Source organism: Fringilla coelebs (assembly GCF_963513975.1).
Source record: "Fringilla coelebs genome assembly, chromosome: 5".
In the NCBI taxonomy this organism is placed as follows: Eukaryota; Metazoa; Chordata; class Aves; order Passeriformes; family Fringillidae; genus Fringilla; species Fringilla coelebs.
The window spans coordinates 55,336,531-55,408,468 of NC_140033.1; the positions used below are offsets into that span (position 1 = coordinate 55,336,531).

Consider the following 71,938-nt stretch of genomic DNA (forward strand, 5'->3'; position numbering starts at 1 on the left):
GCCCCAGCAGTGCCAGCCCAGGGGACAGTCACTGCCCTGGCCCTGCTGCCACCCCATGGCTGGCACAGCCCAGGTGCCATTGGCCTCCTGCCCCCTGGGCACACCTGGGCTCCCGTCCAGCCGCTGTCCCCAGCGCCCCCAGGGCCTTTCCCAGCTTTCCAGCCCCTCTGCCCCAGCCTGCAGCTGCAGGGGGTTGGTGTGACCCAAGGCAGGATGGGCCCTTGGCCCTGTGCAATCTCCGAGCACTGGCCTGGGCCCATGGATCCAGCCTGTAAATGTCAAAATAAATTTACACCTGATGATGACATTGCTGGTAGTGACCAAAAGCCCAACATGCTGAGCCTTTCAGAAGCAGAAACATCACTACTAACTTGTCCCATATTTGAAATATCTCTGAGTTACCTTTTGGCCTCCAAACTGTCACTCAGTCTCCCATGGCACAGTAACATTAAATGATCTGTGATACTTTGTGCTGCCTCACATAAATTCTCATAAAGAATTCTCATAAATTCTCATAAATTCTCATAAAGAATTCTGAGGATCAATACATGACTGAGAAAAGCTCATGTGTCCTCTCAGATCCACAGGCTCAGTATCTCCACCTACACTGCTCACTAATTCTGAACAGAGAATTGAAAAAAATTGGGAGGTAGAATTCCTTCTTTGGTGCTTCCTTAGCAAGTACATACTGCTTGCTGTTCACAAGGCAAATACAACCCTGAGGTTCCCTAATTTCTGGCTAATTCTAATTTATAATTCTTGATGCAAAGTTGAATTTTCTCTTCAATTTTAAATGATTGCCAAGCCTGGAATGGGCTGCGCACAGGGTGGTGGAGTCCCCATCCCTGGAGGTGTTCAAGAAACTTCTGGATGTGGCACTCTGTGCTCTGGTTTAGTTGACAAGGTCAGAAGCTGGCCTTGATACCTTGGAGGTCTTTTCCAACCTTAATGATTCCATGATTCTGTGGTTCTGTGGAGAGGACCTTAAGGACAATTCTTTAAAGAAGCCATGTATCAAAATGCCAACCCAACCACAACCAAATTACCAACCAAAATCCCACCACTAACCCAAAACTCAGGATACAGAGGAAAGTCTCACTCAGGAAAGTCTCCCTGTAGGGTCTCTGGAAGTCTGATACTGTACTTGTCCATCATTAGATTAAACTTAAAGTGATAATAAATATAGTAGACACAAAGTAATCCATAACTGATTTCTTCAGATACACATTTTCTCTGAAATTTTCTCCAAAATTTCTTTAGATGCACATTTAATTCAGAAAGTCTTTCCTCTCAAGTGCACAAAAGAATGAGACTAAATCCCAGATGAAAATCTGCCTTCCTCGCCCTAAAGCGAAGAACACTGGTAGTGAACCACAGTAGAACTTGGAGCAGAGACAATATTGCTTTGTCACAGTGTAACCCAGATGAAATTGGGAAGAGAGAAGATGGCTACAAAGAGGTTGCACAATAGAGAACTGTTAAAATAATCTATTAATATTCTGGGAAAGCAATAGGCAATCTGCCTGCAGCCTACTTATCCATAAAAAGAGATACAATTTTCAGTGAATCTACTTGAAGTGATTTTTGTTGAGTATTCTCTCCCAGGAGAAGAATTCACCCCGCCTCAACTCCACTCCCCAAACCTTAATTTTCTGAAACACACAGGAAGATTAGTGCATAAAGGAAAGACCCATCTGTTTTATTTCATCACTAAACTAAAGATTGTTACCTCTGTGCAGAAGATTGCAGCCCTTAAGATCTTGAGACTGAAAGTGTTTCTTATTCAAATGCCAGCAAGGCAGGAATCTAACAGGTCATTATTTCCTTTTAAAATGAGGAAGGGAAGTTGCATCATCAATCATTATCTCACGTTATAATCCTGTTGGAAGCAAATGTGTGTCTGGTACATACTGTTAACACTATTTTATATGGTTGAAGATGATGAGCTCTTTCCTTTTCAGGGGATTGGCACTGTTAGAATAGTGAACACAAACTCAGGAGCTAGTCTCCTTGAGACTTGATGTTCTCAACTCTTACATTACTTAATTCCATCTACAGGAAATAATGGGGTTTTGCCTCCTTGAATTGATCCATTTTTACGGCCAACATGTTTCGTAGAGACAGGAAAGGCTTTTAAATATGGGCAAGCAGAAGCTGAAGCTGTCCCTCTCCTAGATTGATTTCTGCAGCTGAGGATTTGAAGGTGCTCAATGCCTAAAGTTTATGATTGAACCCATGTATCCAAGGTCCATTGAAATTTATGATTTCACTATCTGGAATTCACTACTTTAGCCCAGAATATATTTCCCTTCTTATCCACAGCCATCCTAGAACCATGAAAACTGTTTTATACATTGAAACATTGCAAATTTGAAAAGTTATACCTGCGGACTGAAATAAATGGGCAGGAGATTTTTCTCCTTTTGATGCCTTTATTAAAAGCAATCACTTCAAGATGGGGGCACCCAACAGGTCCACAGTTTTGCCACCACTGCTGCCAGGAATGACTCAGAGAAGAAGGAAAGTGCAGCATATTTTTCCTTTTGGGGGCAGAGCTGGGGGTGCCGTGCTCACAAGAGCACTGAGGTATATCTGTGTGCCTCTGTCTGCCAGTCCCAGGGTCCTCACTCGTGCTGCTGCCTTCTTCAGCTAGGGTGAGGGGCGACCGAGGCTTCCAGCATCCCTGCAGACTCGCAACTCTGTTCTTGACATCTAGACCCCACTCTAATCCTCAATTTTGATTTGGCTCGTTGCTTTTGGGGGTTTATTAGACGAGTTTGGGGGTTTTCACCCCATTGCACCCTGGTTCTGGGATTCATTTACATGTCTCCTGATGCTGCCCTCCTCACCATCTGAGAAACAGTCCTTTACCTGTCCCAGGCAGAGTGATACCGATACAATACAGGGTTAACAACCGCATTAGCATACCAATCTGTCGGGGTGCCATCCCCAGGGAAACAGCGGGCTGCGCCCAGCAGCTGTCCCTGCAGGAAAGGGGCTCGGGGCTGGTCCCTGTCCCCCCTGTGCTATCCCCGGGGTGCCCCCTCCCTGGCTCAGTAGGGACCCGTGCCCTGGTGGGGTCGGCCCGCCGTTCCCAGACGGGCCGGTCCCCGCTGACACCACCCGTGGGGGCTCCCCCGGCCCCGCCGGGAGCCGCGCTGGGGAGGGGCCGCTCCACCGCTCCCGCATCATCCCCGACCCGGGCGGGACCGCGCCGAAGGTGGGATTGGGCCCCACCACTCCCGGGCGGCATTGGCAGCGGCAGAGCTGGCTCAGGGCACTCTTATGAGCAGGTAATTAAAAGGATACTATTAACAGGAGATTACAACATGAAATTATTAACCATAAATAGTTAGAACGCCCACTTGGCAGTTATTGGTTTAAGTTGTGAGCTTTGCAATTTTGAAAAAAAAGGATAACCTTTTTTTTTGTTCATAACACCCATTTGTGAAAGACAAAGCTGTGTTTCGTGTCTGGCACAGAAAGGAAATGTGTGTATTTGTGATTGAGATATGGGTGGACACCAACCATGGGACGACTGCAAATTCTAATAATAACTGAGGAAAGTAAAGCATGGAAAAAGGCCTCTGAACCTAGCCTGTGTTTGCAATTAACCTGGATTGATTTAGGAGCAGTTGAATTACAGCATTTGGGATGTTGCTCTTTGCTTGTAGTCAGGCCTTAAAGAGTGCTGCAATGGTAACCTTTTTAGGTATAATTTTGGAATATTGATTGTATCCTTGAAACTATAGCTTTGGAATGTATAGAAAGGAAATATGCTTATCTTACTCCTTAACAAAACTGAGAAAAACAGCTTGAGAAAGGAAGATGGACATCCTCTCAAGGATTTACAATTTCACCAAGGGAAGCTGGACATCACTGATAGCCCTTGTAATAACAAGGGGGATTCACATCTGGGGAGCTGGACTTCACCAGATGGGATTCATCATTGTTCTTGTGGAAACTGAACCAACATCTCGGAGGCTGCCACCACCATCTGGGGATCTTCTTTTTTTTTTTTGACACATCCTGAGTAAAACTAAATCACAATAGTGTATAGAATTGTGATGTAAACAAGTAGAAATAGAAACTGCTGAGAAAGCTTCTGAGTACCCCTATAAATACCTGTAAGCCCAAATATCAGTGTGCAGTTGGAGGGAAAACTGCCTCCACTGTACCCAGCGCTGTTTTGCTCATACTTTACCATAATTAATTAATAAATTGATTGTTGCTTGAATATTGGCCTATTCAAGCTTCTTATTTATAACAAATTTTACAAAGTGAATTTGGCAACTATTTATAGTAAAACAAGCCTCAAAAATACCCCAAAACCAGACACCAGACTATCAGAAAGATATCAGCCCAGCTGTATGCTTAGCCTGATTGCAGGTTACTTTCTCTACACTCAGCTGGACACTCTGAGAATGATGATGTAACATGTGATGTAAAGTAATTCATGCTTGTATGGAAAATGTATAAAATAAAAATTGTAAAGTAAGTTAAACATGTAACACAAATCCAACAAGCCTCAGACCACGGACAGCCCAGAGACAGATTACCACACAGAAGTTGCGAAACTCCTGGTGGCAGCAGGAAAGAATGCCTCGTTAGCAAGCAAAAGGACATGGCTGCTGCAGAGATGGGCTTCTCCTGGAACCACCTGGGAACACCCAAGGACAATCAACACTTGATAAGTATCATCAATCAAGATAATGGAAGTCATCAAAAACATGCATCTGAATACCCGACTTCTCCTGACCTGATCAATGCCCGCCACCTCCCAAGAAACAGCAACTGTCCAACCCTGCACAGAAAAAAGAAACTTCATACATATGTGGGGTAACAAAAGAAATGGGGGCACCTCTGCCTCGGGCATAACAAACTGTATAAAACCGCCCCTCCGGAGACAGTGTTGGTGAACACAGGGAGGTTCCATGCGACAGAGGTCGGGTCTGGGTTCACCCAGCGCTGATCCCGGGCTCGATGCTGTCTCTTCGACTGTGGCTATTGAGGACTGTATCTTGGTCGCAAAGTAAAATTATTCGCTATTATTATTAATTTGGCTTTCTCGTTGTTCATTTATAACAATGAGAATCTCTGTCATTACGACTCTCCCATGTGTTTTCCACCTATTTCACTGAGGAATAAAAACACGACAAGCAAGTCATTCCAGATTTCCTATCATGATGTTATCTGACTATCATGCCTCTTTCTGTGAAATACAAAGCTGTGTTTCGTGTCTGGCACAGAAAGGAAATGTGTGTATTTGTGATTGCGATATGTGTGGACACTGACCATGGGACGACTGCAAATTCTAATAATAACTGAGGAAAGTAAAGCATGGAAGAAGGCCTCTGAACCTAGCCTGTGTTTGCAATTAACCTGGATTAATTTAGGAGCAGTTGAATTACAGCATTTGGGATGTTGCTTTTTGCTTGTAGTCAGGCCTTAAAGAGTGCTGCAATGGTAACCTTTTTAGGTATAATTTTGGAATATTGATTGTATCCTTGAAACTATAGCTTTGGAATATATAGAAAGGAAATATGCTATCTCACTCCTTAAGAAAGCTGAGAAAAACAGCTTGAGAAAGGAAGGGGGACATCCTCTCAAGGATTTACAACTCCAAGGGAAGCTGGACATCACTGATAGTCCTTGTAATAACAAGGGGGATCCACATCTGGGGAGCTGGACTTCACCAGATGGGATTCATCATTGTTCTTGTGGAAACTGAACCAACATCTCGGAGGCTGCCACCATCATGTGGGGATCCTCCTTTTTGGGACACATCCTGAGAAAAACTAAATCACAATAGTGTATAGAATTGTGATGTAAACAAGTAGAAATAGAAACTGCTGAGAAAGCTTCTGAGTACCCCTATAAATACCTGTAAGCCCAAATATCAGTGTGCAGTTGGAGGGAAAACTGCCTCCACTGTACCCAGTGCTGTTTTGCTCATACTTTACCATAATTAATTAATAAATTGATTGTTGCTTGAATATTGGCCTAGTCAAGCTTCTTATTTATTACATTCCTAATTTTTTTTTGTACCCTGTACCCATGCAGATCTTTCTTTCAGTGGCATCCCTGGAGTCTCTGAGAGCAGAGGACAAGGTCCCTCATCCTCTTCTTTTTGTCTGTCTTTCTCATTGTATTCCCAAGTTTGCACCCTTGCCTGTTTATCTCATGCACCCATTAGGGTCTGTATTCCCTCCTTCCACTTTCAGGTTAACAATATTTTAACTATTTATCTCCCAGGATTATACAGAACCTTCCTTCTCGCGACCGCAGCTGCCTTCATGGTTGGAATTTCACCCTCACACAGGAGACCAAATGAAAAAGCAGGCATGTGGCCTTTGCCAAGATCCTCTTCTGCAGAGACCATTTGGAGGGCCCTGCTATCCCACAGAACTTAAATTGGGACCTTTCAGCAGCTCATGATTTTACTTGAAAGAGAAGAAAAAAAAAAACCAACCCAGAGCTGTTGAGAGAATTTTCCCAAGTGAAACTCAAGCCTCAGAAGGCAACAAGGAAAGGAGGTTCTTTTTTAAAACATTAACTGCTATAAACTATAGCACTATAAACTGCTGCCCTGGAATTGGGATAAATTTAGTATGGATTCATCACTGAGAAGTAACTTCTCCTGGTATGTGAGCTATCTGTATTCTGAAGCTGTCTTCAATGGACTCTACAAAGGAATAAACAGGCTGGCAAATCTCACTGTGTACATGCTCTTTCATGGGAAAATCCAATTTAATCCCTGGAATTTCAGCTTTCCCTGTTCTGTTCTTAGCCAGGCAGCTGCTTTTAGGAAAATCTTTTATCTTCAAGCAAGACAAGGAGAAAACAGTATGGACTGCATGTGATTAGAAGCAAAATTTCTCCTGCAAACACAACTGCTTTGAGCTGTTTCAAACACCTGATTTCTGCTAGAGTGTTGTGGAAGCAAAGGAGAGCGGACAAGACAGAAAGTAATCAGAAATTAGAGGGCTAATTAGAGATCTAATAATAACATCCTTTTATTTTTTGGTCACAAATTCTTCTAGAAGTTATTTTGTGGTTTTTGAGTTTGAAGACCCCATACAGAACAAAACCCATCTCCTTTGGGAGATAACTCAGTGAGCCAAGAACTTTATATTTGCAATATTTGTTTTCCATCTTTCAGTGCTCTGCTGGCTGTCAAAGCAATGCACATTTCATGGAGCATGAAGAGAATCACTGGCGAGAAAGGGGAAAGAGCCACTGAGGTCACTGATGTGAGGGCAGATTTTGGGGTTGTCAGGTCAAGTTTTCATCATGTGGTGAGTGGTTCAATCTCTTTGGCCTGGAATCTTCTCCCACTCACCTGATGTGAACTGAGTGGACTTATCTGCAGACCATCACTTAATCTTCTCTAAGTATGACAAATGAAGAAAAAAGTCCTTACTTTTGCACTTTGATTGAGTGCAAGTTTGGGGTCTCTCACACTCATCTTGCATTTGCATATCATCAGATAAGTGTTAGGGTGGAGAACAGTCTAAATTTAAATCTTGTGTGGAAAAAAAAAAAAAAAGAAATGTTGAGCCACCTTAAGCACCAGACATTAGCAGGGAACCAGGATCATTCAATCTAACTTTCACAGCCAGAGATGGAAAGATTAATTTCCTAAACTTCTGAGCAAATAAAGAACAATCCACAGAGACAGAGACACTTCATGGGATACAACAACCTGGCAAAATACTCAATCAGATTTAAAAAAAAAACAAAACAAAACAAAAAGCTTTTTCCTATATTTTAAGAAAAAAGGATACGTAGTTACAACCAAGAAAAAATTTATTTTGAAAAAAAATATTTTGAAGGACATTAGGAAGGGTGAGGGCATAATATCTTACCAAATTTACCCAAGTTCAGAGACTAGATTTTTGGGAAACTTGGAGGTTTGGAAGATGGGAGAGCCTTCGCAAAAAATATTCGCTTTAAGAGCTCTGCCCTGGTGCCAGGCTGTTTTAACCTTAAATACCTGAGGGAATGAGATGCAGTCATGCCATTTTTTCTTCATTTATCTATAGCAACGGCATTTCTGTGCCTCATTTTGTGACTAAGATAACTCCTCTGACTTGTTACAACTCCAAATAACATGAGATCCAAACTGGATCAATGCTACTGAAAGAAAATTGTATTATTTCCCTGAGTTATGCTCTTTGGAATTTCAAGTACTGATAAAAACCTTAATCTCTGTTAAGCTTTTCTGGCAACAAAGAAACAAACACAAGGACTATACCAGCAGGGTGAAGCTCAACAGAGCTGTTACCTGAGTAGGGCTGGTATTTTAAAATTCTATTCATTATTCTTAACTCTCTCACAGGTATCAGCTGCTCCATACTTTTCTTTCTTGTATGATTAAATTGACAAACACACTTCGAGATATGGGCTCTAATTTTGGGTATGTGAAAAACAACTGCTAACTTTGAAAATTTAAAAAGGTTTATTAATCCTTGACAAAAATACAGGAAAAGGACAACATAAGGAAAAATTCGCAGTGCTGGAACTGCCCTCGTGGATGCCACGTGGCCAGTTCATATTCAAGATGGATGCTCAGTGTTTTATACCCCTGGGGTTGCATCAGCCAGCCCTGGCCCCTCCCAAAGTCTGTCACTCAGCTCTTCTTTGCCATTTATCAGTGGAGACTGCTTGCTTGTGACTTGACTGAAGATCAGGTGTTGCCATGCTGCACCCCCTAAGCACCCCCTGAGCTTTTCCATCCCCAGCTGCCCCAGGTAAGGGACACATGTGCAGCCTTCTTTGTACCTGTCCTAGACAGCCCAGGCTGTCTGATGGCCACAATATAGGGGGGAAAGGGAACTGTGGGGAGAACAGAGGACATCTAAACCACAGTAACATAACTATACATCACTAAACCTTTTCTTAATCTTTACACAATAGTCATCCCTTAATTGCGATAGCCAATCATCTCATTATCCATCTAGAACAGGTATATCTGGAAGCAATTATGCCATTTCAAGAATGGGGATCAGAAATATAAAATTACCCTCCTCACAGATTATTCTTCATATTTTCACATCACTCTATCAGCACAGGGTTGTGTTAAGTGCAGGACCTGTTTTTCCACAGCTTCCAGTGGATTGCTAGAGGTGTTTTGGGAGTACAAGGACAGAAACAAGCTCACAAACAGGCTGATGGGGATCCTGGATGGGAGCCACAGAAAGCTGGCCACTTACATCAGACCAGATCATCCTCCACAGTTAGATAAATTCACACTTTATTTATTGTCAGTTTCTGTCTTGATCACCAATGTGGTTTTCTCAGCCTTTAACTCCCTGGAAAATGGGAAGTGTCTAATAGATTTTGAGTAAAAATGGAGCTAGTGGATAAAATTATAAGAATATTCTGCTGGATATAATGGTTTAAGTGACTGGAAACATCTCATCCAGAGCAATGAAGCTTTGTTTCACCTTCTTGTCTGTTTTCTATGACACTTACTCCAAATAATATTATTCAGAGGTAACCATAACTTTCTATATATTCTATTCTTGGCGCTCTGTGCCATTTCAGCTAGGACAAAAATTGCTGGTTTAGAACACATTTCAGTTTGAGCTTTAGAAATTTTCAGTTATTTTCATTAAGTACTTTTGCTTCCAAGTATACGACAAAATATAAGAGGGGAAAATAGAAAAAAGATAACTAGAAAAAATAGAAATTCTCCATTCAACACTTAAAAAAAATTTTTTTTTAAGCGTTGGAACAAGTGACAATCTATAAACTACTCTAATGCATTAAGCTACATAAGGAGAAAGCCAGAAGTATCTCTGAAAACAGTTTGTGTTTAAAGTCCCACACACTTTGGTGTGCCTCACAATCATAAATTTATGCTGGAACAGAGCTAAGGTCTTTATATTATTTCTAGACTCTTTTAAAAAGTGGTTACACTGCTAATGTGGCCCTTGAGTGAAGCTGATTTATTGACATTTCTTTTAAAAAATTCTTTTGCCTGAGACAAAAGAAGGATGGAAATTTCCTGTACATCCTGCACCTTTTTCACTGGGGATATTACCATCAGAATCCTGTTTAGAGATATCACCATCACTTTAGTCAGGCCCTTTACTGAAAGGAAAAGGCTGATGAAATCACTTCCCCCCATGAAAGAAAGATAATACTGTGCTGGCATCAGTCTGTTAAAATTCATTGGGATCAGTGGCATGGAATCAACTAGTCACAGAATCCTAGTTGGTGCAGATTTTCCTTCTTTCCCCTTCTCCTGTGTGCAGTTGTTCCATGACTAACAGAGGCACGTTTCCAGCACAAAGCAGATAGGATAACGGTGAAGGAGCAGAAATGGGGGGTGATTTTCACTTCACTCCATCCTCATAACTTGGGAGGTTCAAGCTGGTCACCAAGGGCTGTTCTCACTTGCTGGACTTGAGATTCACTTGGGAGATTCATTTCACTGAATTTTTGGAGCTTCGGGGTTTGTTATTTTTCCTGAGTCATTCCCTATTACTTTCTTCCCTGCTGTACAACCTTCTTTCCCCCTGCCTTTCATACTTTCCTTATAAGGCTGTTAGCAGCCTATTCCTTTAGGCATTTGGTACATTTATTGGCTAAGATGGATCTTTGGGGCTCACTTGTACACAGAGAAAGGGGGGTGGTGTAGCCTGGAAACAACTTCCATTGAATCAAAGCACCTTCCTCAAAATGGACTCCCTGTGTCCAAGGGAAGAACAAGAGAATATTCTTACCTCATTTTCACATGATTCACCTGCTCATCAGCAATCCCATCTTCTTGGCCTGGTGCCATGGCAAAAGAATTTATTATTATTCCATGTCCCATCCATTCTCTTATAGTGTTTCTGCATTTCCTTGGACTATATCTCTCCAGAGGAGAGATTTCCCCTCATGCCTATCCTCAAAGTATGGGTACCATAAAAAAGATGAACATCTTTACCACACAACCGTTCGTAAAGACCATTCTAGGCCTGAGTTTCTTTTTTTTTCTTTTGAGGGTGGGTCAGGAGATACTTAGCTAGATTTTGTTCTTAGAACCTTCTTATATAGTGAATAAAGTAAGTTGCGAGGAGAAATTTTTATTCTGAAATTTTTACTCAGTGCAAACACAGAGAATGGCAAAGCTCACCATGGAGTTCTGAAGTGCTCATCTCAAGGAAGGGAAGTTTTACCAGCAATTCATATGGACAGAGCCAGGAAAGTCAGAGTTTTAGTTGTTACATTTACTCAGCTGCACTAGTCTGGATGGCCAGTTTTAAAAACTTCCATTAAGTGTTGCCTGTCCCTTTCTTTCTCCCATCGACTCTTGTCATATTCCTCACAAAAAACCTGTTAGATGATCAAAGGTAAGTGATAAAAGCTGCCTTTCTGCTCTGCATTCTGGTGTATCAAAGTGCTTTAAATACGCCATATTACCTTATTGAAAAAAAAAAAGAAAAAAGAAAAAAGAGATTATTTTATGTTAGAGTTTTTTCTTCCAGAATCTCAAACCTTGCCTAGCAAAACCCCAATTTAAGTGAAGAAAAGTTGGGACAGCTAAGGACACTTGGAGTCATTCCCTTCATAGTTATTTGTACTTTGAAGCTTTTCAGTATGGGCTTTATTTGTGGCAATTTCCCAATGAGGCTGAGCAGGGAGTGCCAGTTTGGGAATACAGGGCAAAAAAAGCTACTGAGGAAAATATGTCCCTCACATTTAAAGATCTGTACTCTCCCCTCTGTGTGAGCCTAACAAATACGTGCTAGAAGCAGCCTGTTTTTTTGTCACACTAATGAAGCACAAAAAGAATGGAAAAATCAAGGAAAGCTAAAGCAACCCAGAAATTCCTCTGGATGTGCTGCTGAGCCTGGGAATTCTCCACCTCTCCACCTGCACAGCCAGGCAGTGCCAGTGGGGCCCAGGGATGCATGACAGAGGATGGAGAATGGCATTGGGAAGGCTCTGAAAGGAGAATTTTGCTCTCTAGTGCATCATTCTCATAGTACCTGAGCAAAGGTAGCAATTTCTGTAACCAGACAGGAAAGGGTTTGCTCTTTCACCCTATTCACCTTTCAGCCTGAGCTGTGCAGGGTCAATGAGAGAAAGAGTTGAAAGAAACTTGCTCAGAGATGTTCCTGTGGCTGCCCCATCCCAGGAAATGTCCAAGGCCAGTTAGATGGGGCTCTGAGAAACCTAGTAGAAAGTGTCCCCATGGCAGGGGATTGGAACTGGATGGGCTTTAAGGCTTCCAACCAAAGCCATCCCATGATTCTGTGAAACTCATGGATTACCAAGGTATAGAATTCTAGCAATCAGGTTTTGTGTAAATTCTTCACTGACAGATGGGATTTCTTTTGCCTCTCAGTCGTGTTTGTGACTCTCTGCTGAGGTGCTCACACAGGTATCTTGGCTCCACACAGTTGCAGTGAGTTGTCCTGTTTAAGCCAGTCCAAATATTTGGTTATTCTCCAGAGACGTTTGTAACCTCCAAGCGGCTGAGGGATGATAGCTGTTCTCTATTTATAAAACAGTCCTTAGCCAACACACAAACTGCACTAAGGCTGCTGCTGCCCCTTCAGTCCCCAAAGGCTGCTCTGCTCATTCCTCACTTTCTGACACTTCTTCCCTGAGCATCAGAATCTCTGTTCAGATGTCCTGCAGGATGGCACGTGGCAGAGAAAGGAGCACTCTGCTGTGCTTCTGGAGCAAGAAGGGAAGCAGTCACTCACACCTCATTAGCTACTGGAGCACACATCTGTTCCCACCTTCCACACTGGCATCCATCTCATCGATGGGTGGGAATGGGTACAGACCCCAGAGTGAGCAGAGGAAAATTAATTTGTGCCTTCTATCCCATCTATTTCCCAAAAGCTGCTTTGAGCTTTGCTCTTTAATGACAGAAACTACTGGCCCTTGACTCAGCCAGGATTCAGCATGGTTTAATAAGGTCACAGAATGGTTTGGATCAGAAGGGACCTTAAAGACCACCTCATTCCAACCCCCTGGCCTGAGCAGGGACACCTTCCACCAGACCAGGTTGCTCAAGATACTTATTCCTTCCTTCCCCTGGTTGGCAGAGAGGGGATAAGGGGACACTCTCCCTAGATGACCCCTCAGCAGCAGCACTGATCCTGGCAGTGCCAAAGACACAGATTTTGGCCAGTCATGTGCAAAAAAGCTCCCACTGAGCCACATTCCCCCCAACACATTAACTTAGCCTCGCTCCAAACACCAGGTTCAACTCTGGCCTGAAAAGCACTTTTAAACCCAGAAGCACACGAGCACAGAGCTCCTCTGCCCTGGCTTTGTGTGTGAGGCAGGTTCAGGGCTTGGGTGAAAGATTTGACTACACCTGAAGTTGAAGCAGGATGCTCACTGCAGCACCGGACCTGCTAATCTCTGCCACTAGGAAGATGTGCCTGACCCTGTCTAGCATAAATTCAATATTTTCTTCCTTTGCCTTCTGCAAATTATTTACTGGGGAACCCCTTGGAGGCAGAAAAGAGGGGCTGTGGTGGCAGCTGCTGCTCCCTAGGAGGGAAAGAAAAGGGAGCAGTGAGTGGAAAGGGACTGTCACAACCAGAATGGCTTTGCTGCAAGTAAAGGCTCTCCAGCTGGGGCTGCGTGGGAGGGAGCAGAGATTCTGCCAGCAAGCAGAGAGGTAGAGGATTTGTCGTGATGTGGTTGTGTTGTTGTTTTTTTTTAAACATGAGCTACTTTTATTTCTCCTGTGGCCCCTTCCTCATGCAGAGCTCTCGAAGGTAAGAGTTCACAATTCTTGAGACAGACTGGGCAGACAGGGCTTGTATCAACAACCGAGCATTTTAAACCAGAGCAAAGAATCCCACCAAAAGTATCCCCTCCCTATCACCAACAAAACATTTTTGGTCATTATCAGATTTCTCATCTTACAACAGCTCTCATGACCTATCCATAGAGCCAAGTGTGTGTGGGTCCATGCATGAGAGACAGCAAAATGTCAGCTGAGATCCTTTGAAAGTTTTCAAAATCCAACATGATTTCAAAATTATGTTTTGGAGTGAAAGAATAATACAAAATACCCCTAACCAGTTGAACTCTTCATGCTTCTTTCCCACCCTCAGTTTGTCAGCACTCTGAGCAGGGTGAGAACAGCTCTCTCAGAGCACATAATTAATCTTTTCTGCCTGTATCTGCTGTACCCAGGCAAAAACTGCTTCCAGCCCTGCCCCAGTGCAGTTAATGTGCTGAGAGGCACTGTTTTGCCTTAGTAATCTTGTTTACACGTTTCCTCTGCATTTTATTTTCTGTAATCTCATTTGCTAGCCTGAAAAGTAAAAACAGAACGAGCAACCAAGAACATGAAAGAAAAGGCAGGAGGCTTGCAGGAATGCCCCTGCTCATCTCACATAGGCAGGGAGTGTGCTTTTCCACCGCTGCCACGTGAGGAATGGCACCTCTGTGCTCAGTGTTCCCGGGTCCTGCCTGAATTCCCGAGTGGGCAGCACAAAGTGCAGGGATTTGCAGGCAGTTAATTCAGATAATTGTATTTTCTGACTGCCCGTGGAACGGAAACGCCGGAGCTCCGGGGGCAGAGGATTCCACGTGCGCTCGCCTGCCGTATGTAGTGCACCGAACGCCTGCAGCTGCCCTCCCCTAGTCCCATCTGTTGGAGATTGATGTTGATTTTGCTCATCTTGCCTCCTGAAAAGCCAGCAATAATAATGAATGAACTCGGCGTTCAGCTGAGTGTTGGAAGCCGAATCAGGCTGATGGCAGGCACATGCTCTGTAAGGTTCTTTTGCTGCAAACATGCTCACAAGGGGATGGGACTGGATCCTGGGATTAAGAATCCTGTCCTAGACAGGTTTTTGCACCACCTTCACCTCGGTGGATTTCAGTCCATCAGTCTTCTTATTATTAGGAGGCTTCAGTTGTGTTTACCTTGAATCTTTTTTTCTTTAACTACAGGCACAAAGTTCAAGCACAGAGCTAGGTGCTGGTTAAGGACAGTCAACTTCCAAGCAAAATCCCCTTATCAGGTTGAAGATATTTTCATCTAAATTTAATCTTTTGTTGCAAATTAAAAGCTGATAAATAGAATTAAAATTATTTGATTAGCCTAGTCTGAAACTCAAGCTTATTAAACCATTGACTTACTTCCTATGCTCTAATAATGACAAGGAGAAGCTGAAAAGAAATTAATGAACATGCTTTTGGCAAAACAGCAGCAGTAGCTCACCTAAATGAAAGAAGATGCCTATTAATAGAAACCTTAATTATAAGCCAGTCCCAGCTGTTTGTTTACAGGAACAAATCTTGTTTCTGACTGGAGATGTCTAGATGTGTATACTATGCCTCCAGGATGTAAGAGGATTCAGAAGCTGTCATTCTGGTGGACATGAGAAAATAGAGCTCCACTCAGTTCAGTGATGAAGGTGTAGGTAAGTCAGACAAGCCACCTGTCCCCATCACCACTGTCACCACTCACAATCCTCAGGCTTCTCCCTGGAGGTCCTATTGCCTGTTCTCTGTGGTAAATAGCACACAGCTTGAGTTGGTTCAGCCTTTGTTCTATTTAAATGGGACATTTTGCAATTTGCCCAATTCAACATTCTGAACAGAGTCTTGGCATACAGCATTAAATAGACAAGGACCAGAAACGTCCTTCTCTCTTTGCTTTTTAAACAGCTGTGTTTGATGGAGTCTTACTTGCAGCAAGGACATGTTCCCAACACACTGAAAGGGACAGAAAATTTCCCACTCACTTCACTAAACCTTTGAGACCCAAAGGAATATTACAGCAATAAAAAGCCAGCATTGTAGAATGGCCTCAAGTTTCTACTGGCACTGAATGTTTTTTTCCAAAGAAAAAGCCAAAAAAAGCTGAATGTCCCCAAAGCAGGAGAGGCACTGAATGGTTTCATGCCCTTGCTCTGAGGGACTTCAATGTCCATGAATGCTCAGAGCACTCAGAATTTTGATAAGTTCACTCTAAGATCAAAGCTTGTTTCCAGACTCAGAAATCTCCTCATTAAAGCCTCAGTCCTGCATCCATTTGTGCATCTGTTCACATCAGTCAGGACTATGCCTCAGCACAAAACTGAGCACCTCACTGGATCTATCCAGCAAAAGAAAATCAGGGGAGTTGCAAGGAATGGGAAGATGCATGTGACAAGGATGAAGTTCTCTAGTTAAAGGCCTAAGGCTTCCATCAGCCCACAGATCCCCCAGGTCAGTCATGGCACTCTTTTCCTGACTAGAGAGGGTTACAAAGAAACCCAACCAAATTCCTTTAAAAAGTTTGTGATTCACAGAAACAAGTTGCATTTAAATGCAGGTAAACTCTGAGGTGTTCAGTGAGCAAAACCAGAAGAGCTCCACTAATGTCAAGGAAATGAGGCAGATTCATGCCAGCTGAGAATCTGCCTGAAGGACTCTCACAAGGCAGGGCAAGGTCCTACAGCATCCAGTTCCAAGAGCTGCACAGATTCCTGGTGAAATGGGTCACATTCCACTGATTCATGTAATATCAATTCTAAATTTAGCCATTGATGAAAACTGAAATAAAGAACATAAACCTTTATGGAGCAGGAAAATCTGCCTTTCAAGTCCAAAAAGGCTTATGAAGAATTATTCCTGAGCTGAACTTACCACTTGCTGGTAATTTTTTCACCATCTCAAATCCCACATAAGAAGAATTTCAGGCTGTGACAGACAGATATAGATATAGAAATAGATATAAATATAGATTAGCACATTTAAAATTATCAGTTATTATTCAGAAACTGTTATCACTGTCACGCACATGGGACATGGTTCTGAAGAATGGGAACATTATTTTATTGAGTTGGAGATGGGGAACTGGCATAAAGAATACAGGTAATGCACATATTGAAATAGCAATATAAACATAAACAGAAAAATGTCCAAGTCAAAGTCACATGAAAAATTAGACTAATCTTCAGATGCATTCTAGACTTGTATGTACAGCATTTTTATGGTAAAAGTAGAAATACAAACTCCAGAGATGCAGCACATCTCAAGAATACAAAATAAATAAAGACAAATGCCAATAAAAGAAAGAGAACAAACACTTGAATCTTCTTCCAGAATTATGAGAAAGTTTGATATGTAAGAAGCACGGGATAAGATGCCCAATCTATGACAAGAACTCAATTTATTTCCAAACAAAAGCTCAAATAATAAAGTCTTGTGCCTGGGAGTGAGCCTCAAAGCATTTAAACTTTTCTCACTCCTTTTGTGAAGCTGAACAATTCTTCTATGAGAGAAACCTTGGAGCAGACCACTGTTTCAGCAATCCCAGTGAAGGAATCCAATTCTGGGGATGATGGGGACATCACAGTTATTTATCCAGAAGGAAGTTTTTCAGCAGCTTCTAACCCAAGATGACTTGAGAACAAGGAATAGGCTGGTTTGGTTTCAGACTCTGCAGCAGTGTCTTCCTAATGGTCAGTGTCTGCAGGAGGAAGGCAATCATGACAGTGTCATGCAAAAAGTTGCATTAATTAAGGAGGAAAAACCATTAGGCTCCACACAGGACACAAAATTATGGCTTAGAACAAAGTGGAAGGTGTCCTTTTCTATGTCAGGGGGTTGGAACTAGAGGATCTTTAGGGTCCTTTCCCACCCAGGCCATTCTATGATTCTCTGATTCTCTGAAAGATTCACCATTATTGCACTTCCCTTTTAAGAGTGTTACAATTAATTGAGTGACACTGAGCACCATCAACAGTTTTCCTGCTGGAAGTTTCTCCCTCATCAATTTGTTTGCATAACCAAATATCCTAGAGACAAAAAAACACAGCCCTGTTTCTACTCCCACAATCCTTGCAAATTAGATTTTTATGGTAGATTTTTCCTCTCCAGAAAAATAGGTCAGTTCCCCTGCAGTAATGCACACAATCTGAGGCCCATGTTTCTGCTTGGAATGAGCTCACATGGAATGCAAGTGCCCCTTGGAGCTGGGCATCTGCACATGCCACCCTCTCCTTTAACTGGTCGAGTGACTATTTGCAGATTTCCCCTGCCTTCAGAGCTGAAGCAAGGCCTAAATACTTAAGCCTTTTTCTACTTCCAATCTCCCTCTCTGAAAATATGGACCATAAATATCCTCTCCCAGGAGATTAGCCCTCGAACCTTATTGGGCTTAAAGTTACATTCAAACAATGTCCTAATAAAAACAAATAGTAAATAAAGTGCGTTCCAAGGACATCAAATCATGATTACAATGACTTCCATTTTTGTAGAACTTCCAAAATAAGTCTTTCTTTCTTTATACATTGGAAAATAAAAAAGACTTGGTATAATGGGAATAAGTTAAATAGATGGAAATATAGACGTAAAAAATAACAGGAGATTGCTTAAGAAGAATATTTAAAACCATAAAAGTTATTCCCAAGTAGCTTCCTGTAAGACAAGTAGCTTTCTGTAAGACAAAATAGAAAAGAAAGAAGCAGAAACGAAGGGATTTTTCAGTTCAGTGGGATGAAAGAAGTTGATTTCAATGGGGTCTGAAAGGGAGCAAGGAGAACTGTGACCCTAACTGTACACAGGAACCACATGATTTTACAAACACACACAGACACACAGACACACACACACAGACACACAGACACACACACAGACACACAGACACAAAGATCCCCCTTAAATCCAAATCCATCATAATTGAACAGTGCCTTTTTTCAAGCGTGTGTGCAATGCTTCACTTCCTAAAGCAGCCATGAAAGGGCAAAGAGGAGAGAGAGCCCTACAAATATTGGTCATTCACCCTGTGGGTCCTGCAGCATGGGGACCTCACAGCCACCTCCCTGCCCGTCTCCAAAGTCTCCTGTTCCCCAGTTTTGGTAAAGTTTTACACAGTCTTGAAGGTGAACTTAAGCCCAAAGGTGACGTACATGAAAAAAAAAAAACCAACAACAAAAAAAAAGCAGCAAAATGTAATCCTTTGGAAAGGTTTTGAAGTGAATCTGTGTGAAATGAAATAAACAGTTCTCCCCACTCTGAAATACCAAAGGCAGTTTCTGTCAGAAGAGCTCCCCTCATGTTAATCTGCAGTGAAGCCTCAGTGCCAGAGCTGGCACCCTTTGAAGTCAAAGGAAAAGCTCCTGCTGTTTTTTATGGTGCCCAGATTCCTAGCTGGATTGAAAAATATCAGAGTAAGAGTTTTCCTAGGCTCCCAAGAGATCTCTGAGGATCACTGCCCAGTGATTAGATGAAAAGTCAAGGGGACTGGGTTAGAAACCTGACAGTGGCTGAGCTGGAAACTCTCCCTCGAAGGGATCCTGATTTGGTTGTGAGTGATCTTGGAACAAGGCTGATCAAATCTGATGGCAGATTTGAGTAGAAAAAGAGAGATTCACATCTCAAAATAAAATACTTGGTGCTTTCTTTTTTTTAAATTTTATTTTACCAATTCCACTTTTCCTACTTTTTGCCCCCTACTGATTTATGTTAGCTAGAACCAAACTTGAGTATTATGTGGGTTTTTCATGGTATTTTCATACTCTTCTCCTTTCTTTTCTCCTTTTGAAGGAAGAAGAAGAGGAAAAAAAAGGTTGGAAAATGAAAGGCACTTCACTCATTTAAATTTTGAATAAATAAATTTTTTTCAGCTGATGTCAAACTAACTGAAATTGACATTTAATTAACTGAAATTTACATTTTCATGTAAACATGAAAAATACGAATGTAGCATTTTGACACTCTTTGATCACGTATTTTCTACAGCAGCAATGTTGTGATTAAGAATTTTCAGCCAACTTGAGGGCATGAGTATTAGGAGTCCCTGCAATCTGGCAGCCTGAGCCCTAATCTTTCTGAGTAGCACAGAGGGATCTGTTTTGAGCAGCAGAGCATCTACACTACAGCAGAGTGCTGCCTGTAATACAAGTGAGGATAACACAGGGCAGCAGATTAATATTTTGCATCACACTGGGCTCTGTTATTTTTATCCTGTTTCCTTCACTCACCATCTCATGACTCACACCCTCCCCATGCTGGAATTTCTGCCTCGGTCTCGTGGCTCACTGGCGTGTTAGGGAAGCCGTGGAGAGCTGTCTGGAGAACATCGCTCCTGCCTGAGCTCCAGGTCGCTCTGGAAAACACAGAGAGAAAACAGAATTTACTGGTTTGTCACACACCTTCTCTGGCTGCTGCAAACTGTCTTCAGCTCTTCTAAGGGCTGCAGTTCTTCTTTGTTTTCACAGCCTTAGTGACGTGTCTGCATGCAAGTCCCAGTTCCAGACAATCTCATGGAAAGCTGGCACTGCACCAGTCTTTAGTAAAAGTACAGGGCTCAACCTGTGAGGGGGCAAAGGGCTCTTGAGAGTCAGGTGAATGTAATTTAAGATGAGCAAAAGAGCTGCTCCTTACACATTTCTTGGTTATCACCTCAGGAATATGGTCCTCGCTGCCACACAAGCAGGGTTGATGCTTCCTGAGGTCAAACCACCGTTCCCTGATGTGGGATGGGACGGCCAGGTCACAGGAGGAATTAGATGTTGAAAGCCTTACTAATTGCACATATAGCTACGGTGGTGCCAAATGCAGAATATCAAAACCCCAGTACAGTCTCCTGCTGTAGAATCCTGCACTCACACCTCCCAGTGGATTAAGTTCCCCAAGTGCCTGGACTCTGGCTTCTCTTTAAATTCAGAAGTTTTCCAGTTAAGAACCTAAATTCTACCTCCTCCCAGAAATGCGGCTGATCAGAGGAAGCATAATTATTTTCTCTTACCTCCTCATGGAGTGGTAACAACCCCTGCTCAAGAATCCCAATTCCCTCCTTTCCCTCTATCTGAACTTCCATCTCCATCTTCCTGAGGGCATTTCCAAACCAGTCAGAAGCTCAGAGCACAGAAGGTTCGCTCTTTATGTGAGCAAGCAAATATTCTCTAGGCTAGAGGGAGTACTTCAAGCAGCAATTGGACACCATATCACTCTTCAAAAAAATATTCATACCAGAAAATAACAGATAAATCTTGCTCTAGATGCTTCCTCCTGTTTTGCCCTGCCACTTTCAAAATCATGGCTGAAAGTGAACTTTATTGAAAGGTGCCAAAGAAGCCTTGTCCACAGAATATTTACCAAAAAACCAGGCATTTATCTGGGGAAAGGGAAATAAAATCCCAACTCAGCTGTGAGAATTCCAGTCAGTAGCAAGATTCCCCTCACACAGGTACTGAAGCAATGGGCTCTCCAGTACCTTTAGTGTATCTAGCCAAAGTAATGCCCTTTTTTGCTGAGAAGGTAGGTAGGCATCAGCTTGGTTTTAGAGTCAGTTTAGCAGAAGGATCACTTGTGATCCATAGTGTTATTCCAACATTCCCAGGAAAAGGTAGCAAAGGATGTCAAAGAGCCCTTTCTCACAAGCTTTTAAATGCCCTGGCCTCCTGCTTTTTCTTTTTGCTCCCATCTGGCTCTCCAGGTAACACTGGAAAACATAAAGCATGTTTTATTTCTGTGGATGTTTTGTTCTCCAGATTTGTCCTGGGGCAAATTTCCTACCCCCACACATCAACTCAAGTCCTTCACATGGACTGCTGACGATGACTCAGAACAGTCAATGAGCCTTCTGTTGGTGACACAGCCTCATCCAGCAGAGACTTTGTTGCTCAGAACCCAAAGACCAGCTCAAGCCACCCGTCACATGCTCTGCCCTGTCCTCTTGTCCCTCCCTCGCATAACTGGCTGCCTGGAGGAGGGCAGACGTGCATGACGGAGCAGGAAGGCTGACAGCTCGCATACCCACACCACATCCAAATGCCAGGTCTCCCCCGAATCCAAAGGGCAGAAGCTTCCCTCAGTCTACCCTCAATCTAGAAATGTGACCTCAACACAACAGTCATGCCCTTCCTTTCAGACAATTCCTCCAGCTGGAGGATGATCAATGTGAGAGCCCCAGGAGAGGCTGAGGAGAATGTGATTACTGACCTGAAATAAAGCCTGTGCACACTGCAGGAGAAGCTTCCACTAAAATCTCTTCCACTGGAACACTGGAATCAGCACCTCAGGACAACAAATGCTGCTGCAGTTTGAAAGATAATTACTAAAAAAAAAAAAAAGCTGAAGGGAATTGGAGCAGCCAGAGAAAATCTTGTTAATGCAGCAGCGTCCTGCGGTGAGCTTTCTGCGTAACAGAGAGGCTCCTTGGTACTACTGAGTTAAACAAGTTTTTGCTGTCAAACACCTGTCAGCAATCCTTCAGAGTAAGGTTTGTCCTGAGCTGCAATCTTCTGTCCTGAACCTGTCTTTGTCTGCAGCTGTTCTAAGTGGACTCTATGAATCCAGAGGAACCCTTTCCATATCTTACTTCTCAGCTCTGTCTTATCACTTGAGGTGCACAGAAGGTCAGGAAAGGACAAAAACATATCTCAAAGAAGACGTCAAGAGGATGGCACCAGGCTCTCTTCAGTGGTGCTCAGTGACAGGACAGGAAGAAATGGCCATAAACCAAACACAACAAGTTCCACCTCAGCACGCGAAAGAATTTCTTTCCACTGAGGGCGGCAGAGCACTGGAACAGCTGCCCAGGGAGGGCCTGGGGTTCCCCCTCTGGAGTCACTCCCAACTTGCCTGGATGTGTTCCTTTGTCACCTGCTCTGGGTGACCCCACCTGGGCAGGGGGGTTGGACTGGATGAGCTCCAGAGGTCCCTTCCAGCCCTAAGGATTCTGTGAGAGCGATCACTCAGAAGAGTCAGGAAACAACAGGCAAAGAGCAGCTTTCCATTCACATGGAGCTGGTCTCTGCACTTTCTCTCAGCCTTTTCAAACACAAGGGAAAGAATATGTAGGGACACTTTTGTCAAATGGAACAGAGCAAAGCAAGGGACTTTGGCCATTAACTGTTTTTTCTGGAGGATCTTAGGTGCTTGGAAGATACATTTTTCGTGGAAACATTCCTGATTCAATGCAGAGTTCTCTGGCAAAGGTTTCCTCAGTCATATGGGAGATGAGGTCTTTCCTACCTCTCACAGATGGTAACTTGTAGTTCCTACAAGCTAGAGCAGGGTGGTCCATTTTAAACAAGATTTTTAATATTCCAGAAAAAAAATAAAACTAGTGTGATTTCCTTCTAGTGATTCAGAAGAAGGAATTGCAATCCAGAGGGCAAGCTAACTACTGAAATGCATATAATCACTATAATTTCCAGAGAGCAATGATCAAATTTGCCTCACACCTCTACACTGCATTCCTGGAACTCAATCTTCATGGCAAATGGATGCCTACCATTGAATAAAAATGTCATCTGGCACTGAAAACAACAAAGAAGAATGGTAGTTCCTCTCTCAGAGCATCACTGAAAAGCACTTAAAATTATTGATGTAAGATTAAAGCCTTAAAAATAAAACCCACATTGTTAGAGAGCAGGAATTTTGCCTTGAACACAAAGTGTCACCAGTTTCAAGGCAAGTATAGTTCTATATTTGGAACAAGAATTAATGGGAAAGGAATCCAAAAACCCCAAATATCACTACTCAATATTTTGTCATAAGAAATGTGTGAGATATTTCTCCCTCTCACAAAGAGTTTCTTTCCTAAGAGGAAAGGTTCACAGTTTGCTTTTTCAAGAAACTACAAATTTTGTACTTTCTAGTATTAACTGATTTATGCAAATTTTATACTTATCCTGTCCATAAATTAATGAGTTGCCAATCTTGCTGTATTTTAAGTCAGATCAGCACCAGATGGAGAGCAGACTTGCTTAATAAGGGGTTTTATCAAAAGAGTAATTAAGCAAATATACAGCTGAAATCCAGTGTCAATACTGACAAGTCTAACAAACTTTCTTAAGGAACGATCTGATTCTGTGTTGGCTGGATTCAGTTCAAATTCTTGGCAGAGATCAGTATCTTACACTTGAACCCTGCTGTCCAAAATGTCTAAACTGAGCCCTGAGCTCAGTTCTGGCCCCGGTGAAGTCAGCCACACCACACCAAGTGTCTTCCACTGCATCAGGACTGTGACTGACTGGTTTTGGGTCAGATGTTGGCAAATACCTAAAGTGCACCCTTTGGCTGCCATGGCAAGGCCTACATTAACTCTTTCACCTCCAGCTTAATTAGACTGGCCTTGGTATGTCCAGCAGTATTAGAGCAATCTTTCTGTGGCACTGCCTTTCCTCTGTTCCTGCTCTCACACAGGCTCTGTGAGCACAGACTTTTGCTCTGTGAACTGGGAGAAAAACACAGGCTTTATTGAAACAACAGCAAGTCCCCTCATGAAATGCAGCACCGGGTCAGGGTTGCCTATGACAAAGGCAAATTTAGGCTGGCACAAGGCAGTGTTGAGTCTGACAGTGTGTGACTTCCACAGGTGCTGCCAGAGCTTGTGGGAGGTGTTGCTGTGACTCATGGAGGCTGGCAGAACTAACGGGGCAGCGTGGTGAAACAGTCCTGTTAATGACTCTGGGGGCTGTGGGCAGAACCAGGCCACTCACAAGCTGAAAAGGGACAAAAGATCTTTCAGGGAAGTGTATGGGAGCAGCCAAAATTCTCTGGGCAACTGTGCCAGGGCCTCACCATCCTCACAGGGAACAATTTCTTCACAACAGCCAATCTAAACCTGCTCTCTGTCAGTGTGAAGCCATTCCCCTTGTTCTGACACTACATTTGTAAAAAAAATCTCTCCATCTTTGTCCCTTCAGGTACTGGAAGGGATTTGTTCCTGTGAAGCCTGCACCTGCTTCAAGAAAGGCTGGATATCCCCTCTCAGTGACACACCCGGTGTAATCATGGAAGAAGACCAGGCAAGGCTCCCTGGTGCTTGTGTTCCACTGAATATTTTAATTTCCTTTGGAAAGATAGAAATGAGACAGAGTAGTCTACAAATGATCAATTCATTTACAGCAGTTAGGACAAAAGGAACATTGAGATTCTTGTTGAATGGTGACTGTTGAAAGAGGAAAAAGCTGGGTGAATATACAGGGAAATGGCCAGTTAAATTTGCAGGTGCATAACATGTAAGAAAAAATCCTCACATGTACCACAGAGATCTAAACTTTTGTCTGAGTTCTGAAAAAACACATTCTGGGTATTTAGAGTGATGCCAGTTAAAAAGAAGCCAGCCCAAATTTAAATCTGAATCAGGCTAAAACTTAACCAACAGTGAATATTCATGACACCTGGCTGCCACCACTTAGAATTTAGAGTCCGTGCTCTAAATTCCACCTGTGAGAGACCACCAGCGAAGAGTTTCATTACCTGCAAAGTGAAGGCTTGAGTTCACTACACAGGGTGCAGTCACAGCTGTAATGGTGACAGGGTGCATGAGAAAAAGAGAGTGAAAGTGAAAATATCATCTTTACAGTAATCCGTGGATCAGCCCATTTTAGGATCCTGCTTTAGGTGCTGGAGCTTAAAACTGGCTAAGAAGCCTTATAGGAGATGTGTGAATGATCCACAGCAGAAAATTTAAAAGCAGGAAAAGGAATTACTTTCTAACAAAAGATGTAATTAGGCTATGGGACTTAGTGACACAGGTAATCTGAGAAGCCAAATCTGAACTGGATTCCAAAGGGCCAGGGCACTGAACGAAATATCCAGATTATAAATTACAGAAAATAAAAACATGGAATAGATTGCTATTCCAGCTATCTTTTCAAATAGTAAGCACTAATCTGGCATGCTGTGAATCTACACAAGGTCTTTACACATCAGTTCAGCATTTGCAACCCCCAGGTAAGTTTTCTTAAGGAAAGTCCAAAAGTCCCATTTGCCTAGAATTGTTTCCACCTTCTCCAGCTCCATTTTTCCCAGTTTAAGCACTATGGACTGACAGCGATACCCAGCCTTATATAAGAGACCACAGAAACAGATTGATTCATAATTTAGGCTCCAAGCTGATCGTGGGGAATAACTGCCTCATCCTGATCCTTTTCAAAAGTGATTTTTGCCACCAGTTCAAAACAGGGCTCAGGCAAACCCCTGCTCCATCCACCCAGCAGTGGGAAAGTTTTCCAAAATCAGCACCAGTGCTATTTGATCCTTTCTCTGTCTGGTGAAGCCAGCTGCAAAACATTCATTCAATTCTACAGCAGAATAGGTCTTCAGAGTCGAAACACAATTTGAGTCAAGTAAGGGTGGAGTGGGCATCTCTCTGGCCCAAATTCCAGTCACAGAATCCCAGAATGGTTTGGGTTGGTAAAGATCATCCAGTTCCAAGCCCCTGCCATGGGCAGGGATACCTTCCACTATCCCAGCTTGCTCCAAACCCCACCCAGCCTGGCCTTGGACACTTCCAGGGATGGGGCAGCCACAGTTTCCTCTCTGGGAAACCTGTGCCAGGGCCTCAGCACAGGAGCTCCCTCACAGGGAGCAATTTCTTCCCAATATCCAATCTAAACCTGCTCTGTGTCAGTGTGAAGCCATGTCCCCTTCTCCTGTCACTCCAGGCCCTTATCAAGAGTCTCTTTCCATCCTTCCTGCGTGCACCCTTCAGTCCTGGAAGGCCACAATGAGGTGACCCCAATCTTTCTCTTCTCCAGGCTGAACAACACCAATTCCCTCAGCCTTTTTGTATGGATATTTATCATCCCCATCCTGGATTGATCCCAGGGGTTAATGCTCTGCAGCTAAGAATGGTAAAGGGTTTTTTGTCCCTTCTAGGATGAAGTTACTCTTCATTCAATGCCTATGACATTTGAAAACAGCTACAAAACAAGTGGTGTTGAGCAGCACAGGTCACCCTCAATGCCACCTGTGCTTCCCCAGGGTGATACTAAAGGCCCTCAACACCCACAGGTGATAAAAGGAACGCAGCACATCAAAAAAATGTTGCTCAGCACCTTGTTGAAGTGTTCCCTTGTGTGGACAACAACATATGGAGAAGGCATGTCTGTTTGCAATGACTGCAGTGTCCTCCCTGACTTCTGAGGTGACTTTTAAAATGGGGACTCTCTACCAAGGAAAAAACCATGTTTGTCCTGGTTAGTCCCTGGACAGTCATTTTTCTTTAAAATAATAGAGATTAAATTTGTTTTAGTATTCCAAAGTGGACTCAGTTACATATAAATCAGGCCTAACCTTATTCCAGATGTGATTATCCACAAAGGTGTGTGCAACATTTTGAATCATTGTAATTAAGAACTACTTTTTTCTGATTCCCATTCAGGTCACGCTTCCCAAGTGTTCCCAGGTAGGTGAAGCCTTACAGATTTAGAAAAAACCTCTCTAATCTCCGATCATTCTCTAGGGAAGAAAAATTACTGTAAATTCTTGCCTGTAAAATCTGAAGAGCCACAGTAATGTCCCTTTTACATGCACTGCATTTTCCCCAAACAAATGTAGCAGGAGCAAAATAGGTCAAAATTCTGCAACAGGAACTACAAGATGATTTTCAGAACATGCATATGTTGTGGCAAAGCCCCAGATACACTTCTGTTCCCAAATTTGATTTATCACGTAGGGTATAACAAAAGGTAAGGCTCAGTTGTGGTGGATTTTGCCTTTTCTTTTTTTTTTTTTCAATTTTCTTTTTTTCTTTTTCATTTTTTTTTTCTGGAAGATATGCTTTTGTAAGACATTTCTTGCTTTTAGCCTGTGTTCTTATAGCATTATTTTGAAAAGCCACTGGGCAGATGGTCCCCAAATGTGAGTTAATAACTTGTAGGTAGCTTTTGGGGAAGCTTTTTGAAATCCCTTCATGCAAAATGATTTCACAAACTGCCTGCCTGCGATTCTTTAGCTATTGAACAGACTATTTCAAAATGGTCAAGAGAAAAAATGGCAGATTACATTCCATTTGTTTTGCAGCAAGCTGCTACACTTATTTTACCATGGTAAAAGAATATAAAGGGAAAATAAAGCACATACACGGCTTTCACTGAAGATTTTTCTAGACCTGGAAGCCATGACACACTTTAAGGTGAGGATGTTTGGGCCTCTGCTTCTCTTCTGCAGCAGTTCCTACCTTTTGAAATCAGGCTGCTTTTTGAGAGAGGCTGAGTGTTCAACACAGGCTGAGTGTTCAACAGTCAGGAGTCAGACTGCGCAGCACCATAAGAATAATGTGAAAATCGGATTTCAAACAGGATGCTCTGCCTCTTCCCCACTGATTTGGTACGGATACCGTGTGCTTTGCATAGCATAAAGTCAGAAGTGTTGATTTTTTCTAGTGAGCATTTCATCACTGGTTTTGAACAGATTTCACCAGAAATCCATCACTGACAAAATTCTGCAGCCTTTCTTAACAATGGCAGCATATCAAATGCCTTCTGATCCTAACCCAGATTTGCCTGTGTGTGAACCAATCAAGCATGACTGCCCCTCTCTCCAGGGTGATTCATAGCTTTAGAAAATAGAACAAAAAAATAGACTATTGTCAGTTGGAAAGGGCCAACTGTCCGAGCACTCCTCTCCCAGTGTATATTGCCCAGCATTCCCCTGTTCCAGGTGCAGAATCCAGCACTTGTTATTGTTAATTTTCATCCCATGGCTCACAGACCAAATCTCCAACCTCTCAAGGCCTCCTGGCCCTGTAGAAAGTCAATAGCACCTCCCAGTTTGGTGCCACCATCAAATTTCTCACGGTGTGTTCGACTGCTGCATCCAGGTCACTGATAAATAACTGAACAGGACTGGCCCTGGACTTGAGCCCAGAAGAAAAAAGGCCCAAGGTATAAAAAGCCATCAGCTCAGAGCCCTAAACTGATACTTACAGCAATTGGTATTTTTCCCTCAAGCACAGCAAACCCTGCCACCATAAGGGACCAGGAAGTGACACTTCCTTCAGGGGTCAAAGTTTTGAGGACAAAGGACAGCTCTGAGATGCACTTTCCTTTCAGAAGTCACACATTGCTAATATATGCACACCTACGTTTTCTTTTTAAAACACCCAGCTGCATCACTGCTCATAGAGAGCCAATACATGAGGGCTCAAGCCACATTTTATATGGCATCCCTGGAAGGGTCTCATGCAGAAAGACCATGATGGGCACAGCCTAAGAATGTAAACAAGGATCCATTATTGTAAACTCTTCCCTGGTAAAGCCTCCCCTCTCTTCCTCCTGCCCCTCCAAGCTGACCACTGCAGTGCAGCAGAAAAGGATATGAGCTTTAAGCAAAAGGTTTTCTTTCCTCAACATTTAAAAAATGGAGGGAGGGAGGGAGGGAGGGAGGGAGGGAGGGAGGGAGGGAGGGAGGGAGGGAGGGAGGAAGGAAGGGAGGAAGGAAGGAAGGAAGGAAGGAAGGAAGGAAGGAAGGAAGGAAGGAAGGAAGGAAGGAAGGAAGGAAGGAAGGAAGGAAGGAAGGAAGGAAGGAAGGAAGGAAGGAAGGAAGGAAGGAAGGAAGGAAGGAAGGAAGGAAGGAAGGAAGGAAGGAAGGAAGGAAGGAAGGAAGGAAGGAAGGAAGGAAGGAAGGAAGGAAGGAAGGAAGGAAGGAAGGAAGGAAGGAAGGAAGGAAGGAAGGAAGGAAGGAAGGAAGGAAGGAAGGAAGGAAGGAAGGAAGGAAGGAAGGAAGGAAGGAAGGAAGGAAGGAAGGAAGGAACTCTGCTTCAAGATACAAGGCACTGTTTGCCTTATTTCTAAGCACAACTCTGCCTCTTGCTGTTACCCTGTAAATCCCATCTAATTGGCATTTGTAGCATTCCAGAGAAGTCTGTGAACATACCACGGTCTCTCCTGTGTTGATAGAGCAACAGTTTAGGATAGGTCATGCCACAGCTTTTGCCTAAGAGAAGCAGTTTTAATTCTAGTCTTTCCTTCCCCCAAGCAGCCAGCTGCCTTTCCAAAAAGTGTAAGAAAAAGAAACCTTACCTTCTTCAAGGCCAGTATCCTTTTGTCAAAGCTGGTTGCAAATGGCTAACAAGTCCAAAAGCTACAGATGAACAAAAGAGTGACTAAAAAACCACCAAACCCTTCTCCAGACTGAACCCAGCTCAGTCCACTGCTATCTGCAGAGGTGATACAAACTTATTTCTGCAGTGCTCCACAGAGCCAACACCACGTGTGAAAATAGCTGTACCAAAACTTCCTGCTAAGGTCTCCACTAAGCCCCGGTGTCCCTGTGTGGGGAACCATCCCCAGCACGAGCCAAGCTGGGAGCCCTGCCAGAGCCAGAACATATACTCCATGGCACATATTGGCATCACCAGCAGCCCTCCTGAAGGGTGACTTCAACTCCTGCACCCAGGTGGTTGATAAATATATTGAAGATGACTGTTCAATAAGGAGCACCAGCCCCATCCACTCAGCCTGGAGTATGGAAATCAGCAGGGAGATGATGATGAGGCAGAGCCTGCTAAGCCTACAGAAGAGAGAGAGGGATGTGTCCTGGGGTGACTTTATGATGTTCGTATCCCCATTTGTCTGTTTAGCCCAGAAATTAGTTTTTCACCTTTTAGACTGGTTCTGAGAGCAAAGGGGGAAGAGAAGATGTGCACAGTTGGTTTTCAAGAACTGCACTTGCTTCCTTGCATCCTTCTCCTGGACTGTGTTGTCTGCAGACAGCAGGACAGAGCTCTCCTTTGCTTTCAGTTAGTGTTTAGCTAGCTGAGGCAGAGAAGTTCCCTGGACTGTGGGTTTTCTTTTTCTTGGAATTGTTTAAACCTGTTCTGGACTAAAAACCCAGAAGAGCACTGGCAGCTCACACCTGTGGCCCACGGTGCCAGACCTGGGCCACGGCATTTCCAGCGCTGGAGGGACTGATAAGAGACTGAGTGAGCTGAGCTACAGCCCACCAAGGGGACTGGCTGAGTTTGTCACCTCTTCGGCAAGACATTTTACTGTTTAATATTGTTCAATTTTTTTGTGCTGGTGAATGCTTTGCCTGTTAAATGAACAGGGTTTTTCCACTTTTCTCCAAGGGAATATTTTCCTGAACTGGTTGGGCAAGGGGCTCCTTGAATTTGCTTTCCAGAGGAACCCCTTTAGATGTTTCCTCCCAAATTTGCCCTAAACCAGGACAGGATGGGAGAAGGCTGTTGTGCACCAAAGCACCCTACCACTGTCCTGGGATGGCTGATGTGCCCACCAAAGCTGGAGGAGAGCTGTGCCGGCTCTCTGGACCACCCAGCCAGGGCCAGCGCAGCACATTCTGATCCTGCCAGGCAGCAGCGCAGGCTGCTCCCTGAGCACTGGCCTCAGCGGAGAGCAGCAGCTCCAGGCTCCCACTGAATCCCAGAGCCAGCAGCTCCAGGATCCCATTGAGACCCAGAGCCAGCAGCTCCAGGATCCCATTGAGACCCAGAGCCAGCAGCTCCAGGCTCCCATCGACACCCAGAGCCAGCAGCTCAGTGGGGGCTGCCTGCAGCCCTGGCTGGAGACGGAGCCGTGTGTCTGCAGCGAGCTGCTGCTGTGCCCTCAGTGCCCACCCTGTGCCACCCCTGCTCACTCAGTGTGAGTCTGCCACCTGCCAACAAGGCATTTGCTCTGATGAGGCAGCAAATGCCAGCCCCCCACAAAGCCTATAAAAATTGCTGACATTCACAGCACCGTGAATCAGCTGCACTCATCCTCCAAATTCCACCAGCTCACCGGGAATTAGAAAGCTGCAGGTTTGGCTCGCTGCAAACCAGCTCAGCACTAAGCTGTCTGGCCTGAGTCATGTCAGTACCAAACTGGAAGGAACAGCCACGGGTCAGGCAGATTTGTCTGCACCACTCCACAGTTCAACCTTGGAAAATCCATTTTTTGCCAGGAACTTCTCTGGTTGTTGTACCTCCCTTTGGAAAGATGCTAACTGGCTGTTTGTCATCTGATCAGAAAGGGGAATTGAATATTGCCTGGCTGAGTCACAGCCTGCTGAAATTCATTCCTGCCCTCTCTTTAAATTGAGAAGGCATGTCTGGCAGACACCTGAGCAAGACACTTTATGAGCAAGGCTTCTTTTCAGTACAGGTACCTGACTCATGGTTCCTCTCCAACAGAGGCTAAGACTTTACAAAATCAGCCACTGGCAGCACTCCCAGGATATTTTTCCATTGGCACACATTTCTAAAAATGTCAACTCCAGTCTAACGATTCTCATCTGGGGAGCCTGACATCAGATGTACATAAGTCCGGGAAAAAAATTACCCAAAATGCAAGTCCCTTCTAAAAAGGAAAACAAATTCCAAATATGTTAGACTGGCTCCTGCCTCTGGGCTCTCTGCAAATGAGAGGAGGAAATTTTACAGTGTGATCTTACAGCCATGATGATTCAATTAGAAAATGAGACAAGGGAATGGGGATGGATTTTACAGGGATGAGAAGTGGATGATGAGATATTCCTGTTCAGGCCTGACTTCCTGTTTATTTGGGTTTGCTACCCAACAGCAGACAAAAAAAGTCTCAGCAGGACCTTAAGAGCCACGTGCAGTCCTGGAATGAAATCCAGACTGCTAAACAACACTGCATCTGGCTGTGGGAGAGCTTCCCTAGGGAGAAAGCATTTTGGCTTGAGCATTTTGTTCCAGTCATCAGTCTCTGATTATTTTCTCTTCCAAATTCAGACCCTTCACACTCCTCCCCAGCATCACCTGCCTTGCCTGAGGGATGAGTGCAGCCAGGACATGCCATGCTGCCATTTGGCCACGCTGAGGCCAGGCAAGAAGTGATATTGTTCCCACACCGTGCCCACAGCACATGCTGTCAACATTCCCTCACTGCTAAGAGAGATCTCTGTTTAATTTGGGCTGTCAGGAGTCAAGGAAAACAAAGGATGTGACTGCAGAGCTCAAGTCCGTCTGAGCAGGATTCCTGGAATGGAATCCAGTTGCCTTCAGTAGGACTAATCTGCAGCTACAGAGTGACAAGAGTCTAGGGTTTGCTTCTGAGATATTTTAAATATAAATTTCCATGAATGCTGCAAAAATGGCTTTACATCTGCTGTCCCTCTGGGAAATAATTAGAAAGCCCTCCTCTCTTTACTGGCTCTGATGATGATTGCATCTGTTCACCTCCAAGATGTGTTTGGCACTTGAATTACACTTTTGCTTTCTTGCAAATCTTCATGTTTTCTACATGTGCATTTTCACTATATGTCCTGTCTCTAAATATTAACACATAAATACAATAAACAGAGTTTTCAGCCTTACTTGATGAAGCAGAACTCAAGGAGTGATACCCTGGCACAAAAAGTTCCATCACTTTTTCCCAGGTGGCGTACCTCAGCATTCCAACCTCCACATTCTGGTGGTCTTTTCAATATGACACCAACACTAAACCATGTGCCCACTCATCTGCTGAAGGAAAAATCCCATCAATAGGTGCACTTGTCCTTAGTGGTCCCTTCAGAGTGATTTACTTCTTACCATCTTCTTAGGGTGGTTGACAGCATTGAAATCTTAAACTATTGTAGGTAGAGCTGTCAAGACCCATGGATACAGGAAAGATTTTAAATGGAAGTTTACTTCTACTTTAGCAGAAGGAAGTAGGAACTTTATTTTTTCTTCTCCCTCTGACTGAATTTAACTCATGTTCCATTCCCTGGGGACCACTGGATCGTAGGCTCACCTTGAAGCCACAGAGGAATTCTAGTGTTGGCCCACTTTCTCCCTGTGCTGGGTGGTCCTTGGTTTCTTCAGCACTAAAATGCAGAGTGTCCCCACCCCTTCCTTGGTTTTTTCTTTGCTTGTTTGTTTGTTTTGGGGTTTTTTGGGGGTTTTTTAATGGTGCATCCTGCTGGACAGCAAGACCAGGGGATATGCATGGCTACCAGGGCCTCAACTGGAATTCTAAGCAGAGTTAGAAGATGCAGTATACAACCTATGCTAGGGCCAGGCAAACAGGAAAATCAGCCAAAAAAACCAAAGCAAACAGTATCCCATTCCCACTGTCAGATCCACTTGTGCTCCTCTGTGTGCAGCTGGAAGAGTGGGGTGATTTTTAGTTAAAGTTGCATATGGTTGAGTGCAGGTGGAAGCAGAATTAGATGAGAACAGATTTTGGCAGGAATAACTGTTCTCAGTGAATAAAGACTGATTATTGTTAAAGAATGTGCCAATAGGGGGAAATATGTAAAGCTTTTAAGATACCCCAAAAGTGACCTGAGGGCAAGAGGCATCAAAGCAGGGCTGCATCTATACCTGCTACCTCAGGAGTTTGAGGGAATGTTCCCAAGCAATTAATGACAATCTACTACACTTCAAGGCTCCTGGTCAGGCTGGTAAGTCTGTACCCAAGCACTCTCTCCCAAAATACTTCCTAGGCACGAAGTGGGCGTAGCAGAGGCCAGGAAGGGAGCCCAGGAGGCTGAGTGCTGAACACCTTGTTTCAGAGCGAGCCTCTGGCAGCAGGAGCTCAGTCTGTCTCCTGCCAGCTGGCCTCAGTGCCAGGGAATGGTCCTGGGCACATTTCGTTTTCTAATGCAGATGCAGTTCGGATGTCTATGAGAATTTGTATCTCCCCCTCAGTGGAATATCCACCTTCCTTTTTAAGAACAGAGCTACCCCGTTTTCCACTAGCTTAAGAAGCAGTGCAAATACTACTTTGAAACACCCAGCATTTCCAACCCTTCCAGAGACTTCTCTCTCATGCTCCAGAATTCTGCACTTCTCAGACTCTGCTCCATGGTAAGCATGTATCACTGAGATGGAGATAATCTGGGATACTCTGGGAGACAAGTGGGAAAGGGGACTCTGACCCAAATTTTATTGGTTATTGGAACTTACTCCACCAGGCCTGCAGGAAGATGCCAGTGCCTGCCTCAGATCCACCCTTCAGCACATTCTCCCAAAGGCAGGGACCTGCATCCTTTCAGTGAACTGGGCAGACTTTTAAAACGTGATCCTGAGAGATACTGTGCAGGTGTTTTGCCCAGTGGCTGAAATCTCTCCCCCAGAGACAACTGTGGGAGCCACCATCCCTTTCTCAGTCAATTATTTGTACATCTCAGCTGCAGATTCCTGCTCTTCCCTTTGCTTCCTCTGTGGCTCAAGAAACGCTCTCTCCTTCAGAGCACAGAGGATAAGTTTAAGCTAGAGGGCATTCCTTCCCAGAACAAGCTTTGTCACCCTCCAGACTCCCTGCTTCTTTGCACCGTTCTCTTGTATAATAAAACACCATGTATTTTCACAATAGCCTTCCTTTTAACAGCCCCCTTGTGCAGCACTGCCTTGAAAATTACTGTGTTCTCTGAACTGAGAAACTCATACAATTTGCTCTGCAAATTCCTGTTAAATGAATTACATTCGATCACACCCCATTAGATTTTCGAATCATTTTAAACAAGACAGAAAAAAGAATAAGTTTATGTTGCTTAAATAATTCAAATAATTTTTCACCTTTCCAATCATAGGCATTTCTACCTATACTTAAGCAGGGAGGAGGGAGAGGGAGAATTTTTAAATGTGTTGAACTTGCTTGAGAGAATTAAGTATGGTATAATGTAACCAATCTCTTCTAACTGAAGAGAGCAAAGCAAGCCCTGGTATGGATTTAGTGATATTTTGTAGGGGAATTACTGTGTGCTAGGACACCACCACTGGAGTGAAATCATGCAAAGGAAGAAATTCTACCTCCTCCTTGTACACACCAGACCCTTAGACCAATGTAGTCCATTTACACCCCGTCTTTTCCTCCAGCATCCTCATGGAAACATCAACCCTGACATGAGTATTTATTATGCAGCTGTACTGTCATGAGAAGAGCTGCAAGGTTCCATTGCATTCCTTGCCCACAGGAGTGAGGAAACCACCATTCATGGCCAGAGGTGGACATGGGATTTGAGAGAAGAGACCTTATACTTTAGCATTTATGTCCAAACTGGCTTTGTCAGAAAGCTGGAGAAATTCAGAGTAACCACTGTCTTGAGAGGGAAATTATTACTTGTTCTCATCCAAGGTGATTCCCCAGCAACATTCTTTCCAATTTTAAGGCAATTTTAAGACAACCACAGCTGTTTTCCAGAATATTGGAAATGCCAATCCCCATGGCACACCACAGTTGAAGCACAGAAATAAGATACATCTTTCTTTTCTCTCTTCTTCCTGTCAATCAAGTGTTAAAACTGATTTATTTGGAAACATCCCTCTAATGACTGTGAATTATTTGTACAGAAGACAACTTGCAGATGACTTTTGGTAAATTTTAAATTCTATCTGGAAAATTATTAATTCTGCAATAACCATAAAGACTGTGCACTAAGAAGCCCAAGTTTTAATGAAAACACTTTGTTGCCATCTAGGAAGGACAGTAATTTTACTATTAGATCAGGTAATTTCTGGGGCATCCACAGCTTCTCTGGGCAACCTGTGCCAGGGCCTCCCACCCTCACAGGGAAAAAATTCTGCCTAGTATTCAATCTAAGCCTACTTTCTGTCTGTTTGAAGCCTTCTTTTTCTTTGAACAAGTTGATATTTCTCTTCAAAACTTCTAATTCCAATTAATTCCTTAGTCATAGCATCATCAGCTTCATTTTTCTCCCATTCCAATTAACATAGAAGTTTTTATTTCATATTATCTCAATGGCTGCTATAACCACATTTTTCTCAAATATTAGGTATGTTCTTGTCAATGGGCCCACAGAGTTACTGGAGAAATTCCATGCAATGAGCTGACACACTGATGTCAGGTGGCATGACTGAGGTCCACTGTAGGGTGCCAGCAACCCTGAGGTCCCAAATCTAGGCCAGAGAAACAGAACTTTAAAAAGCTGATCAGAAGAACTGGGGACCAGTTAATGCATACAGAAGAAAAGTAAAAAAAAAAATTTAAAAAACAAACAAACTACAAACAAAGCAACGAAAATCCAAACATTACAGAAACTATGAAAAGACTAAATGGTACAATCTAGAAAAATATTTAGTGGTGCTGTATATAGCAAAAGTCATGGCAGAATTATTTTGGAACAATGATTTTAATTGGTCATAGGCTAGATTATTATAAAGACCTTTTCTAATTCATTTTTTGGACATTTGTGGAGTGAGGCTGGTAGTCATGCAGTGACAGGGCTAAAGCTAAACCAAAGGCAGGCAGATGCTGTAAAAGCTTCATCTCCCTGTTCCCCTGCTGCCCCTCTGTCCTGCAGGGCATCACCCCATTATTCCTGAGCCTTCCCCACACCCTGCCTGCCACACAACATTCCCATTCCCCTGCTGGCCCAGTGGCAAGGCCAAAGTCGTGATGCAGTGCTTGAAGCCCTCCTTCTGTCATTCCCTAAGTATGGCAGCAACCACCCTGAGGCCCCTGCCAGGTTCCACTCCTGTTCATGGCATCTTGCTAAACGGCCGATCAGATGTCAGCGAGGCAGCTCGTCCCTCACCCCGGCTCAGCGGCACTGTCACATGCCACTGAACACTCCTCTCATTTGACCTCAGCACCAGCTTCTCTAACTCTGACCAGGAAGAAAAATTTCTTCAGAGAAAAGGTTGTCAGGCATTGGAATGAACCGCCCAGGGAGGTGGTGGAGTCACCATCCTCAAAGGTGATCAAGAAGCAACTAGACGTGGCCCTCAGTGCTCTGGTTCAGCTGACAAAGTGGTGATCTGTCACAGGTTGGACTTACTGACCTTTGAGGTCTTTTCCAACCTCAGGGATTCTGGGATAGGTTTCAGAAAAGCCAGACTTTTTGTGCACACACACGTGTCCCTCTGAGTGCCCTGACTTGTGCTTTGCTCCCTAAGGGGAGGTGAAGGGCAGTGCCTGGAGAATGTCTCAGCACCACCTCCACCAGACCAGCAGTGTCCGTAGCTGGAGAGCCAGGGAACAGCCAGTGGAGTGCCATGTTCTCCTTACAGAACCCAAATGAAAAGAGCACACAGAAGAGGCATTTGTTCGTGCTGCTCAGAGCATCATTAAGTCCCCCCTGTGTTCAGTGACCCCACCAGATGGATCATGGTGCACAGCTGCTGGCATCCAGTCCTTGCCTGCAGAGCCACCCAGGGTCATGCAAGAGACCACAGGGGGAATCTCTCTTCCCTGAGATCCACATTTTAGACCTCTCAGTCCAGCCAGACCCATTCCTCTTTGTGCCTCTCTGTGCCCTGTGCCCCTCTGAAAGGCTTGGTCTAGCACAGCCTTTTCTATACCCTGCTACACACAGAGCGTAGTGCAATTGTTCATAGAGCTCCGGGAGATAAATGGTGTTATGTAACTGCTTGGTACTGTTCTATCGTTTTTTAGGATGATGGAGAAGTAAAAGGGAACTGTGGACTCCCCTTGGGGTCAGGCTAAGCAAATTAAACTTACATTACTGGTGACCCAAATAACCGTTCGCTTCAGCACCCCAAGAACGCATATTGGTGCACAGTGTCTCACGTGAGAGGACAAGCCATTAATAAGTACAGCAGGTGTGGGGTGAGGGACCTTTTCTGTTGCAGTTCCTAGCCAAAAGAGTTTACAAAAAAGTGTTGGTTTGTTGTTTGGCAGGGTTTGTTTGGGGTTTTGATGTCTGCAATGATTTGCTATTCATTAAGTTCTGATATCTTGATGCCTTTGATATGGAAAAGAGGTCTGATTCAGCCCGCTGTTCATTGCAGGTCAGCTAACATAAAATCAATAGTGGTTAGGGTGTATTTCCTTCTTGTGATGGGCATGGAAGGTAAAACTCTCTTCCTGTCTCACGTTTCCAGGAGTCTTCTTGGAGATATTAAGCTCTCTCTTACTCTCATACTCTTCTGCAGCACAAATCTGCATCGGCACATTACGTGACTGTACCATGTACCCACATATTTACCCCAAAATCCAAGGGGAAACCATGGCTACAAGGTTTCACCCTGTTTATAACTTATCTTTAAATAACCATCAGAGAATCAAAGAATACCTGGAGCTGGAAGGGACCCACAAGGAACATCCAAGTCCAACTCATGATCTCAAACCTCAAAATCATAAAAATCAGTACATCTAAAACACCTGCTGAAAATTGTGTTAGTTTAAGCATGTGTCTGTGCTAAATGCTCTGTTGAACTGGGTTCTGACCATATTCCTGGTCATCAGTGCTTGGCAGCAGTACCTGTCATTAGAAAGCAAATCCTTTACTGCCCTATAAGCCAATAGAAATTATGTACTTATTTGTAAAGGTGTCAATACCAAATTTGCCTGAACCGTGCTTAATAAGTGCTTAGAAACCCAAGCCAAGCAAATATTTTTAACCATACTTTGAGAATGATTTGTTTTCTTTCTATTAGAAAGCTCTGTTGTTTTGTTATGGAAAAACACAGCATACTCAAACAGAAAGCTGTATTTAATTTCCAGTCAGATGAGTGAGCTCAGGCAGCTCCAGGAAGAGAAGGCAGCATTTGAACTTGTACTTCCACGAGGAGAGAACCAGTTCAGAGAAAGCAACAAAAAGACACATGGTGGGAAGAGGAAAAGTAAAAAAGAAGGGAGAAGACCAGGCCTTCCCTTTGCATCACCAAGATCAGCTTGACCCATGCCCCATAGCCCTGATCTACTTTCACCTTTATCAGCTTGCTGCAATTTGGAGATGTAATCCTGATCCCTAAAATTCTTTCAAAGGACTCCAAACAAGTGGCTGTGTGGACATAGTGCCCCTGCTCCGAGGAGCCAACAGCCCAGTCCAACACAACACACAGCTGGAAGACCAAACTCTGGTGGTCAGGATGGTGAGGGTAGTCGTTCCAGAAAGACCACTCCAAAACTTTATCCTGAAAGACTCCCTGCAGTCGTTTGGTGCTTATTCAGGCCAGTCAGATGGATGTGATCACTGAGAGCAAAGCAAAGCACTTGTCTGAGCAAAAAGCCTTACTCTAAGTCCATCAGTGACCCAGGTCTCAGCATGTGCAGCAGAGTTACTCCCCTTCTTTGTTTCATTCAGCCTCCCCAAAGAGCTGATTCTGCACTTCCCTCTGGTGCAACAATTCCTACCAAGGCAAACTGGAGATCTCCCCGAGTCTGGAGTGCAGCTGCACTGGGTGCTTTTCCTGTCAGTCTTGTTTCAGACAGCTCCTCAGCACATTACAGCCTCATTCCCCATCTAAATAAACAAGCAAACCAACCAAGAAACCAACATCTAAAATTCTAAAATTAATGTGATAGATGCTGTTCTCTATTATGAGATTCAAATTCCTTCCCCTCAGCCCTGGATTTTGGGCTGAGCACTCTGTTCATGAAAAGTATTACTTGCTTAGCAGTTATTTTACTGACTAGGAGAGAAAAAATCATCATGCATTTGGGCATTATCATTAAAGAGCACAGTCAGGGACAGGCAAGCAGCATTTGTGTTTGAGGGAGAGAATGTCAGAGCGCTGCTCTGCAATGTTGATCTCAATTTATCCCAGGACATAGATGAGGTACTTATAATCCCAACTGAGCACTAATTTATATTAGAAAATTTGTTAGAAACAAACCTTGAGCGATGTTGACAATCAAGCCTTCTCTTCTCTGCTACTCTTGCTGTGCCACAGGATGTGGGAAAGGCATGGAACATCCTTCAGAAATACAACAGAAGCTGGAGAGGGAAACAGAGATGTCCTTTGCAAGAGAAATTGTCAGAAAGCTCTTTGAGCTAAAGGAGCAACTTTGTGTCAGTCTTCAGAGTTAGCTGTGATCTTGATGAAGGCAATGTGTCACTCGTCTTTCAACAACACCTCAGTTGTAAAATCCACAGCACTGAGAAGGTTTTGTTTGGAAATACAAGAAACCAGGGGTGTGTTTTGATGAAAAGATGGTGCTTTCCATCCGTGGCCAAGGTCGTTGAAGCAGCACAGCACACCATGTTCGACTCCTGAAGTGCCATCCACTCCTGGTATGAGAACTAAAACCAGAGAACTGTGTACACAAATGGTGTGTGCATACACAAAGGTGACTGATACACACGCTCAAGGAATCTGGAGCATACAATTAAAACAGTTCTGCAGATATTGCACTCAATATTCTACTTTCTCATTGTGCCTATCCACTCCCTCATGTTTTTGATCTGTTGTGCACTTGAAAATCTGTTCAGATCACTTTTGATCTGTTGTGCACTGGATTTATACCAGTAACAGCAGACAGTGTATTGTTTTCCTTTATAACAAAGATATAAAACTGTAAAACCATAAAAATAAAAAAAAAAAAGAAAAGCTGCACATACTTTTTTGAGTGGGGCCAGTAAGCACATGACTGAATTACTTAGAAATTCTGAAACAGGACAGTAACTAATAAAATTATTTATAAAGAAGTATATCTACAATATTTAATAATTTAAGGTTCACAAGAAACTAACATATCAATGACAACAGAAGTTTTCTGCTCTAGGGTTCAAAGCACCAAATTCACTTCACATACAAGATAACCAGATCTGTATTGATAACTAGAGGAAAACTCAGAAAGTGCTGATTTGCTAATGTTCCTAGTGCTTCAATGAAATATTTCACAGGAATAAGAAATCTCCTTTCAACCATAAATACAGTCATACAGATACAAAATATATTTGAATAATTTCAGTTTGAAACTATAATGAAAAACCCGTCAATATCCTTCCTCCCATCCCCAATCCATTCATTCTCCACACACACATCCCCCCAGTTCTTTACACTAAACTCGGAGCAACTGAATTGGTTACAAATTACCCATTCAAAACCAATGACCATTTGCTAAAATAAGTTTCTACAAATTAGATTTTTCACTGTCATCATTTACCAGCTCCTGCATCATGGAGTGTAGCTTATTCTTAGTCTATTTTAAAAATAGGTGACCCTTTGTGTCATGGAAAAAGAACATAAAAACATGTATTCCTGGAGGACTGCTCAGGACAGTGATCAATTTGTAAAACACAGCCTGACTTAAAAAACTAATTGGTACTAAAAGAATAATTATAGTAGCAAGTTTCCGACACCAGAAAATCCTTCTGCCCCTCTGAACTCTAACCGTCTCCTCTCCTCACAGGTCTGTTTCCCTATTGGTGTCCAGACAGAGAGCATAGAGGGATTTTCTGAGATCTACATTACTTTTTGCTTTGATATTTGCTTTTTCTAAGGAGCTGGTGCCATTGTTGAATTCCTCACTGTTTTCCAAGTGCACAACAGATTTGTTCAGAGAGTTTTTACTGGGTCTTCTCTTCACCTCTCCCCCCACAGTGCTGCCCTGAGCACTACTGTGCTCATCTTTGAGGATAGCCTGCTCTTCGTGGTCAGTCTCTCGGTGGTAGAAGTAGTTGAAGTTGGACACAATAACAGGGACAGGGAGGGCAATGGTGAGCACACCAGCGATGGCACACAAGGAGCCCACAATCTTGCCCCCTACAGTGACAGGTCTCATGTCCCCATAGCCCACAGTAGTCATGGTTACCACAGCCCACCAAAAAGCATCAGGGATGCTGGAGAAATGAGACTCGGGGTCATCGGCCTCAGCAAAGTAGACAGCGCTGGAGAAGAGGATCACCCCGATGAAGAGGAAGAAGATGAGGAGGCCCAGCTCCCTCATGCTGGCTTTCAAAGTCTGTCCCAAGATCTGCAGCCCCTTGGAGTGCCTGGAGAGCTTGAAGATCCGGAAGACTCTGACCAGGCGGATGACTCTGAGGATGGCCAGGGACATGGCTTGCTGCTGGCCCCCACCCCCATTGCTACCACCAGCCCCGGGCTGCTGCTGCTCGTGGGCCAGCTCGGTGCCCAGGGTGATGAAGTAGGGGATGATGGCCACGATGTCGATGATGTTCATGATGTTGCGGGAGAACTCGGGCTTGCTGGGGCAGGCAAAGAAGCGCACGAGGAGCTCAAAGGTGAACCAGATCACACAGGTGGTCTCGATAATGAAGAAGGGGTCAGCCAGGCTACTGGGTGGCTGCATGGGTGGGGAGTCCCCGGGCGTGCCATTCAAACCTCCACCTTGTGGAGGCAGAGGTACGGGCATCTCCCTCTCATCCCTGAACTCGGGCAGGGTCTCCAGGCAAAAGGTGATGATGGAGATGAGGATGACCAGCACAGAGACGATGGCGATGGCCCGGGCTGAGCTGGAGCTCTCGGGGTACTCAAAGATGAGCCAGACCTGGCGCTGGAACTCATTGCGGGGCAGGGGCTTCTCCTCCTCTTTGATGAAGCCCTCGTCCTCCCGGAAGCGCTCCATGGCCTCCTCACCCAGCTGGTAGAAGCGGATCTCGTCGGCGAAGACGTCGATGGAGACATTGACGGGCCGGCGGAGCTTGCCCCCGGACTGGTAGAAATAGAGGATGCCGTCGAAGCTGGGCCGGTTGCGGTCGAAGAAGTACTCGTTGCGGAGCGGGTCGAAGTAGCGAATGCGCTTGTCGGGGTCCCCCAGCAGCGTGTCGGGGAACTGGTTGAGGGTGCCCAGCTGCGTCTCGAAGCGCAGCCCCGAGATGTTGATCAGCACCCGCTGGTGGTGCATGGCGCCCGGGTTGGCCGCCGCCGCCTCCTCCTCCTCGTCGCCCGCCGCAGCCATGGCCATGCCCCGCCGGTGTCCCCCTTCCTCGGACGGCCCCATGTCCGCGGCGGGGCGCGGGGCGCGGGGCGGCGGCCGCGGCGGCGGCGCGGGGGCTGCGCGGAGCTCCGCCGGCCGCTCGTCGGGGCCGCCCGCGCCACCGCTGCCTCCTGCGCGGGGACCCGGCGGGGGCCGCTCCCGCTCCTCGCCCCCCGCGGGCGGCGGCGGCGGCGGGGCCGGCGGGGCACTGTCCTTGCCGTCGCTCAGCTGCGGCGAGCCGGCGAGGTGCAGCAAGTTGCCCCGCCAGCGCGCCCGGCCGCCGGCGGCCGCGGCATCGTCGCCGCCCGCGATGGCCGTGGTGCCGCCGTTCTCCAAAGTCACCAGCGCGATCTCCATGGGCAGCAGCAGCAGCAGCGGCGGCGGCGGCGGCGGCGGCGGCGGGAGGCAGGCGCGTCTGAGGCGGCGGGCATGCTGCGCTCGCCGCGCCGGTGCCGCTACCGCCGCCGACCACCTCCGGGCGGCCGCGCTGCCCTGCCCTGTCCTGCCCTGCCCTGCCCTGCCCTGCCCCTACCCTGCCCTGCCCTGCCCTGCCGTGCCCCGGCCGACCCGCCTCCCCTCACTGCGCCGCCGAGCGCGACCGAGCGCGGCCCGGGAGAGCCGCCCGGGGACCCGGATATGAACGAGCGATCATTATATTATGGTCGCTTGACGTCAAAGAGGATCCCTCCTGCTCCGCGCTCCCGCGCAGGCAGCGGCAGCATCCCCCGGAGAGCTGGGATGCCGCATCCCCCTGCGCCCCGCCCCGCCCCGCCGAGGGGCTGCGCGTCGGGGCGCGGACGCGTCGGGGCAGCGGGCCTGGCCATGGGGATACCCACAGGTGCCCGGGCGGGGGATGCGCGGCGGGGACACCGCTCCGGTGGTGCGGGAGGCGGGCGCGGCGGTACGTGCGCCCGGGCAGGAGGCTGGAGCTGCCCTCCAGGCCGGGGACGCGAGGCACAGCGCTCTCCGCTCCGCAGCCCGCGACCCCGCCGCGCCGGGGATTACGGAGCGGCCCCCGCGCGTGGATTTGCTCGCAGCGAGCACTTCAGGCTGCAAACCCCCGCTCACCTCTAATGAAAATCAGAACTGAAAGCCCCGGGGATTCCGGGCTCCTCTTGGCGTGTGTCCCCCCCCCTCTCCATTCCCCAGCGGAATAAGAACAAAGGAAGGGACTGCTTTGCGTTTGCTCTCCCCGTTTCTGCTCCCTCGAGTTTCTCGCTGAATTAGTGCGGTTCCAAAAGGTGCTTCCCAAGCCAGCAAACGACATTTCTGCCGTGCTATTTTCATGTTAACATTTGCAAACGCTTTCCCATTGATGCATTCTTAAACCCATATCCAAGTCTAAAACATTTCAGTAGATGCACTTTTTATTAGAGAGAAGCGAGCAGCTTTACACAATTACTTCAATTGCAGTTCAGTAATACTGTCAATGCTAAGATCTTGCTATATTCAAGCTATGAACTCATCTATTTTTCTTAAGGTCTGCAGGGAAATACACTAAATATCTATATAAATACTGTAGGATTAGAACCTATCGGTATATATACACCACTCCAGTCTTGTGGAGTTTCTGATTTTCTAACAAAATTGATTGTGACCATTTTGCCTTCCAGTTGGTATCACAGTGACATTTTTTCCTAAATCCTTATGTTACCACTCATAGCTCCATCAAACAATTCACCTAGATTCACTGTGACTAGTGCCTTTCCCCTAATTTAAAACATTACCTCTGTGTATGAAATCTGCCCAAAGATATTAAAAGCAGTGCCAAAATAAAAAAACATAATTGTATTAAATGGTTTCTGCAAGTGGTGGCTTGCACTTTATCTCTGAGAATTGAGCACAGAATTGCCAACCTGTTTTGCCACTGTGCCAGTGAATCACAGACATCTTTACTCACACCAGTAATTTCTAGAAGCAAAATTATGTAGAAGATAAGTTCTTCTTTCAAAATAACAGCCCTTTGACTTACAATTATTTAATGGGAGAACATGTTAAACCTGCAAAATGTAGGATAACACCCTCTGGGACTAGCAAATACATGATAAATACAGACACACCACAGACACAGCTGTGCACCCCAATAAGGAGTGGGTGATCTGCTACCAGTGCATATCAGGGATTACAACCAGAGTAGGGCTTGCATACTTGAAAACTGTTCTGGTTTTCCAGCTCTGTCAGCAAGGCATTCTCCCTCCAAACATTTCTCAGAAATAACCATTTATTATTTCAGGAGAAAACATCCTGACATCTGTGATGGTGGGCACCACTCAGAGCAGAATAACATGTACAGAAGAGCAGTATCCATCCTGCCATTCCTTCATCAATAGCAGGGAATGCCTGGGAGGGACCACACCGAATTTAAGTTCTGGTTCAAGTTTCTAGCTTTTCTAAGTATCAAGTCACAGTGTTCACATCCTGAATGAAGGCAGATGGGATTATGCTAAAGTGCAAAGAAAAATAAGGACTTGCCTGAGTTCACTTTGATTAAAGCCTTGCAGAAAACCCTATGAAGAAAATGTACATTATTAATTGATAGATCAGAAAAAATGCTGCTGCTTGTACAGCATTTGAGTAATTTGTGGCTACTTTGCAGCTTTAAAAGGTGTCTATTACAGTGTCTGTATGTGTGGGTACAAAAGAAGAGCAGAGAAAAGAGAAACTCGGAGGATGATGTTAAAAGGGAAGGAACATCTACTTCAAGCAGGGAATTTTAAAGGACAATTTTTATTTAATAGCCTTCATTTTTTCAGCTCAGTGTAAAGAAATGCTCTTGAAGAGCAGCAGAAAGCCAAGGTACTGGAGAGAAAGGATGACATGCAGACTAGTGAAGAATAGTGCTGAGATGTGCTAATAATGTTTTAACCAGGCAGTCCCTGAAAAGAATTTCTTTGTCCACGTACTTGTGATTTAGCCAGAAGTTGAACACAAGAAATCAGTCCTTTACAGTCCTGTACATCCACAACAAAACCTAGCATTCACTGCAGCTCCCACTGTGCCATTCCATGGCAGGTGTGGCTGCTGGGAGCTGTCCTTCAGAGTCCCACAGCGAGATGAAGGACCCATCCCATGCAGAGGTCCCACATGCTGAGAAATGAGCTGTGGGGACTGTCTGCAGGGGCTTCATTCACCTACCCACACCCAACTTCCTCATGCACACGCTCCCCTGACCGAGGACACCTTGGGGACATCCAGTCTTCTCACAAATGCTACCTCTTGGGCCATCCCTGTCACTGACAGGGAGCAGTGAAGAGGGGCACACCGAGCTCTTGAGGCTGCCCACAGCCCTCCTCCTCCTCAGTGCTGATGGGACTCCATGTGCCTCCCTCGGCACATTTTGTGGGTACAGGGACCTGGGGAGACATGGGTGACTCCTTTTTTTCCTTTTCCATGTGTTGGCTAAATAACGGCGAAGTTGTGGCAGATGGTGAGGAAATCATCTGAAGCTGAGAGGAAACTGAAAGGGTTAAAGGCAAATCCATGCCTCTGCCACTTGGTTAATTCCTCAGCAGCCTGATCCCCTGCTGAGACGATTCGGCTAGAGAGAGGCACTGCCACAGTCCCCAGGGGAGACCCTAGAAAAAAGACTCCTATTTCCTGTCCAGGAGGATTAAGTACCAGGCCATTGACAAATCACAGTAAACATCTGGATGGAGCACTCCATCTATCAAGCCCTAATCCATGAAGCTATTTATTAATGAATTCAGCACATTCACACTGTTCTATATATAGGGCTGGCTCATCTTTCTAAATGTTTTGCTTCTAGGTGGTTTACATCTGTATCAACAGATTTTTATTTTTTGGGTGAAGCAATCTACTGTATTCTGCTTTTGCTTGTTTAATTGTTTAGAATAATTCTTTTGCCTTTTTAAAAAAACAAACACAGCCATGCTTTCTGATAGCATTTTTAAAAAATCCAATAGCTAAAACCCAACCATGTTCCTGCATTTTATATTGCTTTGCAATTTTAAGCCCAAGTTCCTCTGGAAACTTTCCATCACACAGGGATGGAAAAAACATTAAATAGTAATTGATTTTCTTTTCTGTATTTTGTTTTGATTAAAATGAGAATCCCTCTCATTTATCTTCAAAGAGAAAGTAAGCACTGAGTAAATGGTCTGGTTAATTCAAAAGTAATTTGATCAGAACATCCATAATTTACATTGACTGGAACAGCAGGAAAGATGCTGAGTACTACCAGATATCAAGCTTATTCATTTTAGCAGCCTACTTGCACTATGCTTTACATCTTGTTCATGTAAACTGCTCGACGAACATCTATTGACACAGAGTTTGTAAGAGGAAGACTTACACACCACCATGCCCTCAAAAGTCCTCTGTTTGTAGGATTGAATAACACTCCTGCTCCCAGCAAATACGGCTGTGGAGCTGAGCGTGCTGCTTTCCACACAGCTGGGCCAGCCTCATTCCAGAGGAACTCCGGCCTTTGTCACTCATATTGGTAGAACCAGCATTTGGCCCAGAGGTTTTTCATAAATCCAGCTGTGACAGGGTATTTTCAACCCATCCTCAAAGCTTTGGACTCTACTAGACAGCATGAGGCCTCCAAGCTTGCAATTTATAATTTCCCTCCCCTTTTGACTTCCATTGCTTTGCTGTGCTGTAATCTTTAATTCCAGGGACTGGATTTTAGAGGGGAAATCCCATTTGGTGCCTTTATTCTCTGTTAAATTCCAGGAGCACACAGCTGTGCTCTCAGGTTTTTTGTTACCATGGGGTTGCCCAGGTGGACAGTTCCAACTGGGACAACCCAATTTTAAAACAGGAGAATGAAGACAAACAAGGGCAATCCGAAGGAGTAACCTGCAGAGCCACTCAGCTATACCACTGCAGTTTTTTCTTCATTGCCAGTGCAAATACCCTCACAAGTGAATTTTGCTTGCATCAATGCTTCTGTAACAGCTGTGCTCCATGCCAGTGTGTGTTTCTGTATGGAAAGCATGGTGCTTCTGGGCAAACTCAATCCCTCCTCATCATTCAACTGAAAAAGCTTCATTTTCATCCTGTGCCATCAGAGTCACACCAACCAAAAGCTCTTACTCATTCAAGATCAGGCCACTCACTCAGACTGTGAGGAAGGGGGACAGGAATAAATCAAAGGTTTCATGTCTAGAACAAGTGGTGACAGTGGTGTCTGATTTAGGTGATCGGTCACTTCAAGCTGTCAGGTGACAGATTTGTACTTTCATGTTTTGTTACCACCTATGTGGCCAGTGACACTCCAGAATCCATTGCTTTGTTATACATAGACACAAGCTGCATAGGCTGCCTTAAAAAAAGGCAAGTGGCATGTTTACAAATTCATGTCTTTTAAGAGTGGAAAAGCAAGGAGTAACCTCATTCAGATTTTGTGCTCATTTCCAATTTTTAAGCAGTCATGGATCAAGGAAAATCAAAATACATGATGCTTAGTCTGGTATAAAATTATGACTAAACTCAGTTACTACATTCTGAAAACATTAAAGTGAGGGAAAACTAAGGTTGAAACCTACTCATGTATAGAAAAAAGAGCATTATATTGCTTTGTGAACACAGATAATTTAGCCAGCGGCAGGAAATGCTCTACCACAAAACTAGGGGGCTAAAGGTACTGATGGTTTAAGCAGGAGAGGGCTGTAAATGAATCATTAGGTGGACTGGAGTAATGAAACAGTTTTACTTGCACTGAGTCTTCAGCTCTGGAGAGCCTCCAGGGGAGACCCTCCACATGAATATGTTAGATACACAGCAGATCCCATTCTCCTGTCTTTCCAAACAAAGGGAGGAATCAAGGACCCACACAGGGATTTGCTAGTTAAAATTCTGACAGAAGAAGAACTCCAGTATTTGAAAGTGTCACTATTTATTAATTTATTAGCACGGAAAAGGAGTTGACAGGAAGAAAACCAACTAGCACGGATGCAGTGATTCTCATACTCACCAGTGACAACCAGAAGAGAGACTGCTCAAATCAAAGGACACTGATGATGTGACCTTGTGACAGTGTGAGCAAGTCCTTAGTGGCTGTGTGTGAAGGGGAGGAGGGTGAGGAATGGCAGAATATTGTTTTATCTTCCGAGTGTGTGCGGAGGGGCTGAAGGAAAGGATTGGGGCACGAACACAGAGCAGCGAGGAACAAGTTGAATTTATTTTTTGTAGCCACTCAACTCCAGATTGTTGTAGGGCACACAGGTCTTTTGGGGTACATCCATTTGCTAGGTTCAGACCAGCTCTAGTCCTCTAAACATTCCCAGTGGAGTTGGACTTTCTTGTATTTGATGTGGATTTGGCTTGGCAATGGCAACGCACCATGTCACTAACTCCAATCCTCTCCTTCAACACCTTTGTGTTTCACAAAATACCACTACTCTGTAGTACCAGCTCAGAATCAGCTGATTCAATCAATAATTACCGCTTTGTAGTTTAATTAGGATCTTCAAAGTACTATCACATCAGAACTTTAACACTATTTACAGTCTGCAGATAACTATAAGTGCCAAATTCTAGTTGTAGTTGATTTAGGAGCAAAAAAAGAAGCCAATTAGTGATATATTAAAATCAATGGAGCTATGCAGCTTTCCACTAACCAATGAATTGATTTTATACATTTTGAATTAATTCTTACACAATTGGGTAGTGGAGGTGGTTGCTTATGGTATTGTTAAACTCCTTCTGTTTGGCAAGAAGCAAAATTAAAAAAATAACAGTATTAAAAATAAAAAACTGGAGAAAAAAAAAAGAACATCAATCTATTCATTCTAGTTCAATTATGGCATCTACAAGGAGCAATACCAAGTGTCTTCATGCATTAAAATCCTCTATTGGTATGAGAACAACCAAAGGGAAATAAGCATTCCAGAAAATGGGACATTACTGCACTGGCTTCTTGTTAGGATAAAAGTGCTAATAATGCCTTCTTTAGCTTCAGGACAGTAAAGACACCTGTCCAGACAGACAACCTAATGTCCAATTTACTTGCTGCTTATACTGATAAAAGTTAAACCTTCAGGACCACTCCAGGCCTAGTAGGAGCTTCCTTAGCAGAACAGGGTGGGATGCAGTGTACATCCTGCAGTCCCTGTGGATTCCTGGCTGCTGCTGCTACCTGGACATTGATTTCCAGGCTGGAGGCACAGGACCCTGCCTGACCTACAACACCAAGCTGAGACAGTTCTGTGGATGCAAAGAAACCCTCCACAGCCTAAGAAATGAGGCAGGGAGTTATAGCTGGCTGCTAGACCTTGGACACCGAGTTAAAGATGGAAGGGAGAAAGACCTTACCTTGCAAATGTCCCAGAGCCTGCTATGCTGGTGACTACTTGTCTTAGCTTGGCCTCAGCTTAATTAAGTGTGCTGCTCAGTTCCTTAATCCCTGACTTTACATCGTTCTTTTCTTCTCCCTAACCTGGGATATTTGAAGGCAAGACACGAGCCTCACACACACTCCCCAGATACATTTTCTTCCTGAAACCATGTCACAAGCAGCAGAGAATGTTTATGTTCATCAGGCTGCGCTCTCTGTCCTCATTGATTTCCTTCAAGTCAGCTTTTCCTGCTTTCCCCTGATGTAGGTCCGATAGTAGAAGCGTAGGAAGAGAGCCAGGAGGCTGAGGATGTAGAGGAAGACTGCGGTGTTGAAGCCATCAGGGAACGGGCACTCTGTGAACAAGTTGTAGGAAGAATGAGCAGCAATGGCCACAAACTGGCACTGGAAGAGGTGGAAAAAAGAAGCAGCCAGATTAGGGAACCTACACCTCAGCTGGCCACTGAGACCATCACAGATATCACAACATCCTAGCAGTGTCCTCAACCCACACAATCACCTGCTTGCTTCTCCTGACATCCCTGGGAACCTTCCTTTCAAGTTTAACAGTGTCTTCCCACCAGGAAAGATGTCCCTCAAACCTGAAGGTTTAACCAATCCAGCCTCTCCTGCCCTTGGCCCATTTCTCTGCCATAGTGCAGTAACTGAGATGCTGGAATATGGAAACTGAAGGAGGGAGATTCCTCTTCGCCAGTGGTAATCAGGTTGTAATACCCATAATTATTTTGATTTGTATTTTAACTTGCAGAGAGGAACTACAGATACTACCTTTATTCATTTACAGATACTACCTTTATTCGTTAAAACATTCAACATTTTTTTCTGTATTTTTCTAAGTCACCTGTCTCAATACCCTGAAGCAATTAGTTCTACCTACCAAAGAGCTATTAAATATTTTTTTTCCTGTGCTATAATTTGCATTAGAAATGCCCTCTTATTTCATGCAATGCTTTCTTGTTCTGCTTTGCCATGCAGGCTAAGTGAGAATTCTGGAGCAGTCTTCACTGCACCACTGTTTTACACATATCCTCTTCCTCTTCCCTTGTAACTGCATACTTTTGGTTTGCAAAGCCTCTCTCTGAGGGGAAAAATCTCTCCTACAACCATTGTCCTTGTCTGGACCATTGCATTTATGTATCTCAAAAAAAACCCACGGGGTTTCCCAGATTTGTAACTTCATCAGAGATGAAGGAAAGAAAATCCAAAGGGATTTTCTAGAGAAAAAGTAAAATTCACATATTTCTCTTTAGCTTGCCTGTTTGCCTGCAGGTAGAGACCCCCTTCCTTTCTGAAGGAACTGAATCAAGGCTCCCCAGTCTGCTGCCTTATTGAGAATCCAAAGTTTCCCTGAATCACTGTCCCCACCTCTCCACATCAAGCTCTGCTTTCAGTGCTCCGTATACAACATAAAAAGGAGGAATCCAATTCTTAATTTTTCTCTTCCCTTCCCCTTACAAAGCTGTGGATAATTAATTTGAAATGGTCACTGAAGGCCTCTGATAGTCTTGTGAAAGCAGCATTTGGAGCGGGTGACCCATGGCTTCACCTCTCAGAGTGGCACATGAGGGCACATGGGGACCTGCTGCCCCCCATGAGCAGCAAGCAAACAGAGGCAGTGAGGTGACAGACAGCAAGGGCCATCACACCTGAGCTGTGGGAGGGCAGGGGTGAACACCTGGAGCTAATTACCAGCTGCAAGATGGTCAGGTAACGCTTCCACCACAGGTGCTGGCGCATCCACGGTCCCAGGCTGGCTAGGGCATAGTAGCCATACATGAAGATGTGGACAAAGGAGTTCAGCATCCCAACAAAGAAGGCTGAGGAGTAAAGAAGTGAAGGTGAACAAGGCACACGACCCATTCCAGGCTAGCCCTGTGAAGGGCTCACAGCCACTATGATGATGCTTCCAAAACACACCACACCCATCTCTGTGCATGAACATTCCACCTGGGATCTCATACTTCCCGTGCAAAACCAGGACACCGTGGAAGCACATCAGCTTCTCCCTTCCTTCAGCATCCAGAATCATTGGATGGGTTGGATCGGAATGGACCTTAAAGGCTGTCAGCTCCAACCCCCAGGGCACATCTCCTACTAGAGTTGCCCCAAAGCCCCATCTCATCTGGCCTTGAACACTACCAGGGTTGGGGCATCCATGATATACCCATCCCATATCAAGTGTTCAGAGGCAGAGAAGGGCTTCAAAGGCAGAGGAGAGACTTTGATTGTCTGACCTAAGCATTTCACACCATTCTGGTGTCAAGGCTGTGTAGCCAAAATGATTTCCTAAAAAAAGAATGCCCCAGCATCTTGGATAGGGCCCACCTAGAGTGGCTTGGTACCCAGATGCTTCTCTTCCCGTTGAGCAAAAAGGGGCAGCGTTCTGGATACAGCCCAGAAATGGGCACAGCCAGAGCAGGAAACAGAGCCAGAACCTGGGCTGCTGCTCCAGGGCCTTTGAGTGGGGGGGAGATATACACTGACCTTCTGTGGGATGTTATTTATTTCTGTTTGGACCCACTCTGATGGCACACTCTTATTCTGGGTGAGGCAGCGAACAGGGTAGCCTAAATAGCCCCAAAAGCTGAGCAGATGGGATCATCTGGAATGCACATGTTTTTCTCACCTTTGGAAGTAGGTGAGCTTCCTACCTGCCAGTCAGCCCATCTACACTGTTAATGCTACCTCCACGGCCCAAAAAAGCCATGAGAAATACAAAGTTTTCTTGCAGCAGCATTTCTTACAAGCATACCTTGTCCTCCAGGCACGTATTTCACCCCTGACCACCAGTTGAAGAGCATAGAGCCATGATGGTACACGTGCAGAAAAGTCACCTGCTCTTGTTTCTTGCGCAGAATTAAGAAAACCTGAAAGAAGCCAGGCAAAGGAAAACCTTGAGTCAATGTGTTGAGACAAAAATTCCACAGTAAAAAGTTATAAAAATAGCAAATGATGAGTCTGAATCTCCCAAACCCATTTCTTCTGCTGTTGACAAAAACTGGTGAAATGCAGTAGAACTTATAGGGGAATCTGGAAGACAGAATTTCTTCCACAAAGCCCCAAATATTTTTATGCCTGGATTCAGGGCCCAAAGTCCAAAGAAGACACATCTGAGACTGACTGAGCCTCCACACAATTCACAGCTGCTTGGATCTGCTCCTTTTCAGGACATAGGTTGTATATTTACTGCTCCCAGACAAAACCCACAGAAAATCCACTGTGTTGAATGGCCAAACCCTCCTGGAATTTGCATTAGTAAAGAGAATGGTTTTGCCAGATGAATACTTGTTAGGTCACTGCATTTCACCATGCACATTCATACACACACACAACAAAAAGTGAATCTGCTTTTCAGGCACTCAGGACTGGCAAAAAGCTGCTTTTGTTGCTGATGCAAACAGAGAGGGGACCGGCCAAAACCTTGGCAATAGGCCTAGGCAGGATCCACATGTTTATTCACTTTTCAGTGGGTTGTCAACTTACACCCCAGAGAGCTGTGAAATTCCAGGCTAGGACACAGCTGTCATCTGCTGGCCAAGCAGAGGCCTTGTCCAGTCACTTAGTTCATTTATAGTGCAGAAGGACACCTGTTAAGAGGTGGACTTTAAATTCCCCCAGAACACAAACCTATACTGCAGAGCTCTGGGAAAATCCATGGCAGCAGAGATGCCAGGACTTGTCCAGCTCCTTTTCAGCCCCACTGTTAATCAGCCAGCTAGGCAATAGCAGAACCTGTGTGCCACCAGCAGCTAAAATTTTGCGGACCCACCTGGCAGCAGCCAGGGGTAAAGCCTCTCCCCTAGCGCTGTGCCCAGCCTCAGGAAGGGTGCTGGGGAGGGAGGCAGCCAAGGGATGGAGACAGGCAGCGAATCAATACAGGATTGACCCAGGACATCAGTTCTGGCACGCTGCCCCTTTCTGACAAAGAAGTATCTGTGTCCAGCCCCGGTCCCACTGAGGAGCTGAGCCCTCCTCACCGTATCCAGCAGCTCGATGACTTTGGAGAAGAAGAACCACCAACACACTCTTGCCATCTGCTGGGCAGCACAAGACACGGCGGTTAGAGCTTTACCCAAAATCAACACACTTGCAACCACGCTGTGTCCCTGCCCACCCGGGGTCTGCAGCAAGGGGGGAAAATTAAGGGGTCCCTTTTTTTTTTTTTCCTCAGATGGCAAGACTGAAAAACTGAAAAGCAAGGCATCGTAACTCCAAATTCAAAGAGAAAAACCTCATGCAGCATTTTTGGAAAGCTGGCCCTGGTGGGACCCAAACCCCTGTGATGACCAAGAAATAGTTTTAGTAAAACCCCTCTGTTAAAAGAAGGGTTGAGTGAGATTTCTTTCATACAAGGCAGAGGATATAAAAATCAGTTTTCTTGTTGGAAGAGATCACCCAGAATCCTTATAATCCATGTGAAGAATCACATCTATTGCAATAAATAATTTGCAATATTGATAATTCAGCTGGTAAGATCACGCTCTCTGCAGTGGTCAAAGAGCAAACTTAGATGGCTGGGTTGACTGAGATTATTAATTTTAGAGAACTAAAGCAAAGCGCAACAACTGTTGAAGGAGACAGTTTAGTGGAATAGATTTACAGGCAACAACAAACTGGAGTCAAAGCCTTCTTAGCCATGCAAAGTGCTATTTATGAGCAAAAGAATCTGCCTAGCCATGGGAGGGCAGGGCCTAAGGCAAGCTTTCTCCAGAACTGTACCCTCATTCCCAGCTCACTCCGGCTGTAATCCACTGGCTGGCACAGATAGCTGTAGTTGGCCAAGACTGAAGTGACCAGAAACTGAAACAGACATAAAGCAAATAGAAATCAAATTTCTATTCAATGCCATCTGTTCCAAAAAAGATGGGCATATTAATGCTAAGGTAGTGAGGTCTCAGTCTTATATTTACTGACAGAAAATCCATGAACAAATAGTATAAATGTAAAACAAAGTACTTCACATCCTGGTTGAAATCTCAAAAAATGCAAAGTGGGCCTGGGAAGATTTGTAACTCTTTGTGTAATCACTGGAGGGCTCAAAACTACTTCAGCAGGAATACTGAATTCTAGGCTTCTGAGTGTCTCTGAGAGACTCTGTTCTCCTTTGCAAAGATACCAGGCTGTTCTGTTTTGGTAGGTTGCATTTGCCTGTTCATTGGAAAGCCAAAAACTGGACCAAGTAAGCAGTGCAACTAAACAATCGAGCACAGAAAAGCAATTTGCACACTCGTCCTCAGATGGAGCAGCATTTGTTAAAAAAAACCAAAAGCAATTAGTGTTAATGTAACACTTGTGAAACAAATTAAAAGGGCATATTTGTTGAAACCTATTTGGTCATGTTCCCTCAAAGAATTTTCAGTGGCCTACATGAACTTGGGGAAAGAGGCTTGTAGAAAGGCTTATGTATTAAGAACAAACAGAAAAAAAAGTTCTTAACACTCTCAGCAGCAGGAAGACAGAGAGTGCTTGGCACTCCTGGAGAGAATGCCAACTTTGGAAACTCATAGAATGTTAAGGGGTTGGAAGGGACCTTGAAGATCACCTAGTCCCAACCCCCTGCCTTTGGCAGGGACACCTTCCACTAGTCCAGTGGTTTTCATCTTCAGAGATGGATTCATCACCAGCCAGACTCGAGGCGAAATGAGGCCATTCTACATCCTCCACACAATCTGTGCCTAGTGGGGAATGCTCAACTTGCAATTCATTCCTTCAGGATGAATGAAATTATGTGTTAATTTCATCAATGGGGATTGAGAAATGGGAGGAAATCAAGCACTGCAGGACAATACTCTCCTCTTGTGGCAAAACATGGACATGTCCAAGCAAGCTCCCACTCCCTTCAGCAGAGTCCATCAGCAAAAGCTGTTCAAACCCTGGAATCTGGAGGCTCTGGAATTGAAACCCTTCTCAGGTGCTTAGCTAGGAGCCAATCCTGCCTCCTCACCTCGTAGAACATGTAGCTGGACAATGCCACCATGGCCAGGTTATAGGTGAGTAGCAGAGCCCGCAGCTCCAGCCGCCGCCGCCGCCGCATGCAGGACGGTCCCAGTGCCACCATGAAGAGGTAGGAGGTGAAGACCAGGGTGACTGGAAGTGGGGAGTAAACCAGTGGCCACTGGTCTGTCCTTGGATCTGAGAAGCAAAACACACAGCCACAGCTGGCACCTCCACACAGCGTGGGGAGGATATATTTAATTGTGTTTAAATGCTTCCTTTCGGTGCGCTCGCTGCAGAAAGAAAATTGGTATCTTTGTGTCTTTGCAAAACTGCACTTCAGTCCTTCTGTGCTGACTCTGCCAAGAAGATTTAGCACAAAGGTTTTAGTCCAATTTTTGGGTATGGACTGCAGTACTGGAAGGCAGATCTTTCCTGGGACGAGCTGGAGCCCTCCCTGGATGAGAGGAGTGATCCCAGACACTGTGTGGGGAGGCACAGGAGCAGTCAAAGCAACAGTGGCTCCTCAGGAGTGTAAATTTACAGCTTTATAATGAAAGTGTTTTAATCACTGGTGTTAATTCCTTACAATCCTCCAGATATCTGAAATTCTCCACTCCTTCATTTTTGTATCTGTCCATACAGTGGGCTCTCTTAAGAAGCATGAATTCATTGGGAAATGCCAAAACACTTATCCCTGCTGAAACAGCTCTTTGGTCCTACAGCAAAGGGAAGATGAAGAGATTTTCTGTCATGCCACCTCCTCCTAATCCTGCTATCACCCAGGATACATTATATCAGCAAAAACATCCCAGGTACCATTCATGCTTTCCTTTCCTGTGTGATCACTGCTCTGTCAAACCCCTTCATTTTTTTTATAAATGCTGTACCAGTATGGACAATCCTCCTCCCTTCTAAACCTTCCAGTTCTTTATGGTGGCTGTTATGGGCTGTGTCAGGAGCTCTTTGATATTCCATTTCTAGATTTAGCATCAGAAGTCCTGAACCACAGTTTACACTCTCTTGTGAAATTCAAGTCCTGAAACATTTACTGAGCATTATGCCTCTTGTCTTCCTCCTGCAAGCCTGCTGTTCTACCTTCATGGCATTTTGTGGCTTTTCTTTACATCCAGAGATACATCACAGCCCTTTGGGACCAAATCAAGCCTTTAACGACTGAAAATCTGATGTCTCCTCACTGCAAGCTGTCAAATCTCAAGCACTGAGGAGTGGTTACTGCCAATATTTCATTTGATAACAGGTTTTCCTGGCACCACAAAGAGTTTAACCCCCAAAGTACTAACTCATTAGTCAACTAAGCTTTCCCATGACACATGAATATGCATTTAAAAAAATCACTTCCTTTAGTACTCCAGACTCAACAGACAATCCCAGGCATTTATTGCTTCTCGCCCACTGGGAAATTCCCCATCCTTTCATTCCTTACTGTGATCCAACTGGAGGGTCAATGAGATATATTTCAAGACTTAAGGGAAGTTTGTGATCATGGAGAAGGAAAACTGGAAATCTGCTTAGTGAAGAAAATGTGGATTGCATTCCTTCTAGGTTTTCATGATCATGCTGTTTATGCAGAAATTCCCATTTTAGACAGCATCTCTACCTACCTCCACTTTCAAGAATCCAGTTGTAGAATTCCTGAATTTTCTGCCAAGTTGAAGCCATCCCAAGTTCTGGAAAGAAATTAACTTGACTGAGTGAGGAATGAGGAAGCTCTTTAGACAACGGCTCAGAACTACAGCTAATGAAAGGATAATAGTTAGCTTTCTAAAAATTTAACTTTTAGATCAGGATTAAAGTCCCCTTTAAAAAAGGAAGAAAGAGAATGCAATACCCCCCCCACCATGATTAGCTACTTAACTTCCAGATTTTATTTATTTAAAAATTTAAATAACTTATTATTTGATTTCCAGATTTTGATATTTCATGGAGTTTTCACCTCTAAAAAATGCTCTGAGCAGCTGTATGGGATCTGCCAGATCTCGGCGGGAACTGCCAGTACCACTGGGAAATCAGTCACATGGCATTTTTTCCTAAAGCAGTGTGGGCACAACATTCATGTGAGGACACACACCAAGTGTCATAACTGCATCTTTCTGCAGGTAGTATTGGATATTCCCAGTGCTGGAAGGCAGCTAGGGGTTCATTCAGCGCTGCTGCAGCTCCAGAGGTATTAACAGAGCTGGTTAGTTGGTTTCCTGAGGCCCCAGTTTATACATTAATTTTGTTTCATCTTGTATAGATTCTGTAAAATAGTATATAAAGTAGAATGCTCATACACATTATGATGATTCTCCTCTTCCCTTCTTTCCTTTAGTAGGGAGATGCTTTCAAAGGTACTTGGAAATTCTTCTAGAAAACACTTTTCTGCAGTCAGTTTCAACAGCTTGAGCTACCTGATCCAGTTCTCTCCATTAGCAAATACACAGGAGCAGCTTCCTCCCAGTTCCATCTCCTGCGGGCATTGAGAAAAGCACATTTTCTCCTTTGACCCCTCCTCACAGACTGTGACACCCACGCCCAACATCGTCTCGGGGACAGACACCCCCAAATTTCTCTCCTGCAGTTAATCCTTAGAGTCAACCTCCTTTCTGGGGTGTTTCTCTGACACAAAGCCGGAGACCCTGGGAAGTGTCACACCCATCCTGACCCAGAGCCACCTGCCCTCGTTATCCGGGGGGACCCTGCCAGCGCCCAGATTAGTGGCGATTTATCAGCGGGTTCAGAGTCAATCCCGCAAGGGTTCCACACGCTTACAAGTCCCCATAAAATCCACACGCACTCCAGCTCACTCCACTTCCCTTCCTTTTCCCCAAACCCGCTGGGAAAGGCAGGAAGGAGGAGCGGACTCACCGCACCAGCGCAGCCGCTCCGAGCATTCCTTTCTCCAGGGCTGTCCTCGGCCGCTCTCGGCGTCGCTGGAGCCGGCAGGACCAGGAGCTGCAGACAGCGCCCAGCCTTCCTCTGCACAGGGGAGGTGAGTGTGTCCCTGGCGGTGAGTGTATCCCAGAGCTGTGGTGGATCTTCAGGCTTCTTCTCCAGTCTCCTAGCGGCGGACACCAAAACCCCACCGCGAGCCGCGGGCACCGCGGGGCTGTCGCGCAACTTTGCCGGAATAAGAGGTTACATCACATCCCCACCCCCGCCTCGGCTCTCCCCGCACGGTTTATCTGATTAAGGGACTGAAAGGAGAGGGAAAGGAATGAAGAGGATTCCTGGGATTCCACAGGAGTGAACCATTGACCTTTAGTGCCACGCTCAGGAGCCCGGCCCGGCCAAGTGAGAACCGGGCCGGCTTTTCTTCTGCAGGTTTCTTCAGGACATGCCACAACAGCTTTGCATTCAGTAAAAGACGAGGGATCATGGCTGGAAAGCAGTCTGTTTAGAGCACTCCTTCAGACCAGCAAAAGGGGCTGACAGCCAGTCTTTTGTGTGCCCAAAACAGGTCCAGAACACCAAATGAAGGAGCAGAGAACACTCACTCACTCACTCACTCACTCACTCACTCACTCACTCACTCACTCACTCACTCACTCACCCACTCAGCTGGAGTCATCCCCTCATATCCAGCCTGTGTCCCTGGGGGAGTCACTGTTTTTAATGACAGGAGAATATTCGGAGGGGTTTGACAGAGATACCAAGCGATCTCCAGCAACTGCACCAAGGGAAAATGCGGAGAGCTGCAGTCAGTCAGTCCCACGTGGGGGCACCGATGCAGAACCAGGACCCTGGACCCCCACCCTCCGAGAAACAGCCCAAAGCCAAGTGATGGGGTTCAGCTTGGTCACCTGGGGCCACCTGGGGTGTGGATACAGCCTCTTCTTTTCCCAGTGGGCACAGATCATTAGCAAACTCCTAATAAACTAGAGGGTAGCACCATTTCTCATAGCACTGCATTGTGTCTGTCACCAGATCCATAACAAACCTTTTTGAAAGGCAAAGCACCAAAGATTAGCTTTTCAAAGCAGCTTTTGGAATTAGGCAGATCATGTGCTGGGAGTTTTTCATTGAAAGACATCATGTGCTGATGCTCTTGGACAGCTACTGCATATCTATGATTTATGGAAACCATGAAAGAATTTAAACAAATATTTTTGGGAAAGGTGATTTAGGATGAAGATTTTGACTTTTGGGAGTCAGGGCAATCCAGTCTAGAAGAAGGTTTGACTGACCTTTGGTAGCATACTGGGTTTTTGCTGACCCAGGGTCAGGGAGACAATTATTGTGGACTTTACAATTATAGTGAACTTTATAATCATAGTGAATTTTACACACTTTGTTCTTGTTGTTTTTTTTTTTTCTTTCTTGCAGAGCTTTCTGTAAAGACCTTTCCTTGAAGTTTTCTAATTGCTCATGAACCAGCAGGTTTCATTTCTACATTTTTGGTGCCCCAGTCCTAAAAAGGGTTCAATGATTTATCTGTGTGAATCAATGGAAGTGATAAATCAGACCAGTCCTTTCTATCTGTCACATGTAGATGGGACTGTATTTTATTATATCCATCTGGTACTTTAAGTTTGTTGAGTTATTTATATTGATGTATAAGACTCAGAATTACAGACACAAAACTTTTCCATCAAATGTTTTTTACCTTGGTGAAAAAATAATCACCTACAGTGAATTTTCACAAATGTCATTTGGGGCAAACAATTTCATTGTTCCCAAAAACTGGGGGTTTTATTTGTTAGTTTTTAATGTCATGAAACATATTTCATTTTTTTAAAACCTTCCCTCTTCCTGAAGTATTCCCAGTGGTGCTGTTGCAGATGTTCGCTAGCACGGCTGGCAGATGGAGAGATGTCCTCAGCCATGTGGTACTTTTACACTCCAGGAATGGGTGTCCTTTGATGAATGTCAGCACAACTGTGAGGGCAGCTCTGCAGGGACTGCACACAAAAGCCTCAGGGCTTTTACTTTCAGTGAGAACTCAGTAGAAAAATAACCCCCGACATTGCTCCTTCACTGAAATAGTATTAGGGGAGCTCTTAGTGCCAAAGTGAATTGGGTTTTTCATTCAGTGACTTGGCAAGAAAAAAGGGGACTGCAGGAACATGAATGACAGGCACAGTAATAAGGAACTCAGTTGTGTAGAATGTGTGACAGCTCAGACAACTCCATCAGATATTAAAAAGTATATTAACCAGTGAAAAACCTGGCTATCTTCAGTACAGTTAGAGGTGATTGCCACAAAGTCATTATCAATAGCAAGTATCAGCAGGAAAACAATCCTGAGGGCTTCTACACTGTGCAGCTTTTGCTCTTTGGTCCTGTGATTGCTGTTGCTTCCAACCAGAGCTGTACTAAAAGCACAAATTACCAAAGGAGACCTGTTCTAATGCTTGAGAAAGGCAAGGAGAAAGGGGCCACTCTCATCTGGATACACAGGCTATGTCATGGTGCTGCTCTGAACCCCACAGCAGAGACTTGGCAGATTACAGAACCACAAAATGGTTTGGGCTGGAAGAGACCTTAAAGATCAGCCAGTCCCACCCCCTACCAAGGGCAGGGACACCTTCCACTATCCCAGGATGCTCTGAGCCCCATCCAGCCTGGCCTTGGACACTGCCAGGGATGGGGCAGCCACAGCTGCTCTGGGCAACCTGTGCCAGGGCCTCACCACCCTCACAGTGAACAATTTCTTCCACATATCCAATCTAAACCTGCTCTGTGTCAGTGTGAAGCCATTCCCCCTTGTCCTGTCACTCCAGGCCCTTGTCTGGAGAGTCTCTCTCCATCATCCCTATGGGCTCCCTTCAGGGCCAAGAAGGCCACAATGAGGTCACCCCAAAGCCTTCTCTTCTCCAGGGAGAAGAACAAGATGATCTTTGAGGTTCCTTCCAACCCCGAACCATTCTGTGATTCTCTGATCCCTTCTGCAGCAGAACACACCTTCAAATTATATCACCAACCTGCTCAAATCAACAAAACACCAAATAACAGCAGCAGAAATTTCAAGCTGGGTCAAAGAATATCTAACCACTTAAGGCACCACAACCTTTTGATGTGGCCAGATACCTTCTCAAAATTTGCTCATACCTGGCCCTTGGAAGTCCTGAATGGCACCAAATTCGCTTCCTATGCAATTCAAGTGGATCAAGCTGCTCGAGTGTTTGATGCATGCAGATATTCAGATGTAGTGTTTTATATGCAGATAATAAAAAATACTGGGAACTTACGTATGGGACTGGCTTCAATGAGAGGTAAATATTAGACTTGAGGATGCCACAGAACAGGAAGGAAGGTGACAAACCCACAGATCTCTTCCTCAGCTCATATCTACATCTGCACTCTTGCTAAACAAACTGCTTATGGGATAACACATTTACGAGTCAGGAGAAGTTCAAGGATTGTATTGTCAGCACTTCCAGCAGATGAAGCACTACCTTGCTCCTTGGCAAATGTGCTCCAGAGCAAGCTCTGAACTCCTGACATGGTATCTTTGTGAATGTATTACCAAGGGAGGTTCATGTCATCTACCCTAATTCATGCTTTTTAACAACCACCTCACCTCTCAATTGCTCGCAACAGAAATAAATGACAGCTGGTTTTATGAGTACTCTCTCAACAATGGGGAAAACAATAATAGATGTTTTCACAGCCATGGAATTTCCCACAGAATAATAATTGAATGACTGAGTTAGTTTTGCTAATATGCAATTACCAGTTTATATATGTTTCTGGGGAAATACAGTGGTTTCAGGTGACAGTCAGCCACCACTAAACACTCTAAAGACCTCACCAAACTTTCCAGTACATCTGGGTCTAATCCACAAAGCTCTTGTGAATGAAAAAAATCCAAACTCACTGCAAAAAGAAGCCCTTAAGAGGCCCAGTGAAGCAGCTGAAGATGCTTCTGGCACAGGGATTTTGTTTCTTGATTGCCTCGCTTATGCACCATGCAACCAACTGCACAGACCTTGAAAGGTTTAGAAGGGATTACAGGAAGGGGTTTTTGGCAGAGGTACTGAGCAGACTGTCTCTGTGCATAGGACTGGGAGATTGCATCAACTCTTGTGTAAATTACGGTCTCAAACCCCAGTATTTTAATTTTACCAGCATAGATTTTTCAGTTTGATTAACGCATAGGGGGTCTCAGAAAAGTCATTTCAGTCTCTCCGTCCCTCAGTTCCCGGAGCTGTGAAGGAGAAGGAAACCTTGTCTCTCCAACAGGAGTGTGGTGAAGGTGACCTGCAGTGAGTGGAGAGCCAAATCTGCCATGTTCCACCCATCTGGCTGCAAACTAGGGTACTTTTGGCTCTGCAGCAGTCTTTGTGACTTTGGGCCATTGATTTCAAGTGTGAACCATCTAATAAAAGCCCTAAATGTAGGTGTCTACAGCTAATGAACTTCTGCAAGGCTTAAGAGAGTTTTAAAGGCTGATCCAGCTGTCCACACAGAGGAATGTGCTGACATTCAGGGTGCCCCAAGTATCTCACCTGAGCTCCCACTGTTCTGGGAGGCAAGAGATTCCTGCAAACTCTGTGTCATATCTGTGAGATCCACATGCATCTATGGATCTATCCACATGACCTACCTTAAGGCATCTCCACTGGCACTGGACACCTGCCTATGTACAGGCATCTGAACTGAGTCCTCTTTGCTTCTAGACCCACCTTTTGTCAGCCTTGCCTACTTACTTGATCAGTTCTTTGAGATAAGAACCTTCTCTTGTGATGTGCTTTTATGATCAAAAGTCAGTCAGTCTTGGTTGTGGGAGCCTGAAACAGCACTGTCTCCAAAAATACATTCCTGAGTAACTCCTAGGCCTAGAGAACTCATAAACCTTTGGCTTTCATCTCAAAATCTGCTGTATTTTCACCACGTCTCGAATCAGTGTTATTTCAAAATTGTACTGTGACTGGCAAGGAGAAGGGACTTAATGCTGATCCCAAAACTTAATGCATCATCCAAAAACCTCTCAGAAACGAGCTTAGGATTATGTATTGATCAATTGACTAAAACAACCTCTTCCAAAAATAAAAACAAAAAACCAAACAAACCAAAAACCAAACCTGTTGCTACCATCATGCCAAGATATTGGCATAAAAGGAGTGAGAAGACAAAAGAAAGAGAAGATAATGAGCCTTCATTTACACATCCAAGGGATGCCAGGAATGTTGTTCTAGTCCTAGAGCTCTACAAAGAACACAGAACAAACTTGATTGTCCAGTAGATGCCGCCTGTGGATCTCCAAACCCAGACCCCATGGCATCTCCAAAGTGCTGGAGCCACGGGCAGAGCACAGATTGAATTCCTGCTGTAATTAGTGCAGTACCCACGTAATGAGAGTATAGTGCTGATGACTGCTGTCTCTTGTCTTCCCATCTAACCAAGGGAATACAGAATCTCCATGTACCTGTCTCTTGGTAATTCTTGAATGCTTCTGAGAACTTTCCTCTTCCATTTCACTCCCACACAAACCCACCAACAGCACTGAGCTGACTGAGCTGAGAAATTAATTCTGACCAGCTGTTCCTATTGAAGGGAGAGCACTTAATAGAGCTTGCCACTGAACATCCACTACCATTCGAGAAGGGATTTTTTTTTTAAATTTTTTTCCCCCTCTAGTTTCTGATATTCCTATTTCTGCACTCAGCTGATCAAACATGCCAGTCATAACAGATGCTGCTTCAGAAACTGAGAGACATCAAATGGTGCACAAATGTCGTGCAGACCACCTTCAAATGTCTGGGGTTCACACTGTAGGAAAGAGGATGCTCTTGTAATTGCAATGCTGCTGCTGAAAGAAAATAATGTGTACTCTGTTTTTAAAATCAGATGCTCTGAATTACCACATCAACATCTGTTAGCCTCATGGGGATTCTGAAAGTCTAGGACAACTCTTCCTTTTTTTTTGTTTGCTTGGCAGATACCCATATCATCCTCCCTCTGCAAAGATGGGATCACCCAATTAAACTCATTTGGATCCTCTGGGATGGTACTGTGCCTTCATCCCCTTCTGTTCCTGCCCTACACCTGGAGAAACCTCCCCACAGAAATTATTATGGCTCCTTTTTATCATCAAACCTTTCCCCCTAATTATGCCTGCAAATCGCTGGTGGTTCACCAGACCATTATGTATCCCCAACTCTTTCTACTTCACCTTTTACTCCCATTTTGCCTGCTCCTGCCTTTCTCCTGCCCATGCCTGCAATGCATTAGATCATGTCTAACATGCAGATTGCAGGCTCTGCAGAGTCTGATTCCCTATGCAAAGACTACCAAAGTATTTATGGCAGCAATAAAAATTGAGAATGCAAAATCCTCTTTTCCCCCTCTGATGATCTGGTACATCTGCTCCCAGTGATCTGGAAGCCAAATAGAGCAGATATTTATAGGAGCCAGAAAATGAGCAGTTTGACTTTCCAACTTCCAATGGTGGATTTTGGAGCCAATAGGCAGCACAGAGTGTTCTGATCTCTGTCCTCTAAAGCAATTACTGTATGGAGAACAGCAGACACCTTCCTGAAATTGCCTTATATTTGCAATAGCAAAAAAAGATTCAGTTTTGTTATGATCCATCCTGAATCTCTATCTATGTGTGAAATAGAAAATTTCACCTTGAGTTAAAGTAACTCATGACGAAAGACAGTGACATGAAATCCTTACTGAGGCAACAAACTCCTCCACACAGAAAAAAATGGAAACATCTCTACTGGGCAGAACTTTGGCTGGATTTTATGTATTACTCTCACCGTCATGAACACTCTGTTCAAGGCCAGGTTGGATGGGGCTCTGAGCAACCTGGGATAGTGGAAGGTGACCCTGCCCAAGGCAGGGGGGTGGAACTGGGTGATCTTTAAGGTTCCTTCCAGCCCAAACCATTTTGGGATTCTCTGAAAACAGCGTGGGTGATTGACTGAAGAAAAAACTGCCATTCCCCCTCCATTTATCGAAGAAAAAGAATGTGGTTGGGACTCCTCCAGTTCAGATTCCTTGGGCCTGTGGTGAAGCAGTCAATAATAGAAGGGCCATACACTGTCAAACAGCTGCAGAGCTGCCTTATAAAAGTGATATGACTCCTTTGCAACTCCCCGAGGCATTATGAGGTTTAATTACTGTTTTATTCTTAGGAATCCGTACAGAAAGGCAATCTGTTCATGACAAGAACTGTAAATATCATCGCTGCTGCTGGCAAGTACAGTCCTGGTAAAGGTGGCAACAAATGAGCCAGAGTAACACACAGGAATTGCCTGTCCTCCTGCTTTCCATTCCCCTGCAACTGCATGAAGTCCTAGGGAAAGTTAACCCGGCCTACAGGCACTGGTCTTGTCATAATTCCAGGCTACATGCCAAATTCTGAGGGATGATGTGGGCTAGCTCAAGGTACTTCAATAGACTTCATCCTTCCTTTTTATCTTGACTACTGTGGGAAGTTTGGAACTGATCCATTTGGGACTGTGCATGCTGCTTTAGTTTTTGGGTTAGTCCTTCTTGCCCTTCAGTGATTTGTCTACACACCAGTGTGGGAAAAACACAATGGCAGAGGATTCTCCTAGCTTGAGGGCAACAAAGCACCCCTCTGAGAGGAAAACAGTGATCTCTGCCACGGGAGACATGATGGAGAACAGAGCAGGCACTTACCTTGGAAAGAAAGCCTGGTTGTGAGTATGCAGGTCACACACTCCTGTCCTATCTGTTTGTTGAAAAAATGGAGGGTGTACAATTTGTCTTCATCTGTCTTAGAGCAGATGAAGGAAGCCTTTTAATGACTTTCTCTCAGGGGGAGATTTAGACAATTAGAATATGATATAATTACTCTGTAGCTAGCAAAGCCCAAACTAATGATATAAAGAAAGCAGACAGAAGAAAAAGGGGCCACCTTTTGCAAAAGAGTGTCTACATGGCTCACGGGCTTCCTTAAGACTACAGAGATTGCGCACTGAAATAAGAATTATTTGCTCCAAGATGATAGTTCCATCTCTCTGAGCTAAGTAGGTAAGGAAGAAGATTTAAAGAGAGATTTAGAGGTTTCCTGCTGCCCCTTGGAAAAGTATCTCCAAAGGCATGCATTTAGGACTCTGCTGAGTGCCAGCACAGGCAGGCACCACACTGGTTTGTGCAGTGCCAGAATCGCCCTCCACACAAGTCACCAACAGATCCCTCCCATCTGCTTACAAAAGTATTCACTTCAGGATTTCATGGCCTCACCTGCCCAGCACCTTCCCCAGGAACAATGTCTTAGCCAAAGAACAGCTGCCAGCAGTAAGAGGTGATGAGAGAAGGGCCTCATGTCACCTTGGAGAGCTCGCAGTGGCATTCTGGGGAGTTGGTCACACTCCATCAGCACTGTGGGAGAGGTGCAGCAAGGTTTCCACCCCATGAATGGCAGCAATTTCTCAGAGAGAGGACAGACCAGCTGTGGCCCTAAATGATTAGAATAACCCACCCTTCAGCACCATGAGGAAATCACTTCTGTTGGGGCCCTTATACCTCAATTAAATGGATTATCAGAATATCTTGTAGATCCTAGGCAACTATTCCTTCTCTCTGAGCTGCCTGGAAATCAACCATGGATGCCAGGGCTCAGCTGTGGACTAGGGACTTATGCCAGTTATTTTATTACCTGATTTTGGGGTTTTTTTCCCATGTAGCCATGAGTCTTTAGCCATGTCTCCAGCATCACAGTCTCTTCTTCTATACTTGGGAACATTTAACAGCTGCAAGAAATCTGTTCTAAAAATTGATTTAGCAATAGGATCACAGACTCTCTTGTATTCTAGCATCATTGGGTCCAACTCCTGGCCCTGCACAGACACCCCAGCAATCCCACCCTGTGCATCCCTGAGAGCTCTGTCCAAACTCTCCTGGAGCTCTGGCAGCCTTGGTCCCTGGGGACCCTGTTCAGTGCCTGACACCCTCTGGGGCAAGAACCTTTCTCTGATATCCACCCTGACCCTCCCCTGCCCCAGCTCCAGCCGTTCCCTGTGTTCTGTCCCTGGTCACACAGAGCAGAGATCAGGGCCGGCCCCTTCTCCTCTTCCTCTCCTGAGGCAGCTGCAGAACTGCTGTGAGATGTCACTCAGGATTCCCTGCAACTGGACTATTGTGCTAAATTAAAGATTTTTTTTTTCACTGTGGGTCATGAGAGGGGATATTTGAGAAATGTTGGCACTTTTTGTACCAAAATGGTCCAACTCACATATCCCCTGGACAGGACTGGCAAGTGTAAATCACAGAGTAGCAGGGGTTGGAAGGCAGCTTAAGGATCACCCAGTTCCAACACCCCTGCCATTGGCAGGGACACCTTCCACTGGACCAGGTCCCTTCCATAGATCCAAGAGAGGGCCTAAAGATGCTTAAGCCCAAGATGATGCATCTTAATGGAACGCATTCACTGCCAAATATGATGTTCTGATTTGAATGCCACCCTCAACAGAATTTCACCCTCTTCTGCCATAATTTCTTCCATAGTCTTAGCTCATACAGAGATTTTATGACCTTAAGCTTTTCCTCCACAGTTCTTTAGTCCCCAGGTATACAGCATTTAGTTTGATTTCTTCTGAAGCCTTTCAAACTTGCCTGCTTCTCCATCAAAATGCAGTGACCAGTGACCAAACCCCCTTTTCCAATAAAGAACATCTAAGGGGGAAAAAACCTTCAATCACTTCTGTCACTCCTCACCTGTTTGGTTTTTCTACACATAGTACTCCTCTCCACAGTGTTAACTCCCTTAAAAATGTAGTAAAATGCTGAGAGTTTTGAGTAGTATAAGTTTGTATCATATTTATCTCAGAAATGAAGAGTTTAAGAATATTATTAGTAATCTTAGAGACAATTTGTCACTAAAAAAACAAAACAAACCCAGAAAACCAAAACCTAATCACCAAACAACCCTGTGGGAATTGCTTAGTCACTGCCTTGTACTTTGTGCAAAATAAATAAATTTGTGCTGAGTAAATCAAGTGTTAAATGCTGTGAGACCAACCCTGGCAGGAGGATATACTCCTTTTTTAAGGGCTGAAATGAGGATGCTCCTGGACAACTCTCACCTGAATCTGGCAGGGAGGTGATAGCAACCAGGTTTTGAGATGGACTGGCAGAGTCCTGTGCCCACACAGACCTGGCAGAAAAAAGGGTGGTAAGGCTGGAGCCCAGGCAGGTGTGGTGTGGCATGATTGTAACCTGCAGCATTCTACCTCTTTTGGCTACTGCAATTAATTAATTAATCAAGCAAGAGTAGGGCTATGCACCTTGCGCTTTTCTCTTTTTTTTTTTTTTAAACCTGGTTTACTTTTTCTTTTTTTTTTTTTTTTTTCTTTCAGATTAACAGAGAATTGTCACTGACATATCTGACCTCTGCTGAATTTCCATTTCCCTCAGGTGGGCAAATTACAAGGCCAAATCTATAAACAGAAAGCATTATGTAATTTATTAAGGCTGGCATTGAGTGCCATTAGGAACTGTTACAGTTAGGATGGATCCTAAGTGAGGTTTTTTTTTTCATTTCTACCACTAGAGGCCCGTAATGTGTTGCACGTTTGGAAAACGCCACATTATGTCAGTGGCACAAGAGCACCACAAGTACAAACCTGCACCGTGATTGCAAAGAAGTTTCTATGTATTTAATTTCAGCTTCTGAAGTCAACTTTCTGCCAATGGCAGAACAAGTTCAAATAAGCAACTTTTCAGCAGTTTAATAACAGAAAACAATTAATTAGCAAATCATTTAATATTTATGAATATGAGCCATTTTCTTCAGCTCTCTTTAAAACCCATGGAGTCATCTCTTGTGTAATATTGCTTTGATTGGGACTTACTGAACAGACACCCAGTCAGCTGGTTTCAAGTTAGGATTAAATAGAAATTTAGGAATAAAGATGCACATCTGGTGTGTTTGTGCATTTGTTTTGATAGTATAGCATATCTGACATCTTCACTGGTGTTGGTGGTCTGGAAAAAGTACCTCACCTAAGCATGAAGAATTAATGCTATCAGAGAAATACTTTTTTATTCTAAAGTAGTCACAAGAGGTGGGCATTTCCAAAACAATAATGCTGTTTATAGCCTGTTGGGGGGGGGTGTTCTAGTTTGGTTAGTTTTCATGTTGATTTAGCCACCTGATCCCTCTGCTTTGCTCTGATAGGCAAATCTTCTGCTTGTACAGAGACAACTTTTCTGTGGATTTCAGAGTAACCCCTGAGATCTGTCTGTAAGTGAATTTCTGTGGGCACAAACAAGCTGAGCATTTAGACTGGTGGTTTTCTACTCCTGACTGCCCAGTCCAGGTCTATTAATTACTCTCTCACAAGCTGGCCATCGGTCCACGGGCAGAGCCACTGACATTTCACAACATTCATTTCAGAGCTGCTGCTTCATCCTGAAGAGGACATTTCTTCACAAGTCACTGCACACCTCTCTCTCACTGGAGATGTTTGCAGAGGAAGGCAAGAGATGGCAGCAGAAATTGCTTCCTGGGATAAGATTCATCTCACCTAAGTTTATCCACCTGAAAGTTGGATGTCTTCAGCAACCCCACAGACTCTGGAGACAAACCAGTGTTATTGGGAGTTGAGTCACCGTGCCTGTCAGCTTGGCTATGAATCACCAGTTAGCAGTGCTTTGGTTTTGTACTGACAAAATAAAGCACCCAGAAGAGCCCAGAAAATTAACTGAGACTTTATGCCTGAGTGTCACTGCTCAAACAAGGGGAAATGTCCCTTTTGCTGCCCCCAGTGCTGGGTGTCGATGGCAGTGCTGGCAATATGCAGCTGTGAAGCTCTTGGCTGTGGGCTCTGTGAGATAATTTCTCTGTGTGGGGCATCAAGCAAGCAAAGTGAGCGTAAAGACCTGGAGATGTTTTGATTTGCTGGTGCTGCCTCCCCCAGTGCTGAGTGCTAAGTGACTACATAAAACATGAGGGAGTCAGACTCTCCCAGAGCCCCGTGGCCAGTCAGTCCTCCGCCAGCCACCGACGGCACAGAGCTGTGACATCCCCGCAGGAGGTGCTGTGCTTTCCTGCCCTGACCTTCCCACACTGGGGCACTGCCACATCCTTCTCTGAGCCCGGACCTGGGGGTCACTGCAGAACCTGAGCACAGCAAGGCGGTGAAGAAGCGAGGGGAGGAGGCGTTTGGGAGGTGGAAGCGCTTCCCTTGCCACCCAAGCTGAAGCTTGGAGGTGACTCATCCTCCTCTGCACCCGCTCTTGCACAGCTCCTTCACGCGCCGCCGTTCTTCCCTTCCTTCCCCTTCCTCTCCCTCCCCCCAGAAGTGATCCAAGAAGTCCTTCTTTCCCAAGAAACTGAGCCTTTTTCTGCTTGGTCACTGGTTTATCCAGCCCTGGTTTTATGCATTGCTTCAGGCACTGCACAAGTTACAGCAGAACAGGGCAGCAAATCTGACACACTTGGTGGAATAAGCATTCCAAGTCAGGGGCTCAGCAGATATTTACTGATGTCGCTCCAGAG

At 44.7% G+C, this 71,938-nt stretch overlaps 2 protein-coding genes across 3 annotated transcripts; both read right to left on the reverse strand.

Annotated features, from left to right (window-relative positions):
* Nucleotides 1–16,812: 16,812 nt before the first annotated feature.
* On the reverse strand, nucleotides 16,813–43,684 carry LOC311154249 (potassium voltage-gated channel subfamily A member 5-like). Of its 2 annotated transcripts, XM_084206547.1 has the most exons (4): nucleotides 40,208–43,684; nucleotides 21,916–22,030; nucleotides 19,953–20,077; nucleotides 16,813–17,437 (listed from the first exon to the last, which is right to left on the reverse strand). In XM_084206547.1, the coding sequence occupies exon 1, from the start codon at nucleotides 43,608–43,610 to the stop codon at nucleotides 41,721–41,723; it is 1,890 nt and encodes a 629-aa protein (XP_084062673.1). In that variant the 5' UTR covers nucleotides 43,611–43,684; the 3' UTR covers nucleotides 16,813–17,437; nucleotides 19,953–20,077; nucleotides 21,916–22,030; nucleotides 40,208–41,720. The 2 variants fall into 2 exon arrangements, with proteins under 2 accessions (XP_084062673.1, XP_084062672.1); XM_084206546.1 differs by lacking the exon at nucleotides 21,916–22,030.
* Nucleotides 43,685–50,790: 7,106 nt separating this feature from the next.
* LOC311153684 (very long chain fatty acid elongase 4-like) lies at nucleotides 50,791–58,194 on the reverse strand (the record flags this gene model as incomplete). Its single annotated transcript, XM_084205670.1, has 7 exons — nucleotides 50,791–50,961; nucleotides 52,267–52,394; nucleotides 53,330–53,444; nucleotides 54,555–54,614; nucleotides 55,297–55,377; nucleotides 56,522–56,709; nucleotides 58,137–58,194. The coding sequence occupies 7 exons, from the start codon at nucleotides 58,192–58,194 to the stop codon at nucleotides 50,791–50,793; spliced, it is 801 nt and encodes a 266-aa protein (XP_084061796.1).
* Nucleotides 58,195–71,938: the final 13,744 nt, after the last annotated feature.

Bases quoted from the DNA above. Each gene is read 5' to 3' on its own strand.
- LOC311154249 (XM_084206546.1), bottom strand. From the start codon at position 43,610: ATGGAGATCGCGCTGGTGACTTTGGAGAACGGCGGCACCACGGCCATC.